At 38.6% G+C, this 56,080-nt stretch overlaps 4 protein-coding genes, 1 non-coding gene and 1 pseudogene across 18 annotated transcripts; all 6 read left to right on the forward strand.

Annotated features, from left to right (window-relative positions):
• Positions 1 to 452: 452 nt before the first annotated feature.
• On the forward strand, positions 453 to 7,948 carry arr3a (arrestin 3a, retinal (X-arrestin)). The gene is made up of 17 exons (XM_028030565.1): positions 453 to 579; positions 2,464 to 2,495; positions 3,402 to 3,432; positions 3,514 to 3,574; positions 3,654 to 3,698; positions 3,787 to 3,977; positions 4,515 to 4,574; positions 4,645 to 4,721; positions 4,806 to 4,941; positions 5,070 to 5,154; positions 5,243 to 5,315; positions 5,543 to 5,680; positions 5,890 to 5,973; positions 6,064 to 6,087; positions 6,172 to 6,221; positions 6,311 to 6,330; positions 7,553 to 7,948. Exons 2-16 carry the CDS (start codon positions 2,488 to 2,490, stop codon positions 6,313 to 6,315), a joined length of 1,068 nt encoding a protein of 355 aa, XP_027886366.1. The 5' UTR covers positions 453 to 579; positions 2,464 to 2,487; the 3' UTR covers positions 6,316 to 6,330; positions 7,553 to 7,948.
• Positions 7,949 to 9,060: 1,112 nt separating this feature from the next.
• On the forward strand, positions 9,061 to 12,081 carry znrd2 (zinc ribbon domain containing 2). The gene is made up of 4 exons (XM_028032393.1): positions 9,061 to 9,207; positions 9,588 to 9,739; positions 10,679 to 10,763; positions 10,866 to 12,081. Exons 1-4 carry the CDS (start codon positions 9,192 to 9,194, stop codon positions 11,294 to 11,296), a joined length of 684 nt encoding a protein of 227 aa, XP_027888194.1. The 5' UTR covers positions 9,061 to 9,191; the 3' UTR covers positions 11,297 to 12,081.
• Positions 12,082 to 13,029: 948 nt separating this feature from the next.
• Positions 13,030 to 15,831, forward strand: fam89b (family with sequence similarity 89 member B). Its single transcript, XM_028032554.1, has 2 exons — positions 13,030 to 13,478; positions 13,988 to 15,831. Exons 1-2 carry the CDS (start codon positions 13,236 to 13,238, stop codon positions 14,201 to 14,203), a joined length of 459 nt encoding a protein of 152 aa, XP_027888355.1. The 5' UTR covers positions 13,030 to 13,235; the 3' UTR covers positions 14,204 to 15,831.
• A 1,478-nt stretch (positions 15,832 to 17,309) lies between these two features.
• Positions 17,310 to 47,307, forward strand: LOC114153279 (EH domain-binding protein 1-like). 14 transcript variants are annotated; one of them, XM_028031690.1, is made up of 27 exons: positions 17,310 to 17,850; positions 21,968 to 22,025; positions 23,298 to 23,393; positions 23,906 to 23,959; positions 24,996 to 25,174; positions 26,182 to 26,303; positions 26,429 to 26,518; positions 27,480 to 28,196; positions 30,762 to 30,827; positions 30,931 to 31,068; positions 31,206 to 31,421; positions 31,551 to 31,707; positions 37,495 to 37,959; positions 38,154 to 38,252; positions 41,323 to 41,982; positions 42,613 to 42,832; positions 42,910 to 43,058; positions 43,180 to 43,228; positions 43,528 to 43,852; positions 44,187 to 44,251; positions 44,331 to 44,373; positions 44,523 to 44,572; positions 44,837 to 44,957; positions 45,093 to 45,192; positions 45,272 to 45,345; positions 45,900 to 46,014; positions 46,355 to 47,307. In XM_028031690.1, exons 1-27 carry the CDS (start codon positions 17,747 to 17,749, stop codon positions 46,443 to 46,445), a joined length of 4,623 nt encoding a protein of 1,540 aa, XP_027887491.1. In that variant the 5' UTR covers positions 17,310 to 17,746; the 3' UTR covers positions 46,446 to 47,307. The 14 variants fall into 14 exon arrangements, with proteins under 14 accessions (XP_027887491.1, XP_027887492.1, XP_027887493.1 ...); XM_028031691.1 differs by having other exon boundaries at positions 44,846 to 44,957; XM_028031692.1 differs by having other exon boundaries at positions 27,531 to 28,196.
• Positions 47,308 to 48,315: 1,008 nt separating this feature from the next.
• trnae-cuc (transfer RNA glutamic acid (anticodon CUC)) lies at positions 48,316 to 48,387 on the forward strand. Its single transcript has one exon. It is a non-coding gene; the product is annotated as a tRNA-Glu (tRNA).
• An 834-nt stretch (positions 48,388 to 49,221) lies between these two features.
• LOC114153277 (CAAX prenyl protease 2-like) lies at positions 49,222 to 52,390 on the forward strand (annotated as a pseudogene).
• Positions 52,391 to 56,080: the final 3,690 nt, after the last annotated feature.

Genomic DNA, 56,080 nt, shown 5'->3' on the forward strand with positions numbered 1-56,080 from the left:
CACCACTTACCGACGGGATCTTGTTGGACTTTTACATTTCTAGCCTTAGTCTGTCTTTATTGCCAGTTCTGTAAACATGATTTCCATGAAGTCCTATTATCTTATTTTTGGTTAATGCAACATGACTTCCAGCACAGGTCAGACTAAAAATAACAGCTTTAAAGGCTATTATTAAACTCTAAGTAGACATACTTTTCTGCAAACTATTTAAAGAAGTTTTAATCTGTACAACGCTAAAACACTAAAAGTAAAATGATAGGGATTTATTGTAGTATCTAAGTAAATGTGTATTTTATAGTTGGATTTGTTACGTCTGCAGTGAATAGCAGGCTGGATTAGCAACCTACTATGACCATGCTATGTGGTGGCTGTTGGGTTATCTGAGTGACATTTTTAAACTCTTTGTAACCCAAAATAAGCTGTGGGCTGATTCCTTAATTGGATTATGGAGGAGGCAACGACAGCAATGTAGCTGTTAACTCTGAAACCGAGACAGCAAGATGGTATATAAGGGGACACCAAATGTCATTGGCCACACTCTCAACTCACCTTGACACACACTGACACTAGGAACTTGAGGTAAGACCTTCTTGTAGCGTTAATATTCATGATTTACGCTATATTTACATATATGCAGAGATCTATGAGTGTTTTAGTTGATGCTAGGACTGAAAAATGTGGATACTTGAAAGACAGATGACTAGACCAATGTTGCCCAAAGTCGGTCCTCGAGGGCCGGCATCCTGCACGTTTTAGTTCTCTCACTGGTGGTACCAACAACCTTTTCAGCATGTCAATGTTCTTCTTAGGCCTTCTAAAGAGCCATCATTTGATTCAGGTGCGTTAACGTAGGGAGAGAACTAAAACATGCAGGATGCCAGCCCTCGAGGACCGACTTTGGGCACCACTGCTGTAGACAATTACAAGTTTTAGGAATACAGACGTTATCACCCTGGCAAGTTTGGTAAATTGGTTATGACCTAAGTGGTGTTGTATTTAATCAAAAAAATGCAAATCTATTGTTATTGCATGTGAAAACCAACAAAAATTATCTTCATTATACAAATGTCATACATATGTAAATGTAATATTTAATTAAGTCTTTTACTGCATTAAATCCAAAGCAGGCTGACATTAATAATTTAACAACAGATTTAAGCATTTGGTTGTGTTTTTTACTGCAGGTCATATAATCATCTTAACATTTACAATATGCAATTTTACTGGCTTATTTTCATTTTCTGATATCATGAAGTCCTAAGTGTTAGTTGAAATAAACTGTCTTAAGGTCAAATATGTGATTGCGTACTAGTCACAGCAGACTGATAATCTGGCCATGCGAGGTCAGTCTGGACTTGTGTTCAGATTAAAGTAGATTTTAGTCTTCTTCTGTGGTGAGAATCTTCTCTTCAGAGTAAAGTTATGGCTTATCTTTGTGACTTCAACATTCTCAGCAGCCAAAAGATGGACAAACCAAATAACAATAACATGTTTTTCCTTACAAAACCCAAAAAGTAGCACAGCCAAACATTAGTGTAAAATGTTTAACTTCTGAAAAATCTTTGAGCAAAGACTTTTCTTTAGTCTAGCAATGATTCAGTTTTATTTCTGTCAACCACAGGGTCATTTTTGCTTGTGTGTGTTTGTGTTACTGTTCTGCACCTCTTTGGTTCAGTCTGAAATCTTCACATTTATCACTCTCATCACTATAATCAATAACAAAATTATTAGTGCAAGATATTTGAGAGAAGTTATACTTTTCATTAAAAGGCTTAACTGCAAACTTCTTCAAGAATTTGAGCATTTATTCCTCCTGTACACATGTATCAAAAATAAAGTAAATCCTCTATAAATTTTAGGGCTTGAAAGTATATTCTTTTGGTCTTTCCCTCGTTGTAAACGTATTTATCTAATAAAAAGTGCAGAAAACTATATGCAACATATTCGTGCATGCCATTTTTTTATTAAATAAAGATGAAACTCCTGTTAAAAGACACAACTCCACACAATTTGAAGCATGTCCTCTCATAATCCCTTGTGAGTAGTTGTAATTCTTCTTTTAGGGCTCATGTGTCCAAAAATACCAACTCAAGATGCACATTTAGATGTTTAATCACTTAATCAATTCTTGTGTACAACCCACAATCTGTTCTCTTGAACTGTGAGAGAACAGACTGTGCTGAAGGTAAACTGTCTTTTTATTGGGTTTTTTTCCTGATGCGTATGTTTACGAGGTTGGGGCCAGCTGGCTGAAAGAATAACAGCTTTGGCATTGGCCTTTAACACCAGTGGCGTAATCTTATCGCAAAAGATTAACCTCCTACGGCCTCTCGAAAAGAAATATCACCACACCTGCCAAAAACCTGACAGAAGGCACACAATCAGTATTTTAAACACAGTTTATGGCCAACAGAGTGACCTTTCCATAACTTAAATTGACCTTTTTTGTCTTATCCTCCACAGGAAACTTTGAAACATCTTCCACAAATGGCAAAGTAAGTATTATTTATTTCACTTTTTCTTTTGTTCTTTTTTCATTCTTTTTCTTCTATTATTTTTTCTTTCTTTCACAAGTATGGGCCACACCTTCTAGTGTATATTTGGATAAAATGTTGAAAACCACTACATTCTGTTAATCTATCAAATTTGGTTGGGACATGATGAACCATGAATAAAGATAAACGTGCATAAATACTTTTGTATAGCATTGTGATTGGGTGCTTTCATTAGAAACTGTTTTTCATGCAAAGTTTAAGATTAAACTTTGGATCTAATAATTTTTGTCACAAACTTCACTGCAGCAACTGATTTAAAATGTATGTATTAAGTTTTTATTTGACATTTTAATAATCCGTTTACATGATGCTTTATCAGAATCGTCAGTGTGCAGCTCCTTTGAAAAAAGAACACATAAAATTTTGTTCAGTGAAATACTTTTTTTATGTATCAAAATCTCAAGAAAATATTTCTAGAAGTGCCCTAAGGTGTTACTTGTGGTTTGTAAGGACTCATGAGGTGATGCGTTGTTTGAAATGTACTCTCAGACACTAACACTGGTAAGAAGCTCCAGACGGGAGCACAGGGGTTATCGGCTATTTGAGAAGACTTTGGTTGCAGCTTTTATGACTCCCTCACCTGACCCAACCTCTCAATCTGGGCAGGATGAGGTAAAGCAGCTCCACATTTAGCTATTATCTGGATAAAGCAGAATAAAGACTTATTGGGTTTACTTCTACATTCCAGGGAAATGTAGTAGTGCTATCCACTGAATCTTAATTACATCGACCATTCATCCTGACTTTAATTAGTAAATCCTGCAAGACTGTAAATAAATAACAGGTAATATAAGTACTGAGGAGATACGGTTTCTAAATTTCTGTTTTTTTCTCATTTCTTCTCAGGATTTTCAAGAAGACCAGTGGAAATGGAGGGGTTAGTGTCCCTCTCTTGCTTCAACATTTTGATTGTGATGTTCTGACTTTTCTAACTTCTCCAATTGCCTCTGCCTGACAGCTTACCCTCTACTTGGGGAAGAGAGACTATGTGGACCATGTGACTGCAGTGGACAGAATTGGTGTGTGTTTTATTTTTATTTCTCCATATTTCTGAGGTTGTACTGTCAAGATTTTAATCAGAACTCTTCCCAAATCCAGATGGTGTTGTCAAGGTGGACACAGCAGATTTTGGTGACAGAAAAGGTAACGTAAAAAAGATTCCTTCTGGACTCATCTCCATGGAGAGAAAAGTAACTCAGCAATAAATGTTCAAATGTCGTCATGTTTGTAGCTTTCGTGCAACTAGCCTGTGCCTTCCGATATGGTAGTGAAGACTTGGACGTGATGGGCCTGTGCTTCAGGAAGGACATCTGGTTCGAGCAGGTGCAGATCTACCCTGAGTGCACCAAACCTCAACTGAGCGCCATGCATGAGACCCTGCTGAAGAAGGCGGGGGACAACGCCTACGCCTTCTCCTTTGAGGTATGGAAGGATTTTAAGACCTTGGCTGGGTCAGCTTTTTATGCCTCTGTCCGTGGTGCTGAACCACTTTGCTGGAACTGTTTGGAAAAGTCTATTTTCATTGATGTCAAATAGAAAATAAGTTAGAAAAGAGGGGCTAGAAGTGAAAAATGTTTATTAACCTTGGCATAATGTTAAGGCTCAATGCTTATTCATTTAATTAGTTTGTTTGCCGCCTGAGTGTTAACAGTTGTGCTACCATGTAATCAGTACTACAATTTTTGGACAAATGTAAGAAATTAACCTTAGTGAAGTTACGTAGAAAAAAAAACAAATTTAAAAAAAAAATCAAGTGGATTTCATAGAAAGAAAAATAGTACTATTACTTTCCTACACTATCTGTCCAAATTGTATTTAATTGATTTGAAAAACATGGATATGCCATGGAACCATACTGATGCATAATTCCTATTCAGACATTTTGAAAACAAATATTTGTAAACAATGTAATGAAAAATGACTTGTTTGATTAGAAGCTGCTTCATTTTGTTTTTCCAGATTCCCAACAACCTGCCCTGCTCAGTCTCTCTGCAGCCCGGACCTGATGACAAGGGAAAGGTGCGCCTCTTTTTCAAATCCACACATCATGAAATATGCAAGACCTTCATCATCTTGTGTCTCTTTGCAGGCTTGTGGTGTTGACTTCGAGGTGAAAACCTACCTCGCCATGGAGAAGAACAACCCAGATGAAAAGATTGAAAAGAAGTGAGTGCACTTTTGTTGTCAGTCCTGCTCCGGTTTTCAGTCTGAGTCATGTTTTTAGTGTTTATATCTGTGTTCTCCGAACAGGGACACTGCTCGCCTTGTCGTCCGTAAAATCCAGTACGCCCCGTCTCAGGTGGGAGCCGGCCCCAAGGCTGAAATCTGCAAGAGCTTCATGATGTCTGACAAACCCGTTCACTTAGAAGCATCAATGGAGAAAGATGTAGGGGGCAAATTTATTTTACTTATCTGACATTTAACCTTTCATTTACAACACTGAGATACTGTATTTATAAAACAGAGAGATGAAAACCAAACAAACACCTCCAACTAATTTCTGTGTTTTTATAGCTCTACTTCCACGGAGAACCTATTCCAATCAAAGTCAAAATCAACAACGAGAGCAACAAAACAGTGAAGAAACTCAAAATCACTGGTGGGTTCCTGTGTCATTGATTTATTGATCATTTAATTAAAATCTAGGCCCGTCCTGAAAATGGATCTACTTCACTCTCTTTTCACAGTGGACCAAACCACCGACATTGTTCTCTACTCAGCTGACAAATACACCAAGTCTGTTCTTTGCCAAGAGTTTGGGTACGTCTTAGAGCCTATCAGAAAATAAAATTCAGTCAGATTGATGGCAAGTCAACTTTACAGATCGGGGAACATTCGCGCAAATAAGCAAATGTACCCCAAAAATATAAGGCAAGCCAGATCCACCAAATTGTTTGCCTGAGCTGTTAGGAAAGGCAACATAAAACAGATAAATTAATATAATTTTCTGATATTATAATGGCATTTGTTTTTGTTTGTTTGTTCAGAGAGACGGTGGAAGCCAACAGCACCTTGGATGTAACTCTGAGCATCACACCACTTCTGGCTGAGAACAAGGAGAAAAGAGGTCTGGCGTTGGATGGACGGCTGAAGGATGAGGACACAAACCTGGCCTCCACCACTATGTCAGTGCAAAAACAACACATCAGACAAAGCTAAAAAAAGAAAAAAAAAACAGGATTAAGTTGTGTTTACACCTTTGGATGTAAGCTCTTTTTAGACTTTATAGTTTTGCTGCTGCTTCTTTTGAAATCCACGATGTCGTATGGTAGTACTCTTAACTAAAATAAACCTGTTAATCCCTGAAATCCTTGTAAATCCCTCTTTCACACAGGCTGCGGCAGGGTGTGGAAAAAGAGGTGTTGGGTATCCTGGTTTCCTACAAGATTAAAATTAACCTCATGGTGGCTGGAGGAGGGTGAGTCTGTGTCACACATTTTTTGTCTCAAAGAAACCTAAATATTAAATGAAGAGGAAAAAATCTTATAATATTGTCCTTGCCCCTAAGCCTGCTGGGTGGCCTTACTGCCAGGTAAGCAGCGTCCATCACAGCAGTTATATCACAGCTGATTACCAAGCAGCTCTTGCTAATTGTTTGGTTTATTTTCTTGCACAGCGACGTCACAGTGGAGCTGCCACTGAACCTCATGCACCCCAAACCTGAAGGTATTTTTTCATTATTAACACACATTTCATGATGTCTTGCTGATATTAATGAATTGTTGTTTATTTTTTAATTCCTCCAACCTGGGCAGAGTAAAGGATCCGCATCGCTGTAAGTACTGCTCTTAGATTTCACCGTCAAAAATTATGTAGTTTAGGCTTCGAAATTTTTGTGGAAGCGAAACATCAATTTGTTTTATTACTAATACAATGTAGTGTCTCATTGGATGTACGTATGTGAACTCTGCCCCTGTTACTCTGATAACCAAAATAAAATCCAGTGTAAGAAATTCCATTTAGAACTTGCCTGACTTGTAAATTGAACAAGTGATCCACATAAAGTTTACAACAAGAAAAGGTTTATGGTTAAACAGTAATATGTGTGTTTATGTGTACAAGTTTTAAAACAGAAATGTAAAGCTTCTACAAATAAAGCAAGTATTTTCTTACATGCAATATTCCATACATGGAAAAAACATATTGTTTTGTTACAAAGTGGCAAAAAATGACAAAAACATCTTTCTTTTTCATTTTGATGTTGAATTAATATGCCTCTATTGCAGTAAATTAACAGAAAAATGCAAACATTTCTCTTTTTACTTCTGTCAAATTTCAAAACACTGATCAGTTCTGTATCAATGCTAGCCAAGCTTATTAAGAGCCACTTTGGAGGGTCAAAGAGCAACGTGTGGCCCCATTGCCATGGCCAAAGCTTGGCAGGCCATACAGAGAAAACATTAACCAGAACAGCAAAGAAGCCCATGGAAACTCTGGAGGAGCTGCAGAGATCCAGAGTTGATAATGTAACAAATCTTGAGTTCAAGGAGACTGAAAAAACAGTGTAATCCTGGATGAAAAGCTGTTGGAGGTTAATATAGACTTGAGACCCCAGTGGAGGTTAACCTTCTTGAAACTCCAGCCGATGATACTATGGAGTGGTTAAAATTAAAACAATTCTCATGTGTTAGAATGGCCCAGTCAAAGTTAAGAGTTAAAGAATCTGTTGCAACTTTTAAAAAAAATGATGTCCATAGACACACTTCATCTAGTCTGAGATGTTTTAAAATGTCTTACAAAATTCCAGATGTGCAAAACTGTAAAAATACAATTCAACAAACCTGCAGCTTTAATTGAAAGTTTCCTCTACAAATTATTACCTCTTGGGGCAGAATACAAATACATATTTCTGTCCACTTGAATCAACCTTAAATGAACCCTAAATGAATATTTCAGGATTGTATAAACATTTCTAAAAGGCCCTGTTGGATGACTCAATCGCTAATACTTCATTAAAGATTTTTCACTGTCTAAATTTTGTGCTTGATCCTAAACAGAGAAGATGTTACTCTGCAGATTGAGAAGACATCCACAGAAAGACAACAAGACAACCAAAGCAAGTAACATGCTACAAAGAAGAAGAAGATTCTCGTGTCAGGAAGTGAAGAGAAAAACATTTCAATGCAGGGCAGAAAGAAATAAGATGTAAAATCAATCCCCTGTTAGATCTTTTGTTGTTTCTGTTCGTGTAGAGAGTATTGCCATGTAGTTGTAGAGAATGTTGGTGTTTAAAACAAAAGTAATTCACAAAACCCTTACTTAAACCCTCACATAAGTGGAATTTTCTTTCTCCCATAAAATGTCAGTTTGAAGCCCATAAAACCACTGTGCTTTTGAACTCTGTGATATACTGTACTCACCCATAAAGAAAAAATAAATGACTTGGAAAGAAATGCTTTTGTGCTGTAGTTGTGATTTCAAAGTATAATTATGTGTCTACTTATTTATTTTAAATATTGAAATCAAAAGGTTTTTTTCCTTTAATCTTTGCTGATATTGTTTGTAGCCGCTTAATGATGGAAGACGTTGCACTTTTGAAGCTTCCATGTATTTGGTGCTTCTATCCATAGTTCTGAATAATGTCAAGCAAATTTCTGAGAGCAAAAGTTTTGTCTGTCATTAATTCTTATTAACATGGCCCTGGTTTTAATACTGTTGGTTCTCTTATTGGAATCATTTAATGGGATTAAATGGATAGTATCTTGCAAATATTTGAATATCACTTGAACTTTTTCAGATTTCAAGCCCTGTAAACAGCGTTGTGCAGTTTACAGCAGGTCATAAAAAGGACACAGCAAATATGAAGGGCAGAAGATGTGAAATGTGATTACTGTAGAAAATATGAAACAATAGAGCATGTTATTGTAACACTACGATGTGAATTGAATCGGTGTTATCGTAGAATAAGAGGTCGTGGGTGGAGAAAGAGCAGAACACTGAGAGGGAATAGTGGAGCTGTCCAGACTTTTATTCAACCTTTCTTTTTAACAGAACAGAACCCGTCTCGGGTACACCTAAAACAAATAACCAACGAAGAAGAAAGAAACGGCTCCTCTTAAAGGCACAGCACAAGTCCTTAACTATGGATCAACTGTAGTAACTGATCTTGTATATAACCACATTAATTCAAAAGGAAAAAATAAATCATCTTACATTATATTAGAATGTCATAAATAAGAAAAAGAAAGATGTAAGAGGAGAGAGTTTGAAAGTATTAAGGAAAATGTTCATTCATTAGATATTTTGAGGAAGAATTTGGGAAGTAAACATATACAAATAGTTATTAGATTTTTAAAGAAAACTAAATTATTTCATAGAATTTGATTATAGTAGGTGTGTTTGTGAATGTGTGTATGAAATAGATATAGGTGTATATATATATATATAATATTTTATTTTTTTCTTTAATGGTAGAATATATAAAGAGATATAGATATATGTAGACCAGTACGAACCACACTCCATACCAGTAAGTGGCGGTAATGCTACTAAAAGTTTGTTGCCACCCTCCAGTAAAAACCAAGAAGAAGAAGAAGGTTTCGTAAAAGCTGGCAGGGGGCGGTAAACGCCACCTGCCACTTTGACTAGCCACGAAGAAGACACATCACTCACAACGTGTAGCAGCCTCGAAGCAACATGGCTTTGAATGGAGGTTTGTGAACGTAACTGTCTGTTAATTTCGAAGTTTTAAGCAACAACGTGTAAAGGTTATTATAATAGTATTTAGCACTTATTTCTGTTAGCTTACATCGACCGAGCTGCTTCGTGTACGTGTTGTTATCCTGACGTTACCCCGGTTGCTTTGACTGCTAGCTTGTTATTATTTTCTGACAACTATCGTAGCAAGCAAATAAGAGATCAATAAAACTTTACTCAAACAAATTAACTGAAAGCTTTACAATGTGTAATAAGCAATTATACAGCTAGCATGTTTGTAACGATATTAAGGAAGCGTGTGCATGTAGCATAGCTGATATTATCAGAGTGTGTTTGCTCGGATGTTGATTTTCACTCGTTGTTGCCGACCTGTAGATGAAGAAGACTTTGAGTGGGAGCCTCCAACAGAAGCTGAGATGAAGGTGATCCAGGCTCGCAGGGAGAGACAGGACAAGATCAGCAAGCTGATGGGAGATTACCTCCTGAAAGGGTACAAGATGCTGGGGGACTGCTGCGAGGTGTGCGGGGTAAGCAGGACGTCTGCTTGTAATAATCTAGTCAGAATAAAAGCGGAAGCACTTCATATATATTCATATTGAGAATGAGCTCAAGCACACTGATCAGGAATAGTACTGTTACAGCCTGCATAGTCCTGTTTCATTTTACTGTCACAGCAGTCCAAATATGTTGAATTACTAAGATTTTAGTGGCAGATACTTTTAAGTCCTGTGTAATGAGAGGAGATTGGCTCTGGAGTGTGTCTTCTGATATTTCTCCAGCATTAACTTCCTCAGCCAATATCAGTTTATCTCTCATCTGTCAGGTTGGACAACATGGGCCAGCCTTCAGTCCCCATGCTTATTAATCATGCTTGTGGCACAAGCATCACTAAACTACTTTCATGCATCATGAATAAAAGTACGGTACTTATATAATCACTAAATATTTTTGCAGTCCAAGGAGTTTGTTGTTAATCCCCAAACTCTTGGAGCGAGGCTGCAGTAAGCTATTTTGCACGTTTTCCTATTACTTTTTCCTTCTTCTCAACTTTCCATTAACATGTTTCCTTCTGTAGCGATGACTGTTTAGGGCTTTTTGTACTATTACGTCTCTCTTTTTTAATTGCTTTTATGTAATATTCAAATGTTCTGGGAAACTGAATGTTGAGTTTTCATTAGTTATAATATTAATATTATGTGTTAATATTGGTAAATATGACGATATCAATTGCGATATACGCCTGTTTCGGTGTTCCTGTCTTTGTCATGTGCGTTTCCTGTGACCTTTAGCATTTTGAAGATGCTAACGGTCAGTAACAATTATTGCACTGCAGACATTTACAATACGAGTAAAAAACAGTGTTACTGGGAGCAATGACTATTGGTGAGTGGAGGTTGTTGTCATGGCTTTGAGTGTAAACAATGGAGAAAGATTCACTTATCTAAGGCACATGTTTGTGTTTCCAGACTGTTCTTCTTCAGGACAGACAGCAGAAGAACTACTGTGTCTCATGTCAGGAGCTGGACTCTGATATTGATAAGGACAACCCTGGTAAACTCCTACATGTTTTTTTTTTCTGTAGTTTTCATTTTCCTTTATTCCTTTTAGAGATGTTTAAGTTTATCCTCTTTTTTTTTTCCTCCTTTTTTATAGCTCTAAATCCACAAGCTGCCTTGTCCCAGGTGAGAGAGCGACAGCTGGCAGCCCAGGTCCCGGCAGCTGCACCTGAACTCAACGGAGGACCAACCAGCAGTCTGGCGAGCGCGTTGGTTCCTCAGCCCAGACCAGAGCACTGCGAGGGGGCCGCCGCTGGAGGAAGGGCCCTGTTGCCTCCACCCGTCGTCGCGTCTCCTCCGCCTCCTGCCTCCACCACCACGCTGGCTCCCATCCGTCCCCCGGTTTGCCCGCAGAACACCACCCTGCAACCTGTTTTGGAAGAAGCAGAAGAAGCGGTTCTGACTAAACTCCGCTGGGCCACCACCCAGTTACAGAGCTCGGCTTCACTGGAGGCCAGCATCCAGCTGTGCAGCCTAATCAGCAGCTGTGCCAACTCACTGCGAAGCCTCAGGGAGCTCAGCCAGTAAGCACACAGGACAGACGAAAAGCATAAATTGTTAGGAGCGCTGGTTCTTTTGCTTCGGAGTACTGACTGTTGCCTTGCTTCTCTCTCTCTATCTGAATACTTGCTTACAGCTGAATCTGAAGTTGTTCCTAAACACACTTGAATTAGGATTCAGGTGTTTAAAAGTGCACGACTTACTCCTGAAATTATGCAGGCATGCACCTAACAGAAAAATGACATACTGATGTAATAGTCAAATTGTAACTTAAAATTACCAACATTTAGCGTTTCAGACTTTTTGACTTGTTCACATTAGTTTAAATGTATCCTATTGAGATTATTAAACCAGGGAGATTCTACATAGAAAATGAAATCTTGTGATCTTGTGCCCTCTTGTTTCTCCACAGCCATTTGCAAAATGTTCCTGTGCTGCAAATCACATTTGTTAAATTAACAAATTTCTCCTGCCTTCACATGCCTGAATGTTACGTTGTGTACATCTAACCTTTAGGAGATCAGTTGCAGTTCAAAAGTTGTTTGGCTTGACTTAAAGATTCTCTTTTTGACCCCCTTGAGATGCAAACATGGTTTGTGAGGCTTTTGGAAGAAAGGAAAAACTTTCAGGTAGTCATGTGGATGTTTTGCATGGATGCTTGTATGAGTTTTATTTTCAGTTTATTATAACAAGTAGAATAAATAAATCTTTGCAATTGTACATCATATGACGGCACTTCATTTTAAACATCCCATCCTTAATGATAGCTAGTTTTTTAATATTGGACCAGAATAAATCCTGTTCTAAAGTTGCACAGTGTGTTTCTTTCCACAAGAGGGAGACAAAAATTATCAATTTTTTTTTAATAAATAGGTGAAATAAAAATATGAACTGAAATTATCACCATAGACTTCCTGAGTTCTTAAGTAATACAGTGCCCTGCAAAAGTATTTATTTTCCTTGGTCTACTTTTACATTTCTTTCATGTCACAACCTTCTGCATATAATATTGGGATTTTTAACTGACCAACAAAAAGTGAAACTTAATTGTCAAGTGAAAGGATACCAGCTGTCCAAGGTTCTCATATGAAAGCTTGCTGAGCTGTGCATTATCCAGCCTCTTTTACTCTCTTTCATCTAGATAAAATCAAATACAACAATTACCAACAAGGTCAGTTGGCCAACGCGTGTAAAGGCCACCTGTGTGCAATTTAAGCTCAGCATAGATGCAGCTGCCCTCAAAAGGATTCTGGCGTTTGATGCAAACACCTTGATGAAGAGCAGGGAGCCCAGCAGACAGGTCGGTGGAAAAGTTGAGGAATCAGAGGTCTAAATTAATAACATCAGATATCATAGTTCAAGCTATTGTTCACAAGTGTGATGGCACATCAGCAGTTGTGCAAAAGACGGTATAAATCAAAGAAGCAGTCAAAAGGTTTATAGTAACTTTGGAAGAGCTGCAGAGATTCATTGTTCAGGTGGGGGAATGTGTTGACTAGTAGTCATGCACTTCACATATCTGGACTTTTATTGGTAAGTTGCAAGATTTTCCTTCCATTGCTGTTTCTGGTTTCTTTAAGTGTGGGGGAAAAAACATGTTGCTCTCAACATCATCATCAGAAGAAATCACTGCATCCACATCAAATGAAAGAACTATTTATTTAAGTCGTTTAAAGCAGAATCAGTTTCCATTTGTAGCAAACAACGACGCGGGGTTTTGTTTTGTCCGGGTGTAGGGGTGGGAAGGTGGGGGCTGTCAGTGAACGCCCCTTCTTTTACACAAAGAGCAGGATGCAAAACAAAGCCCGGAAGCTTCATATTCTGTCTGCAGCCAAAAATCCCTTTTCTCCCGTCTGAACCAGGAAGATGATCTCATTTTCTTTGAGTAAACAGCGCCTTTGTGTGAGCAGCTAATTCTGAGAGGTTTTGAAAACGTAAAATCCACTTTTACTGAGGAAAAAGTGTCATGGACGGGAGTTTAAGCAGAGCAGACTATCGGGTTGGTGCGGCTGTGTCCGCCGCAGAGGGACTGCCGCCGCTGCCTAAGAGCCTGAGCGGGATCCTGAACTCCAGCGGCGGGTCGTGGAGGGACATGCAGACGATGCACAGCAAGAGGAGCCGCATCCAAGCCGAGATCAGCTGCAGAGAGGCGGCTGCTGCCAAGCCTGGTGGACTGGACGCTGCGCTGGCGCTGCTGCGCAAAGAGATGGTAAGCTGTTTACTCATCTGCCGCAAAGCATCCACGGTGGGACAGTAAATCTTCCTGTGGGACATTTGGGCTGTATTAGAAACTTAAAGTCTAATAAAACTTGCATCAGCTTTGACTTTAAGGATGAGAAAAAACGATAGCTTCCCATGAAGTGTTTACTTGACCAAATTAGGGAATTAAAACAGTATTTTTACTATTTGCCTTCTCTTTGTGCCTTTTGCAGAGCAGAATGAATGTTCTATTACTCTGTCATTTTCCTTGTGAAACCTTTAATGGCTTATACTTCTTGAAAAAACTAGTCACCATTTTTCTGGTGTGGTTTTAAAAAGGAATTTTAATTATTTATTTTTTCCTTTAATAACACAGTTTTTACACAATGTCTTAATACCTTTGCCTTTAAAAGGTAACGGTATTAACCTTTGTGATCTTAATGAGCTAAAACACAAGGGTCTGTATGGGAGCTTTAACAATCTGGACTTTTTGGTTCATTTTCTGCTTCTGTATTTCAGGTGGGTCTACGTCAGCTCGACATGTCTCTGCTCTGCCAGCTGTGGTCTCTCCACGAGGCCATCCAGGAATGCAAGGGCGAAGCCTCCAACACCGCTGATAACGGATACTCTGAGGATGAAGAGGAGGAGGATGAGGATGAACTAGAGGAGAAGAATGAGGATAAAGCACAAAATCCTTCTCAGCATTCTCCCAGAAACTCCTTTCATTTTCACTAGTAAATATAAACACATGGACCAATGGTGGAAAGAGACCGTTTGGCTCTTTGAGACCCTTTTTTATTGACGTTTTAATTTATCACATGCCTGTTTATCAGGCACATTTTGCTCAATAACGAAGCATACGATGCTTGTTCTGTAGAAAAGCAGTTAACCAAACAATGTTTTATATGAGATCACTATTATGTTCATGTTAACTTTAAGCACATTAATGTGGCTTTTATTTTTTCTTGAAGGTTAGTTTTGTTTGCCCATCACACCACATCATTCATATCCTACTTATAACCTGATGGGCTTGAGAAAGAATTTAATTACGGTACACATTTATTAACTTTTATGCCCGATTTAATAAATTATTACTTTTTAATCATTTGCATATAGTTTGTGCCTAGAAAGGTATGAGCATTTTAGATAAAGCCCAATTAGGATTGTTGGGGTAACAGTAAAGAGAGGTTTCTTCTTCACAACTAAGGGTCTTTTTTAAAAAGAAAAATGAAACATAAAACACTGAAAAGAAACCAGCAGGTCAACAGTGTTATTTTGAACAGTGCCAATTAAGATTATTTTATATTTGTGCTGTGCATTTAACAGACAGTGGGGAAGTTTTGATTGCATACAAAGAATGAATTATTTGAGAGTGAAATCCAAAGTACATGTAGGAAAAAAGATTCACACAAAAACGCGTTTTCACCATTTGCATGGTAATCAACATGAACACCATCAACACTGTGTAAATGCAGAATAATTTGGATTTGGCTCATGTGATCCTTTTATGTAGCTGTAAATTACACCTAAGTAGTGAAAGAGTTAAAAGTAAAGAACAGTTGAAGTTCATAGGAATGCTCTGATTTAAATACATTTCTAAAAGGTCAGACAGAACATATTTTTTGTGATATTAAACTTCAGTATGTTAAAAATTAGCCTTTTCCTGACCTTACAAAACTGGATGAGTTGCAAATTGTGGGAGTTTATTTCTAAGGAGTAAACATTTAAAGCCCAAAGATTCCTTTCTGACATCTTCTTTATTTATGTTATGATCTGGAAACTTTTCACAGATATTATGAGATTTTACCAAATCCTAGAAACAACTTTTATTTAGTGCAAACATACCTTCAATAGCTCTGAATGCCAAAATAAACTTTCCAAGTTTCTTGTTTTATTTATTTAACTCCCACATATAGTTTGAAAACGTCAAGTAAAATGTCAGGTTTTGGTGATGTAAAGCAATGATCCTTTTTTCATGTCTGATGTGAATTTTACAATTCAAATAAACAACAAACACTAAATTGACTAAAGAGATAAAAATCAAAACAAGATGCAGCAACCTGGTTGTTTAAGGGACAACATTGTTGAAGTACTTGCTGTTTTCACAACACATTTCGATTCAGTTCTAGTATTCAGTTTTCTTTAGTCTGTCAGGATCCAACATATTAATTTATATTTACCCTCTTCACCGAACAGAAATGTCCAAATCTATCAGATTGTGAGGACAGAAAACAAGCCTCTGCAGGAGATCCCACGGTTTTTTTTTCTTCCAGAGCTTTCATTTCTTTTGTAGATTTGGATGTATGCTTGGACTTTCTGTGATGCTGAAAAATTAAACTCTGCAGTGTATTAATGCGTCTGAAGCTAAGATAATTGTATTGTGCAGGAGACACACTGTGCCTATTCACGAAGGGGCTCCTTCTCTCCACCATGCCCCCAAGTCATCCAAATGCAGCAGCATGGAGAAAAACATTTGGTGTGGGGAGTTTTCAAAGGATGGTTTCATGTTCCACTCTATTTAAAAGGTGCACAAGCGACAGAGATATCAGAAATGGTAGAAAACGTCCCCATCTGTCTGCCAGTTACTGAGCTAAAGATTTGAATGTACCCAAATTCTGCTCATGTCATCCAAAACTATTCTCATTTGTGGTTGTCAATCAGCTGTATTCAAATATGGACCTATAACTGGCAGTCGCATTTCTTTTATACAGGTTCTGCCCACATGGATGTAGACAAAGACACTATTTTACTGTAAAGTCATGATATGGTTAACTGGACGTTAATGGAGTTCCGTGCTGGTGTTCATACCAGCAAGGAGAAAAATGGAGGACCAGATTATGTTGTGTACAAAAGGTAAAACATTTGTCATATCTGTCTTTAAATCAAAATATTAAAAGAAATTGTGCAATAAAAGTGAAAGAGCCAAACTCCTGACATTTAACATGCATCTAATATGAAGGTAAAAATTACATATATGATTTCTACCAACATTCTTCTTTCATTGTTCCATTTTGGTCTCATTTGACCTTCTTCGAAACATTTGCCATGTCCCCAACATGACTTTCAGCAAAAGAGAATATCCAGGTTTTTCATTAGTAAATATGTTTTTGTGGTTGTTTTACAATTACCCCAATACAGCACAGTAGTAAAGAGGTTAATAAGTTTCTGTTCATGTTCTGAACTACAATACATGAAGACATCAGAGCATCACACTGACAGGTCGGTTTACATGTTTGGTCGAGAAGTGGACAGCACTGAAGACGAACTCACAGTGTAAAATTAGAGTAACTGTGAGTCATGAGAGATTTGCCCCCCCCCCCCCCCCCCCCCCCCACACACACACCACCCGTCCCGCTGTTGCTGCTTCCCCACACTTCTCCATCCAGCTGCCTCTGTCCATAAATGATCCCTGCCTAAAAATACTCTGCTGCTCTCACTGAGGAAAATCCCTGTGCTTTGACCTAACCTGAAAACGCACACAGACATATACTTACAAAGTGAACCTGGTCCGTTTCTCTGGTGTGGAGACTATGCTTCTGTAGTTCACAGAAAGAAGCACAGTTTTCCCTGAAACATTGGGAGTGATGTTGCTCAGGAAGTGACTTAGTCACAGCTGCGACTTCTGATACAAACCAGGGACAGAATTTACCAATACAGGATTTTCACCCTTGCACCCAGCAAAGAAATTAGACTATGCAGAGTTGATTATGTGGAATAAAGCTAGATAATGTTGCTCCAGTGATACAGAAAGTCAGGGTCAAAGTCTCCAAGTATTACAGGAACTTTGCATAGCCTGCTTCTGCATCAATATAAACTCATTTTGCATATCCTCTCTCTCTCGTTCTCTGACATAGACAGAAAAAGGGAGGGTTGGCTGAGTCAAGAGGAAGCAGATCTGTGTTACAACAACCCAGAGTTGAGTAAGCTGTGCTGCCTCCATGTGGATTATAGCCAAACAGGGGAAGACAAGCTGTCAATGTTAACGCCTGCAGTTGTTTAGTTGGGACTTTTTAAAGCCTCGGAGGGAAGTCAGTTTCTCTTTTGCTGCTGCTGCCTGTTGTCGTTGTTTTCCTCGCCTTGGTTTACATCAGGTTATATCTTGTGTAGTGCGCGTGCAGTTCGAGGTGTTGCAAATGAGCGCAAGTCGCAGCTTGTGCGAGTTTCATCAGCGGCGGATGAAGAGGAGGCAAACCCTCTTCTAAGGAACAGAACCAGCCGATAAAAGTTGGATTATTCAACTCTCCCTGGGTGTAAACTTTAACCTTACCAACAGCGGCGATGACTTCGGTCTGGAAACGACTCCAGCGAGTCGGTAAAAAGGCTTCAAAGTTCCAGTTTATCGCTTCTTATCAGGAACTTGTCCTGGAGTGCACGAAGAAATGGTGAGTAACGTCGGTTTGTCTGCGATATGTCAACGTCTTTTTTTTACTGTTTGACTTAAAAACATTCTTCACGAGAGCTGTTTGTGTGTTATTAGCTATAATAAGGCTCCGTTATGGCCATGATCAGCCTCATGTTGTTGGGCTTTCCGCTAAACTGAGACAGCTGAGGGCGCCCCGCCCGCAGGCTGAAGCTAGTGGTCATCGGTTCGATCCCCGCCTTTCACAGATATCTGTGACACTGAACAGAAAGTCATTAAGTTTCTTTATCTGTAAAGGCAAAAGTCCGGCGCACCAACATGTGTTATTGATCTCAGGAATGCGGTTAGGAAACACTTTAATTTCGTTTGTTGGTGACTATTTAGAAATATAAACACACAAGCAAACTGATGGGCAAAAACAGCGTTTCTGCACATTTCAGCGAACTAAATTTAAGCCTTTTTAAGACCTTCTCAAAGCCAGTGTGAATTATTCAAGATCCTTTAATTTAATTTGCTCAGTGTATAGCTTATATTTAAGTTTGTATTTTCTTTCGATAAAGAAATAGTAGCGCAATCATGGGTGTGGGGCTTTCCCTTTGAGCATGGCTGTTCTTGTGTGGACTTCTTATAATTTTGAAGACCTGATTGTGGGTTAAACAGAAACATACAAGAACTTGATTTATTTAGTCCAATAAGGTTGGGCTTTTTTGACCCAGATTACTGGGCTAGGTTTTTAATCCAAAATATAGATAAAATGATTAATAGCCACTTACACCTAATGGGACTTTAAATGTTAAATGCTCTGACTGTACAGTATTACAGTATCACCTGCTCTATGTAGACCAGCCTAACTGGTTAACACAACTACCAAATAAACCAATCATATTGTAGCAACTTGATACATCCAAGCATGCAGAGTGGTGAAGATGACATGCTGGAGTTCAAAGAGTTGATCAGGATGATGCAAATCTTCATGGATATGCAGTTAACTGATCTGCTACAGATCCACACTGGTGAATGTTCCCCATACCTTGTTGAATCAATGCTATGAATTATTAAGTCAGTCCTCAAAGCAAATGTGGAGCTGACTTATGACCATCAGAATCACAACTGCCCCAAAGTGTCCAGTTTATCTAACAGGCATAATTTCCAGAAAGTTTTATGACCCACACATGGAAGTTTTGTTATTCTTTCTTTGAAGTTTAGTCAGCGAAGATCAAGTTATCTAGTTGAAAATGATGGGCCTGAGGAAGAAGGCCCATTCTAGTCTTTTCTCTTAATGCAACAGTCTCAGCTATATTTTTATGTAGATTTTGGTTATAAATACTTCTATTTCAACAACTTAAACCCAACGTTTGGGTGTAAGAAATAACCTAGCAGTTTTTAGCCTGTAGGCTAAACCTGTATAGTATTAATCTGGATAGGATTTCCAGTCTAAATTATCTGGTAAATCATTTTTCTCCTGCTATTTTAACGTGGAAATATATTTTATTTTGCTCAAAGCTCTTTGTATCTCCACACCTGGGGAATTTCCTGCTATACAAAGGCAGCTGAGTCACAAAGAACTAATTGACTCTAACATAAACAGCCAATTGAATTAATCACAGCAGTAAGTTTAAAACTTATTGTGTAAAGTGTTGGGTTAAGAATTTTTACCCTTTGTCCAGATGTCCTCCTGTTTTAAAAACGTATCTTTCAGTATTACATGGAACTGGAAGGATATCATTATTATAATTATTATATAAGCGGCATGACAGCTCTCTGATATGAAAGTTAGGATGTTTATTGCAATCCCTGAAGATTTGACAAAGAAGTGAGAAAAAAGGGAAGTGAGGGATTATTAAGAGACAATAGCGCATAAATAAATTGGGAAGTTTTTGTTATTATTGGTACAGTAGCTTGCAAAAGTATTGACACTTCTTACTCTTATCATATTTTGTGAGGTGACAACAACAAGCTTTTAGGCTTTCATGTAGGGGTGGACGATATGGGATTAAAGTTTTATCACAATATTTTGTGGTATTATTGTGATGAAGATAAAAGTGACAATAAGAACTGTGTATTACTCTTTTTGTAGGTAACATTATGACTGTCACTACATGGCACAGCAATCATAGCCCCACAAACACAAATACTACTATTAAAAAAACAAATCCATTAGTAATAGGCTTCTTTAGGACACAAGTTACATATAAAAATTGTGATTTGTATCACTGAACTGCATACAGTGATTGCATTTAATCATATTTCTAAATCTACTGATATTTATTAATACTCTCAGTGAGTATCGACAATAAAAAATAACCATCCTAACAATATGGACAGTTTTGGAGTTTTTTAAACATTGTTAATTGGAATTTATTGTAACAATAATAAATCAAAATTCTTATCATGGTAAGAAAGTTATCCATATAAATGATAAACAGTACGATAAATGCCCACCCCTAGTTTTATGTAAAAGGTTCCCACACTTTTTGGGGAAGTACCAATTATTGAACATCAATAAAATACTCAATCATATAAATTTTATTAATTTTATATTATAGCAATAAGGGAGAAATTCCAAGTAAGAAAGAGAAAAGATAAAGATAAAATCTGCAGCTTATCCAAAACATTGTGTGATTTGTACTTTAAACCGTACAAAGGTTTTGAACACCTCAGACATCACATGATTTATCAGCTGCAGGAAGTGATATCATGGGCCACGTGGAGGATTAGATATTCCTAAAACCTTGTTATATGCAGTAATATGAAGGCATGCACCTACTCTTTGAATGTTACTTTACTCTGAAAGCCACACAATGCTATTTATTTTTCAGTTCAGATGATTTACAGCCAATACTCCACTATCTCATGTCTTTGTAAAGAGTTTTTGGAGGTCAAAAACAGAAAGAGGAGACAATGAGAAAACAAATCATAACTGATTGCAGTATTGGTCTGTATGCGGTGAATGTACAAATAAGCACCTTACTCCCTAGAAAGTCACAAGAATAAAATGATTAAAAGCAGGGCTTTTTTTTTTACTTCCTCCAAAGAAATCTGTCTAATCATTTCCTGTAGGTTTAAGATTTACTAGAAATAGAAAAACAACCAGCAAAGTTTTTGAGAAACACAATAAAGACACCAACGCTGTTGTTTTGAACAGCCTTGTAATAATAGCATGTTACTAACTTTAATTCCACCTCTATTGTCTGTAAAACCTCAGCCTAAGCTATCTATCATTACCCACAAGCTCTGCACTTACTCAATGATTTTGCATCTTTCATTTTCATGTCATTACTTCTGTGTCTGGCAGAAGTTATGACAGTCCTCATTATTTCCTCCAAATCTGTCTCATCTCTTCCAGCCATCATCCCCGCTGCGTGCCCCCCAGGCTATTTCTGAAGCCTACACCGACCCACTAACACACATACCACATAAACACATGTGCACACAAAGCACTGTTGGCTTAGCTTAAACTCTCACATACAAGGCAGCAGTGAGAGTCACAGAGCCATGGATGGAAACATACGGGTTTCATCATTTGACTGTGTTTCCACTGAGTTTTAAAGAGTTTTATGGAAAATTATTTGTATATTATACGATTAGATATCTGCATGAAGACTATAGGGGGTTCCTTCTTCCTGTAAGAAGACATACTTCTCAGTCTGGTCACATGACTCTGCCGTTTCCGTTTTCACTTCCTGTACTAAGGAGAGCACATGAAGTGATGCTACCAACACACACACATAGAAGAATGCACACCCTGTTCAGTCTAATAACAGATGAGCAGCTGCTTGGGTTATAAATACTGATAGACAAATTGGACATGTCACCATGTACTCCTGCAAAAGCACACTCTCATACAACTAGCACTGGCTTTTCTTGGACGCAGTGGCAGTATTATTCAGCAGTGACAGTCATAAGACTTTGCATTGAACCCCGTGGCATCGCATTTAGGCATAAAGTCCACTTTGTTCAGATGGTCTGAGATCTAATTTAAAAACTTTCCAAGTTCCATGTGAAAACCTTTTCCACATCCCTTTTTCTTGTCTTGTTCACTCAATCTTTCAAGCAGAGTGTGTACTAGGTGTAATTATTGAGTTACAACATTAGGCAAGGTCTTATTTCTGTTTTGGTGTGTTTGTGTGTTTCTAAAGGCAACCAGACAAGCTGAGAGTGGTGTGGACCAGGAGGAACAGACGTATGTGCTCTAAGGTAAAGCTGAGATGACAAAACACAACAGACCTATGCATGAGTCTGTGTAGTCTCATGGGGATTCTCCTTTTGGGATTACACACAAAAGCCTTCCCTTAATCTGCAACAGTAACATCATTTTGAACAAATGAGAACCTTACTTAGCATTAGTTGATGTTCTGTCATTTTAAAATCCCTCAGTAGTTAAAATTCAAAACATATTGGCATTTGTTCAGTCTGCTTTCTAGAAGAATTTGCTGATGCATACCAAAACGTTGTATTTGTCAAAACTAAGAGGAAAACTCCAGCTTTGACTTAAAGGTTGTCCATGTGTCGATAATGAATTAAAACCCCTAAACAGACATGTTAGAGAATAGCAAAGCTCAACTTTGATGCAGCCTCCCTTTATCCAGAAAAAAGTTATGTTTATTTTGACTCCATTCTCCATGATGCATGAGGATTGTTTTCAGTAGAGATGCAGATAATCCTGTATGTTGGGGAGGTCTCTGTTTAGACCACCTATAGATAGCACCAGAAATATGAAAATATTGTTTTTTAAAATGTGAGAGATAATTTTAACCAAACTATTTAGGAAAGACATTTTTGCACATAAAATAGAAGCCAATCAGATTGAAAACTTGTTCAGTTTTGCATTTGTATGTGACAGAATAAAGTCTCTTACTTACTAAGTTAGTTTTTACCTTTTGAGTTTACTAGTCTTTCACCTCTTTTGAACTTTGACTTCTGAGCTTCTGTCCTGCTCAGTTATAAACATTTTAAAGATTTCCATCAAGTTAAGATGCCTTGATCTAAATCAAATGTAACTGTAACATCCATTATGTTAATGAGACAAAGTGGTGAATTGGCTGTAGCACCTAGAGCCTGATTCTCTGGCACATATCTGTGCTAAAGCCTGACAAATTAATGTAATCTGCGGAGACTGCCAACTCCTACTTAAGATAAGATAAGATAAGATAAGATAAGATTTATTTGTCATTGTCATCAACAGATTACAACGAGATTGAGATTTGCTCGACTCGAGTTAAGATGCAGGTTATGTGTATATACGTAATATACCAAGATAAAGATACTTGCCATTTAAGGGACTGCAGGGGTTTTTGATGCAGAAAAATTCCTGGCTGAGGAGAGTCACAGTTATTAGACATCCCCTCTCCTTGCTTGAGCATCAAGAAATGTGACTTGTGCTGTTTGATTTGCTACATCTGAAGAAAAAATAGTACCTCATAATTATCTTAAGAGTGCATTTGTTAATGTTAACTTTTTCTTGTGCAGCTCCACAGTTGGCAGCCTGGGATAAAGAACCCCTACAGGGGAACGGTGATGTGGCCTGTTCCAGAAAACATTGACATCTCTGTTACATTGTTCAAGGTATTCCATTTCAAACACTATGAGAGGTGACCCAGGAAATTGTTTATCTGTTTAACTTTTTATTTTTACTAGCTAAAACAAACTACTTACAGAAGCCTTTGTGCACTTTACACTTTCTAAAGTTTAACTCTACTTACTGTAAATTGTCTAGTCTTGCAGTCTTTAACTGGGGCTGCATTCCTTTTAGATAAAGTTTTGGTTTTGCATATAATTTATCTAACAACCAAAATGCAAAGATACTGAAGTGGAACACAACCATCATTAATGTGCTTGAGTTCCTCCACCTCAAAGTAAGCTAATGGGAATTATGGATGCATTAGATAAATGAATAATGTATACAAAAGATTGAAGACCTGAAGTTAATATTTTGAGTTGCACCTCGTTTCAAAAAGCTGGCACGTCTGGAAGGGGCTTATGCATATCTAAATATAAAATTATAGAAATAAAAGAAACAGGATCACTAAGCTTAGAGAATATTTCATTAAAAACTAATTTTCTTATCACTCCTTTAGGAACCTAACACAGACGAGTTTGAGGACAAGGAATGGACGTTTGTGCTTGAGGGGGTAAGTATCACTCTACTGCACAGGTGTCAAACTCCAGTCCTCAAGGGCCGCTGTCCTGCAGTTCTTAGATGTGCCACAGGTACAAAACACTGGAACGAAATGGCTTAATTACCTCCTCCTTGTGTAGATCAGTTCTCAGAGCCTTAATGACCTAATTATTCTATTCAGGTGTGGTGCAGCAGAGGCACATCTAAAAGTTGCAGGACAGCGGCCCTCGAGGACTGGAGTTTGACACCCCTGCTCTACTGTTTACGCTGCAAATTTACCCAAGTTCTTTTTACAGTGCAATGTGCAAAACGTTTTTGGTAACCTTTAACTTTTTTGTAATCATTTAAAGAAATCTTTATTACTATGTCTTCAGGATTTCAAAGTTGTTTTTTTCCTTTAGCTGCTTTTTCATGCAGTGTGTGCTTTAAAAAAGTGAATGACTAAAAAGTACTACTGTCTGGCTATTAAAGACATTTTATGTCTTTAAAACTATTATTGAACATTCTCAAGAATAATCTTTGTGATGGGATTCTTTTCTACATTAAATCAAATTCAATTCACAAAAAGTGAAATCAAATGTTTTTATAACCTAATTATTCAAGATTCTTCAAAGGGTTTCTGTAGATGGGGTTGGTCGAGGGCAGGAAGGATCTCCTGTAGCAGTCTGTATTACAGCAAATTTGGAGAAGCCTCTGACTGAAGACAGTAAGTCAGAGGCTATTAAATTTTTCTTTTCTTGATTTTATGTGAAATCTCTATTTGCAGACTGAGTATTTATAGACACAAAGTGTGTTTATCAATTGACTTCGGAAGTCTTTTTATGGATGAAGATCATTCCTTTTAAAATAGTGCATCACTGAACTTACAATATATAAAAAACAGCCAAAGTCCAAAGTTGGGCTCCTTGAAAATTCAAAGAAATTAAGGGATGAGTTCCAACTTTTGCACAATAATCACATCTACCTTATCAGATAAAACTTCCACTATAAAAATAAGCGCCAGATAAAATACTATAAATTCAAAGATTGTTTCTACTCATTATCCACAGGAGAACAAAGGTCACCGCAAGGTGCTAGCTTCTGCTGACATCAACCTGAAGCGCTTCGCCAGTCCCACACCGACCCAGACTGACCTGACTCTGAAGCTGAAGCCACTGTCGGTCAAAGTGGTGGAGGCTGAGCTCAAGTTGTCTCTGTCGTGTGTCTTTATTCGAGAAGGAAAAGCTACGTAAGTTGTTTGAATTACCAGGATCAAACATAAAGATAGGCCCCATGTTCTCTCTTATTCTTTCTTTGCATCAGTTTACCCCACATACTTTCTATAGGATTTCAGTTTGGAAACAGATATCCATGGGTGAAGGTTGATTTTCCATCTGGTGGATCAATTCTGTGTTGATGTGGACACATGTTTTGGGTCAATATTGTCCAGAAAGACCCAATGGCCCATTATTAATTTTCTAGCAGAGGCATGTTCATGTTACATGTTCTTGTATTTCAGTGAGTTCATGTTGCCACTAACAAGGTTCCCTGGGCTTTAGGAAGACTAACAAAACCCACAGCATTACAGATCCTCCACCATAATCCAAAATGTCCATGAGGTGCTTAACCACATTCATCCTTTGTTTTGTACTAAACTATGTGGATTAGTTTTTGTTCAAGGCTCTTAAACTCACATCACATAGTTCCAGTTAATGTCCCTGTAGCCGTGTAGCTCTTAGCAAACTGCATTTGTTTGGGTTTATGATGGTAGGACAAAAAAAGGCATTTTGATGGCATATTTGTTTAAGAAGTAGTTAGCTGAGGAAGATGTTGCAGTATTTTAACCTATGAAAATCCACACTTATGTGTCATATTTGATTCATATCTCTAATCTTTCAAGGTGAAATTGGCCTCTGTATCGTGCTAGGAAGTTATGAATGACTAATTTAAAGTTCTTAGACACTTTACAGAAATGCTTGAGTTAGTTTATCTTAAATTAATTGTTGGAGTGTCAACAGTGTCAGATTTCTTTTTGGTTCCAACAAAATAAGCATGAGTGTGAAGGTCACTGTTTTCCCTAATACTTGTATTGCATGATTCTTTGATGGTGTCTTCTGATTTTGAATGAAGTTATTAAGAATAAAATACATATTTTGGGGTCAAATACATCACATATTTGATGATTCAATGCCTTAAAGTGATGTCGCCTACCCATCTTTAACAGTGGTGTGATAAAGGTTTGTTACTGTTTCTCAGTGATGAAGACATGCAGAGTCTTGCCAGCCTCATGAGTGTCAAACCCACCACCGATATTGGCAACCTGGAAGACTTCAATGAGAGCGATGAAGAGGAGGACCGGAAGTCTGTCACTGCCACAGGTAGGTAGAACGTTTTCCTGATTTAATTTCCTATCATCACACCTCTGACACAACCTTCCCTGTTATTCTACCCTGTTTTTCTGACTCCTTCTGTGCTGGACTCTTTCCATTAATGGCTCCTGCAGTTGTTCCACACACACTAACTCGTCCAAACCGTCCTGCTCCTCTTCCTCCTGACACCCGAACATCCACTGGAGTCACTTTGCCAACTTCAGGTAGCTCCATCTTGCCTTTTCTGTCACTATTTTTTCCTTGCCAGTGAAGAGGAGGTGTGGATGGAAACACTGTCTGTCTGTCTGCATCAGCTGCTAAAGCACTCACATTGTCTCGCAGTATTTCACACAGTCCTGTCACTCGCCCTGCTGCTGAAACCCACATACTTCTCACTTAAACACTAAACACATCAGACTCCAGCCGTCACTGTTCGGAAGTACATCTGCTAGGATGAACAGTTTTGCTGCGGGACATAAAAACAGCTCTGTCAGCCTTTGCCAATGTGAAACCACAGTACTGAGATCTTAAAACGTTTTAGAATTGCAGGAAAATGTCCTCTGTCGATTCCCATTTCAGTATTTACCAATAAAAAAAATTGTTAGTTGATCCCAAATTGTTTGTGGAAAATCTGACAATTTTTAAAAGTATTGGGAAGCTTACATATCTAGGCATGATGCTACCTGGAACACTACTGGCTGACATTTGCAAAGCAGTCAATCAAAGAGCACCTTTCTTTTTCCTTGGCACTGATTGGATGTAATCCAAAGAAAGACCATCGATGTTAGGTTTTGCGGTAGCTAAAATGTAAAATGTAATGCAATGCAAATAAAGGTATATTTTCTGTTTCAACTATTAAAATGGACAGTTATATGCATGTTTAGTTGTGGTCCCTAAACCCCAACAAATACCAGAGGTTCATTTTAAAATACCATTGAGTGCTTCAAGAGATTTCCAATGTTATTTAGCTCTCACTTTTGCATTTGACACAGTTACTATTGGATCAGATTTATCAGGAAGCATGCTCAGATAACATTCTTATACTAGCTTTAGCTTCAGCAGGGGTTCTTTATTTTGTTTTGCTTTAAAACGTGATTTACATGACTGTATCACCACTGACAGTCATGTGATCCTACCATTGTTTCATTGTTTCGGCAGTCACAACCCTCTTTGTCTTTTTCATAGATTCTCTTTTTCCACACCCCATCTTTCATCACTGTTTTTCTATTAAACCAGCCGGTGGGCGTGATGTTGATCCCTCCACTTCCATTCTTCATTCTCGCCCTCCTCTGCCAAATGCTCCACGTCCCTCTCCCCGCCGTTCCCGACATCTGTTCTCAGCTGCTCCTGTCCAATCAGACATCCAACCTGCACCTGGCCCCTCCCCTCAGCCTTCGCCCAGGTCTAAGCGGGCGAAAATGGCCAGCACTGCCTTTTCAGACACTGCTGTGTGCGACTCTGTAACTAGTCCTCCTAAAACGCAGGCCACAGAAAAGCCTCCCCCAGTTCAGAGTCCCTCCTCTGCCTCTCCGCTCCCTGAAAATTCAGCAACCTCCAAATCGTCCTGTAATACGTCTCCAGCTTTTGCAGAAACCTCTTCACCTCTGACCTCAAATACACCCCCAGCTCCATCCTCAGAGCTTCTCAAGCTTCCACATTCTTCATCACCATCACCTAAAACAGCAATAACATCCTCATCCATATCTTCTCCAACCACATCTCTCATTGTATCCACTGCTGTGACCCATAAGCCAATCTCAGCAGCCTGCCAGATTCCTGCTCCCAAATTTACCTCCCTCCAAAAGCCGCCTCTGCCCCATGAGAATCAATCTGTTCAGCCTCCTGTCACCTGGACCCTCTCTCTGCCCCCTTCTCTGCCCAGAATCTTCCAGGCAGGCCCAGGTAAAGCTAACAGGAGGCAGTCTGGCATACACACTGCAAAAATGCAAAATTAATATTGATCTAGTTTCTAGATCAAAATGCACCTCCCTCTGCTAATCTTAGTACACTTGAAATAAGACAAAACTTACTTGCATGTAACTTATCAGCAAGAAAGAGGAGCCTGTTTTGAATCAATTATTTCTTAATTTTGATGAAAACGTTGTATTTCTTTTGGGAAATAATTTCACTTATAACAAGACATTTTTCCCATGTTATAAGTGAAATAATCTGCCTATGGAACTAGTACTTTTTCATTAATATTAAGAAATTATTTACTCAAACCAAACTCCTATTTCTTGCCAAAAAGTTGCTTATAAGTTAGTTTTGTCTTATTTCAAGTGTACTAAGATATTTGCACTAGAAAATAGACCAAAATTACTTGGTAAGATTTTGTGTTTTTGCAGTGCAGGCATGCCTCATACTCTCAGCTGCATGTTTTTATTAGTGTGGTGGTCTTGTGAAATGTATGCTTTTAACTATGGGGGTGGGTTTGTTTGTGGACTGTGCATGATGATTGATCAAATATTGTTGAGTTTAATATTTAAATGTTTTATCGGTGATGCTGTGTTTCACCCAGGAAGTGAATGCACCTACTTGAACTCATCTTTTTCATAGTCTTTTTTTTCAGTCAAAATTCAAACCTCTGACTCATTTTTATGACTGGTGGCTATCACGATAATGCACTTTCTTTTTTAAGGCTGGAATTGAAAAAGTAAAAGTAAAAGATAACTAATATTTGATTAAAAATGTATATTAGATTCAAATATATTCATACACCCTCTAACATTAAATGCCCTTTGAAAAGTTGCAGAGAAATTGAAAACTATGTAGCTGATAATGAGCCTCTAATACAAACTCTAACTGGACATTTGACCACTTTTCTTTACAAAATAAATACTTAGTTGAAAACGATTCCTTCTCTTGGAACTGCATCACTTTTAAGCATACAGCAGTGGACAAATGTTAAATTAGTTTGAAGTTGCAGTCGATCATGCAGCTTAATGTAAACCTCCATACCTTTACTTTCAGATAAATTTTTTTCACTTTTATCACTCATAAATATTAGAAGGTAAATATGTATGTATCTTTAGCCTATTTCCAAATTTGTGCACCAAATTCATTTTTGTTGTTGTAATTAATTTGAGTTGCTTATTGTATGACCTTTTCACCCCAAACAAACAACAGCTTTGATGCATCCGGGCCTAAAACAATGGCTTTCATCTCCATGTATGCAAACTTTAAGCACCAACACATCTGTACACTCCAACTCAAAACCAGTAACACAAAGTCCATCTTCTGAAGTCTTCTGAAGTCTAAACAACACATTCAGTAGGAAAATATTACATGAAAGTTGCAAATGAATAGAAAACAAATGGAAATTTAAACTAAGGCAGTGAGATAGAAAACTACAGACTTTAATTATTCACTAAGTCAAATAAACATTAAAGAGTAATAAAGCAGGTGTAATTCAGAGAAAGCCTAACGGGAACCAAATAAGGTCAAACAAATAAAATATGAAATTCAGCAAACATAAACTGCACAGTGAAGTGGAAATAAGCAGAAGGAAAATAGGCAGAGTTTATACAGGAGGAAGTACGAATTAATAAGAGTTCCTGTAAATGCTGGAACCTGAGCAGAGTGACTGAGCTGCTTGAATCCTCTCTAAAGTGCAGTTTAAAATAAATAGGTGGATAACAGACATTCAAGAATGCACATGTCTATATATCCACATATTGAAATAGAACATGAATCAGATTAGCTGCATTTACACTGACATTAAATCTCAGTATGAAGGATTTTATTTTCTAACTAAAATTTATTCTGAAAGGTATTAATTACAGTAGATTTTATTTATGGGTATATGTATATAAAAAAATAGAAAATCCTGTATCCTTTTCTTTTCACTTTAAATCTGAGCTACTTTGTCTTAGTCTGCTATGGAAATTCAAATAAAATACATCGTTTGTATCTAGTATTTTTATTTTTTTGTACTGGAATGCTAGAGATCCCTTTAACTGATATAAAAATGCAGCAAACACTGAAATCTTTTGAACAGTAACTAAACTTTGAGAACCACCACAAGCAGAATTAACCTGTCCAGACTAGTGGATCATATCTTAAATGAGAGGTTTTGGTTGCAGCTTTTGATTTGTGTTTTCCTAACCTTAGGTTACAAAATTAGCTGAGGAAAAAAGAAAGAAGAATGAAGAAGAACTCTTCAGCTTGACTGAGCTTGCTAACATGCTGTGTAATGTTTTATCTTTTTAGAGGATTTGAGTTTTATTGAGCCAAGTAACAGAAGGAAACTGCGTCACTCCTACTTCTGAACACAACCTCTTAGAGATCAGAGCATTGCAAACATAATGAAAAAGCAGAACAAGTTTTCACTAAATCTGAAAAAAGCAAAGGTTTCATCTGTGGTTTCTAAACAGCATGTTTGTTTTCCATCCATTTTCTTTTTTGCTTTTTGTCTTAAGTTTCTGATTTACTTTTTTCTGACTGTTCCTCTTTCTGCTCTCCTTTAAGCTCCTACAGTGCACCAGCAGCGCCCCCAAGAGGTTCAGAACGTAGATGATTCTGCTTCAAGCTCTGGTGTGTCTTTTCTCTTTATTCGATGTATTGCTTATCCGGTTCATCCCTATAATATTTCATTTTTACTCTTGCCTCCTCTGCCATCTTCCCCCCTGCACACCAGGCCGTTCCCACGTTTTCAGACCCCAGGTTGTGAAATCCTTTGCACGCCCCACCTCTCCCTCTCCTATATCTGCTGATTCTTCTCCACTTTCATCATCATCATCTCTGCCTAAATGTCCGCCCTCTGGCTCAGAGTCAGGTAACCATTGTGTTTGGTCTACCTCACTTACAACATGTTTTCTACCCCCTTCTACATCCTCCTCTGTTAGTTCTTCTGCATATGAGTTTTCTTTCTGTTTCCTCCTGTTTTCTATCTTTACTCTTTTTTTCTGTCAGTTACTCAGGGGCTTTGGCCTACATCAGATCCCGCTCGAGCCATTGGAAACATTTCCCCCGTCCCTCTGCTGACTAGTCCAGATCTCGATGCTCTCTGTGACCCAGAGACGCCAGCTCTTTCTGCCGCCCTTATTTCCTCCCCAACTTTTTTCTCCTCCTCTCTCACTTTTATTAATTCTTCACCTCCTTCTGCTCAAATCAGCTCTAGTCAGACAGGTACACCAGCTTTTTAATAAACCTGTCTCATGTATTTATTTATTTGTATCGGCTTTGGATAATTTGAAATCCATCAAGTCTTGTTTGTCTAATTCTAATGATTTTTTTCCTTGATTTCTGTCTTTATAGGCTCATCACTCTCTGTCCCTCTGGTAGCTAAAGAGACAACTGTAAGCCCAATGAGCCAAGACAAAACGTCTCCTACCAGTAACCAGACAGGCACAAACAGAAGAACATTGGAAGAGCCAAAGCTGATTATCGCAGAGAGCAAAGCTGGAAAGACCAGGTGAGTTCAGATCTTAATTTAGAGTCTTGCTTTGGTTCTTTTAGACTGTCGGGTCAGAGGAAATTAATCTGTCAACAGTGAACAGATCTTAAAAAGAAAGTGGATAGAAATTGAATATGATGCTGTATTCAGGCTAAAAGAAGATACAACTAGTGGTCCAATCATACAAAAACTATTATCAAAAAGCAATAATTTACCCAACATATCTGTGATGGAGTAACGTGATCCATTTAGACCATTTTTTAAAATTCTCTTAAATGGTTTTTAATGTGTTTTCTGCAATGCTACATAATTGTTTAACAGAACTTCCTGAATCTCTGGAAAAATATAGAAATTTTCATGGGCTGATGTTGTTAATAAAACTATGCATGTTTTGTGACTCTAGAACTGTTTCTAGAACAGATTTTCCTTAAACAGTTGTGGAGGCTGTCAGTATTTAAATGATGATCAGTTAACATGATTAAGCATTGAGTTGGGAACAGACTGCATTTATGAAACTTAAAATTAAGACAATACTTTCAGAGTGGAAAGGAAATCTTTAAGATTCAGTTATTTTCAGTTACATATATTTTATTTCTTTAATCTTTTGGAACTGAAATGAAAGTAATCATTGAGCATTACACTCAAATTAAACTCCCTGCATGTAAAGTGACTTTTTTGTTGCATGCCGACTACTAATCTACTAACAGCTATTAAACATCATGATGGACAAATCCGATTGGATTCTCTCAGTTTTCCCATCATGACTGTGATGCCCTGCTTGGTTTGTTCTGCTCAGATCACCTTTGGCTCAATGTGTGCTGCTGGAGTTATTTTCACTGCTCTTTAGTGTAATGTGTGACTTTAATGTTTTACAACAATTATGCATTATTTATTAGTTTTTATCAAATGACAAAAGAAATCTATACTTGATTTTTTATTTAAATAAATTAAAACTCTGAAATGTGAAAATTGGGAAGGATTTGTCATGTGTGCAGTCACTTTCCCTGTTTTGAGACTTCATGTTAAAAAAAACCTATTAATAAATTGAACATTTTCTTGTTAGCTGCTGATATTATTCTACAGTTCTTGATAGGACAATGTGCAAACTCACTTTTTTGACTCTATTGTGTAACTCCAAATGAAAACATGTTACAGTACGTGCTGGTTGCATTGATGTGTCTTACGACCAGGTGCACTTCCAGAAAATTTCAATGGGTGGTCAGAGGGAATCCTTTGATCATATTTGCACAATAAAACCAAAAATTACATAAGGGCTATATAATCTGCCCTTATTTGTGCTGTACAGCTGGTCAGCTGACTGAAAGAAAGCTACTTTACTTTTACCTCACATAAAAAGAAAGAAAAATGTGTCTGTTTAGCAATATTTCTGGTTGTTAGTCATGTGGAGGCTAAAGAAGCTCCATAATTGATTAAGATTTTCTGTTTTAAAATTGTAATTAGGAAGGTGTCTATATTATTCAGCTGGTTTGAGGCTCTTTGATATAACAGCTCATGCTGATATAAGCAGCAAATATGAGCTTGTTACAACTGTGTTCGCAATAAAAAGCAGAATGATAAAAAGGTGTAATATTCAAATAAGTATCCATTTGAATATCTGATGCATATTTTTTTTTCCTTAAATATACTGTATGTATCAGATTCAAAATAAATATTACAATCATAACAGTTAATATGTTAATTACTTCAGAAACAGCATAAATTTATGTCTCTTTTTAAATAAAATGTACAAAAATAAAAGACATGCGCCAAATAAATTAATGAACAAATGTTGTAACTCAATAAGCTCTTCCCTTTTTCACATTCATATTCTTATAAAATATTCTTAACATAAGGCTGCAAAATGAATAGATTTAATGGGTTCCTTAAAAGCCCCCATTACCCTTTGGTGGCGCCATTGTTTTGACAAAGATTTTAATAGCAGAAGAAAGTGAAAAACATTTCCATCTGATTCATTTTTTGTTTTGTGTATTGACTAAAGACGTCGTGACAAACATGTAGTGACAGGTTGGGACAGGATTCTTCTTGACAAGTTTTATCATCACTCATAAAGATCCAAACAGCCCCAAGCTAACCAACCTGAGTGATTCCTCTTTCTGATACAAATCAAGGCTTCTGAGAAATGTCTGCCTGCAGTTTCTCAGTACCTCAGTTTGCTTTGTGTGCTTCTGGTTTTGGAGCTTCCGGGTTGCTAACAGCTGCACTTCACTTCCTGTTGTACGAATCCCCTTTTCCTCCCTGCATTTAAGATAACCAACAGCTCTGCAGCGGATCCTCATGCTCAAGGTTTTGGAGTCTCATCTAATCACCTGTTGAGTCTGATTGCTTATATCTCTGTCCTCAGTCCTGCTCAGCCCTGCTCAGAGCTGATCATAGCCCCGCCACCTCCCTGGCCCTTTTCCTGCACTGAGCGCTCCACCTCTGAGCAGTCCTCCACCTCTGTTGTTGCTGCGTTTATCACACCTAAGCAGTCAGATGTTGAGGAAAAAACTGAATCGAAAAACCAAATCAGTGAGAGTGTTGTAAGTGATAAACTGTCCAGAAAAACACCTGAACATGACTATGAGAACATATCACTTAACCAGAAACAGAAATCAGGGGCTTTGTTTCTGGAAGAGGACAACTCTAGGCGTGACACAATCAAAAGGTGTCCTGCAGGGTGAGTTTTTCTTATTTTAATGACAAGATCAATGTCACAAAAACAGAGTGCTTTGCAAAAGCCATCACCGCTTTTTAATTTGATCGCATCATAAAAACAAACCTTACTGTGTTTTACTGGGGTTGCATGTGGAAAACGAGCAAAAAACGTGCATGATTAAGAAGTGGAATGAAAAGGATACATGAATTTCATATTTTTTTACAAACAAAAATAATCTAATAAAAACTATTAGATGATTAATTCATGAACTGTTTTCCTGCCAGTGTTTTGTGTTGCCCTATCACATAAAATCCCTATAAAATACACTGAAGTTTGTGCTTGTAGCTTTGCAAAATGTGAAAAAGTCCCAGAGTGTGAATACTTTTGCAATGCACATCAACACAGGACTTCAGAATGTGAGGTGATGCTGACAAAAAAAAAGTTAAGCCTTTTTATTTATCTGTTCTGCAGTCTTGAAAGTAAAACAAATGAAAAGCCATCACTGACAGAACAGTTTGAGGGAGCAGCCGAGAAGGAGAAACAGTCAGAAATCCAAAAGAAAGAGGAGGAGAGGAGAAGGAAGGAGGAGGAAGAAAAAGAGATGCACCGGAAGCAGAAAGAGGAGGAGTTACGAAAGCATGAGGAAGAGCGGAAAAGGCTCCTGGAAGAGGAGAAGAGGAAGCTCCTGCAGGAGGAAGAGGATGCAAAGAAGGAGAGAGAGAAAAGGAAACTTGAAGAGGCAAGACTGCTGAAGGAGAAGAGAGACAAACAGGAGAAAATGAAGGAGGAAGAGGAACAGAAGAAAAGAGAACAGGAGAGGAAGCTTCTGGAGTCAGAAGCTGAAAAACAAAATCTGAAGAGGGAGGAGGAGAAACAGCAAGAGAGAGAAAGATTCATGAAGAAGATGAAAGAGGAGGAGAAAATCAGACTCTTGAAAGAGGAAAAGACAAGGAAGATGGAGGAAAGACATTTGAAAGAGGCAAAAGAGAAGGAACAACAGAAAATAAGAGAGGATGAAGAGAGGAAGAAACAAGAAGCAGAGAAAAGGAGATATGAGGAGGAGGAAAGAAAGCAGAAAGAGGAGAAGAGACTGAAAGAGGCAGAGAAGAAAAAGAAGGAGGAGGAAGATGAGAAAAAGAAGGCAGAAGAAAAAAAGAGGTCGGATGATGAGAGCAAGAGAAGAGAGGAAGAGGAGAAAAGAATGAAAGAAATGGAAGAGAGAAAAAACAGAGAGGAAGAGAGAAGAGTCAAAGAAGCAGAGGAGAAAAGAAAAAAAGAACAGGAAGAAAAAGAGAGACTTTTCAGAGAAGAGAGAGAGAGGATGGAGAGGAATAAGAAGAAGGAAGAGGAGAAAAGGAGTGAAGAGGAAGAGAGGAAGAAAGAGAGGCTTCTGATAGAGCAGAGAGAAAAGGAAAAGATGCAGAAGGAGGCAGAAGAGAGAAAGAAGAGAGAAGAAGAGAACCAGAGAAAGCTGCAAGAGGAGCAAAGGAGGCTGGAAGCAGAGAAGAAAATGAAAGAGGAGAAAGAAGAAAAGGAAAAGAAAAGGAACGAAGAGCAAAAGAAGCTTTTTCAGCAGAAGGAGGAAATAGAGATGAGAAAGAAAAAAGAGGAGGAGAAGACGAGGAGCCCTCCGCTCAGCATTCTGGAGGAAAACAAGTCAGATGAGGACAAGGAGAAGATGAAAACCACCTCTAAACTTGGTTTCAATAAATCCCAAACGGATGTCAAAGGTGAAACACAAACTCAACGGTTCCCTCCACTGGTGAAAAACGGCATTACAGCCAAACAGCTGCCTGAAAAAATGTCCCTTCAGTCAGAAGAAAGAAAGAAACTGAGTGAACCGAACTCTGCTTTTGAAAAGCGGTAAGTTTCAATAACGATGTGGAGCTGCCACCAACTGGTGTTTCCTGCTTTGTGTGGTCTGTTTCTGTGCTTATAATAAAACCTAATGATTTTATTTGTAAAATTAATTATCTTCGAAATTCAAAACTCTCACCTATTTTGTTACTGAGCTGACTTATTCCTTTTTCATGACATTTCTTACATGTGGTGTTGTGCTTACTCTTTGTTGATGAACTCTGTGGTATGGGTTTGGAAAGACTGATTCCTTTAATTAACTAAAAATAAGAATGAAGTTTTCTTTGTCTCTTTCTCTTCCAATCACCTGAACCATAAATGCAACATAAAGACGAGATTTTCAGAACAAAAGAAACTCATCACCAGTAAAAAATTTTAATAGTAGTAAAAAAAAAGTAAAATATTTAAGAATCATTCATCATCTTTGATACATAATATTGCTGAAGTTTAAGAAAATATTCTATTTTGCCCTGGTTTTCTATAACACCTCACAGCCTCTGTGTCACATTGTATTTATACCACAGTGGAAAAGAAAAGTTCCTAGAATCAAGAATAAAGGGGAAAAAAGTATATTGTAAATAATTTAAAAAAAATAGCTTAACTTTGTTAATGGGATCAACATTTGGTAACCAAATATGAAATATTTCCCCAATGAAAGAACGTTGTGTTCATTTCAATTTCTTCAACTCCTCCTTACAGCTTTATTCAGTCATCCTTCCTCCTATTACCAAGCATCAAGTTCTGTTTTCAAATGTTCATGCATATCTGTGTGTTTGCTGTAATCTTTGTCATTTTTCTGCTTGTTTCTCTTTTGTTCTCTATTTTCTTATTTGGTTTCCTTCTTTTCCTTGCTTACTCCAGTCTGAAGCAACCCTCTGTAGTGGAATGCTCCCTGTCAAACTCTGATACCTCAGAAAAGAAAGAAACCGCCTCACTTCATTCACCATGTGATATTGAATCAGGCCCCCCAGAGGAGCTGAATAAAATAATGACATTAGAGGTCTTGACGCTGGCACTGCCTCCACAGAGGCTGTCTGACGCAGAGACTCCTCTATGGAAAGTGTTAGAAGGGGGAAGTTGCAAAGATACAACTGTACAAATCTCTGCTGAGGAGGGTGCAAAACCTTTGTGCAGAGGGTAAGAACTGACAAGGGAATTTCTTTGTGCTTGCTTCTCTGCTTTATTCTCCCAGCCATTCTTTTGTTTGTTAAGTGTGTGAAACTTTGGTTTATAAATACTGTAGTTTAAAGGAAATATGAATCAGTATTCACCTAGCTCTCTTTGTGTTGCAGTTCATCCTCTGGAGAATCTACCAAGTTGGAAACTTTGATGACACAGCAGAACCAAACAACAGCAGCAGAAGCTCCAGAGACACATTTAGAATCACCAAAACCAGTTCCAGAGGAGACTAAAGAGCCTGAGAGACCTTTTGTGCAACCAGTAGCCCCTTCTGAGCCTTCCCCAAAACCAATCAGAGAAAGGACAGATTTGTCGCCCCCAAAACCAAAACGACAGCTGCAGCAGGAGAATGACATCCAGCCACCAGACAAATCACAACTGGAAGGAGCAGTTAACGAGAAACCACCTAAAGTTGCTGATCAGGAGAGCCTTGTGATCAATGAAGAGTCGTTGTGCCATGAAGAGAACAAACTGTGGGCAGCTATGGAGGAGACCACAGCCGAGACGGAAGCACAAAGAGGGACGGGAAGTACTGAAAGTCCTGCAGTGAAGGAGGAGGAAGAGGTTGTAGTAGGGGGGTGAGTCAGTGATGGTTGCTAGCATTCAGATGCAAACCTGCACTTACTAACATCATTCCACTGTGCTGCCGCCTAACAACAGCAAGTAACTGAAGCTCTTCTTTCCATACTACCTGTGTGAATGGTATTCATAAGTGAAGAAATTTTATCTGCAAAGTAAAATAAGTGTGTATGTTTTTTTATGTGTGTGTTAGCACCCAGAAAGGTGCAGAGGATGATGTGTGTATTGCAGAAGAGCAGAAGGAGACATCTGCTGGCTTCATGTCAGCCATGTTTGGGGTGTTGCACCGAGGGTGAGTCTGCCTGCTGCTGCGGTCAGATTACCTGTTGAGGTGTGCTGCTGAATGCTGGTTTTTGCGGACTGAAATAACAAAAGTGACTGAATGTCATATTTGTGCAGAAATATGCCATATGCTTCCCTAAACCTACAAGAGATAATCTCAGTGCATCGCTTCATTGGTGCTAGTGATGGATTTTCATTGGTTTTGTTGTTAAATTAACTTATTCTGCTCAGAAAACGGCACTTAAATGACATCTAGTTGCAAAGAACTTGCATATTTAGTTATTTTCCTCTTGAATTGAAGCTTTTAACAGCATTTGGAAAGTATTTTGATTGTTCCTGGCTGTGCCAAAAGAGCAGTTCTCTCTATTAAAAATAAACCCATGTTTCCTTTGGGCTCTTCGAGCAACATTTTTTGGAAGCACACCAAAACAAAGTCTGCTAAGGAAACTAATCAAGCATGATGTTTGGCTGGTTCTCTGTGATCGAGTTCAGCTGCGGTCATGTTGCTGGGTCATTTCAGGGTGAGCTGTGTCTCATGGTTTTCCTGTCTGTCATATTTTGATTCTTAGCTATGAGACAATGGCCTCCATGCTGCACACATCTGCATCAAATGGTGCCAGTCAGGAGCCTTCAGCAGATAAACCACAGGGACTTGCAAACACAGAAGAACAGTCATGTTTTCAAAAAGAAGATGCAGCAGTCCGGTGCACCGCAGAGTCAGATAAAGAGCCACCAAGCTCTGCTGGTGTGGACATTTTACCTCCTGCGGCTTTCTCTGACTCAGCAGAAAGTCAGATGATGGTTGAAGACGAGATTCCCAAGGCTGAATCAGCTCAGGGAGCAGAAAACATGATGCACGGACTGGGCCTGGTGGCAAGTCTGCGACTGGCAGCCAGCGAGCAAGAGAAACACAGAGAACTGGAGATGGAGAGACGAGAGAGAGAGGAAATGGAAAACCGTAGAAAGGCTGAAAGGGAGAAAGAAGAGGAGGAAGAAGCTGAAAGGCAAGAAAAAGAAAGACTTAAGAGAGAAGAGACAGACAGGAGTGAAAAGGAAAGATTAAAGAGACGTGAAGAAGAGAAGAAGAAAAAGGAGAGACTGAAAAGATTAGAGATGGAGGACAAAGAAAGGCTAAAGAGAGAAGAGGCAGAGAAGACAGAAATCGAAAGATTATACAAAGAAGAAGTAGAGAAGAAAGAAATGGAAAAACTAGAGAGAGAAAGGGCAGATAGAAAAGAAAGGGAAAGAAAAAGAAGAGAAGAGATGGAGAAGATAGAAAAGGAAAGACTACAAAGAGAAGAGCAAGAAAGACAAAGACTAGAAAGAGAAGAGGTGGAGAAGAAAGAAAAGGAAAGACTAGAGAGAGAAAGGGTGGAGAAAAAGAAGAGGGAGAGACTAAGGACAGAAGAGGCAGAGAGGAAAGAAATTGAAAGAATAAGGAGAGAAGAGATGGAGAAGATACAAAGTCAAATACTGGAGAGAGAAAAGTTAGAAAGGGAACGGATAAGGGAAGAGGCAGAGAAGAAAAACAGAAAAAAGTTGGAAAATGAAAGAATTAGAATTGAAAAAGGGAAGGAAGACAAGGAGACCATTTTTTTCGGGCAACAGAGGAAACTTGCTGATGAGACAAATGAGGAAATACATAAGGAAGAAAATGCAGAGATGGAAAAACTCATGAAGGGATGGGAGAATAGAGAGGTGAAAACTCCTGCTGGTATTTTATTTGTTCAGAACCAAGAAAAAGGAAACAAAAATTCGTCAAACACTTGGGCGCCTCTGAAGGAGGCAGAGCTGGATGATATCGCATATGACGAGAGACTACAAGGAAGCAACGAGAAGCACAAATCTGACCACAAACCAGCCAGCAAAGTCATCCCTGTTTCTGCAAGTACATATAGGGCGATTGATAATAAAACCAAAGACTCTGTGAGCACTGATGTAAAGGCACAGCACAGTTCCAGTCTGAGAGCAGTCAAGCAGGGTGCATCCAAACCTAAACACAATGCCATCCCAGTGTGGCTGCGAGAAGAGGAGGAGGAGGAAGTAGAGTATGAAAGGGGACAGGAAGATCTGGGCTCCGTCTGGCTGGCTGAGCTGTATATGGAAGGAGAAGCAGGGTGAGTGAGGGGTGAGGGAGGGAGACATACTAACAGAAATGGGTGAGTAACTTGGCTATTGTCATAAAGATCTCCTTGTTGCCTGCTGTTGTTCAGAGAGAAGTCTGTTTGAAGCATTTGTGGATGTTTTCTCGTAACACAGTCCATCCAGAACATTTACTAACTTGTATTCTTTGGATACTGAGGATTTGGGTGTTCTCTGTTAGTTTGTCTTATGACAGAATGGTGTCTACGTGCGTTCTAAAGATGTAATCTTGATAAATAATTTATTATCATCTCATATACATCCATTATAAAACAAAATTTGTGCTTCTCTTGTATAGAGGATATCGTAGGGTTTGGAAGAGATCAGCACACATCACCAAAGCAGACTCCATGGTTAGCAATCCCTGTCCATTAGGCTACATGCTAATGATAACAGTCTGCAGCACAATCCAGTGTTGCGGGATGTTTATCCACCACAGCATCATGTAGAATATATGAATTTCACAGCACTACCACTACATTGTTGTCCAGACGTTAGGATGCTAGATTCCATCATCAAAACAGGCTAATAAAACAGGCTGATATAATATTAATTACATATTTTTGTTATTGATGGTCGGTTTAAATGTTGTGAGGTGCATTTATTGTTTAAGCCTTGCATGGCTAAATAGGTGGATTAGCATGGTTTTAGTCACTGATGCTGCAGATTAGCAAAACGCTGGCATTTTTATAAGGATGTCGTTGGTCCACTAATGTTCTGGGAGCATTGAAGATCATTTTAAAATAACAACTTCTGGGTTAAATAGCAAAAGCTATTTGAAAGATTCTTAAGTTTTGTGCTTTTTCACTTGGGAGCATCAAAGTGACATCTCTTCTGCTGTTTGGATATGGCGAAGCATGCTATTAATGCTTGCTATGTTAGTCATACCTGGCACAGGCGGTAAATTTAGCTTTGAATTCTCCCTTTTTTATCTTTAGCCCAGGCCACCCGCCTCCCGCTGTGGCCCTGAAGCCTGCATCAGCCCCCTCCACTGAACAAGCTTCTAGAATTAGCTTTGATGTGAAACAACAAAATAAACCTCACAGTCAGCCTCCTGGCCAACATTTTATGTCTCACATGAAGGAAACAACAGAACAAATTTCAGACCAACAATCAGTGAAAGAAAGGAGTGATGGAGTACGTACTAAAACTGATTCTGATGTAAATGTAACAGAATTTGTTCAACTTTTGGTGGTATCTAAACCGCCCAGTGGCGTAAGCATCAGCAAGGTGAATGAGACAAAAATGCCTGTGAATTTACATGTGAGTCCTGAATTGAAGTCTGAAGATGACCAGAAGATGCCCAGGTCAGCCAACAATCTCTCCAAAGAGCAGCAGCTCCAAGAGGAGGAAAGACTTTTACTGGCTAAGATTCGACAGATGTCAGGCGACACATCTCCGGTCAGTGGGCCTCGAGCCATGAAAAGACTCATTCCCACTCCTGGTGATATTGACAGCGATGTTGTGGAGAAAATAGCCCCTTCAAACCCCCCCACTGACATCACTGCTCACAGTCAGCTCTCGATCACTTCCTGCTCCAATGATCTGAAGGAAATAAGACTAAATGACACGGAAGAGCCACTTGTAGAGGAAGAAGCGTAAGTCTGTAACCCTGCGCTGCTCTCTGAAATCATCTCTGTTATATGGAGTTGATGATTAGAGAGACTTTTGTTGTCTTCCAGTGTATCTATTTGTAGCACATTGCAACAATTCACTTTAACTGTAGTCATGTCAGTACCACAGATTAATTGTTTTACTGTCCTAAAATTAAGGAAAGAAAATAGTAGACATTTTATTTTTGTCTTTTGACTTGTGAAAATAACTTGGTATATTCCTGTTTTTATGCTTTATTGTTTTGTGCAGATTGGTAACTTTTTTTGACTGAAAAACATTTTCTTTATGCAGTGTACTTAAAAAACATTTTTTTCACATTTTCATGTATTTGTTTATTTATTTCATAGTGTATATCTGGCTTTAGGCAACTGTAATGCCAAGTCAAAAAAAATTCAGAATACTATATGAATGTTACCTCACGTTGTCTAAGACTCCCACCATTCTTCATTTGTCTTCATCAGCTTGTTCAGCTTTTTCATCATGGCATAACTGCATGTCTTTTGCTTGTATCTCTTGTATCTCCTTACAGTGGATGGATTCTCCTGTTTTGTTGGGGGGGTTCAGCTCTCTGTCCCATCTATTCATCATCTGTCTTCTGCCTTGTTGCCTTCTAGGTCAAAGCACAAAACAACAGATGTACCTGATGGTGGACCGGTGAAACAATCATTTCATTCCAAAGACACCTCCAGTACACATACCATCGTCTCCTCACTTCAGTGTGAGATCAAGAATTCTCGGCTTCCGACATTACCAGAGGAAGAAACCCCCGAACTCAGGACCAGTGATCCATTTGAAGTGGTCACAGAGGAGGTCAATGGGAAGGATGACACTGAGGTAATTGGAGACAGTCAAAGGAGATTTTATAATCCCATAACTAAAACTGAATTGTTTTTATTCTGCTTTTCCTCCAGGACCTTGTGAACTCTAGTCAGTCATTGCTCCAGTGGTGTCAGAGCATCACCAACAACTACGAGGGTGTAAAGGTCACAAACTTCAGCACGTCCTGGAGAAACGGCCTGGCCTTCTGTGCCATACTGCACCACTTTCATCCAGACAAAATGTAAAGCATTTCTACACTATCACTCTTGCTAAATATCTTCTTTGAATGCACAGTTCACGGTTTAAATGGCTTTCATCTGTCTTAAATAAATGTTATTGTGCTTCTGCTTTTTCCCCATCAGAGATTTTGAGTGCTTGGTTCCTCATGACATCAAGTTAAATAACAAGAAGGTGAGAATGGCGTGGATTGTTTGGTCCTCTGTGCAACCACTGCACTTAGTGTGTTAGTTTTTGAATCTGCTCTAAAGCAAAGGAAATTTAAAACTATGATTGAAATTGAACTGAAGATAAATACATCTGTCTGATTTTTACGTCTATAAGATGAATGTGCAATAAAATGCACATTAGTTCATAACATGACAAAATGTATAAAGTTCAAGACAAAATTTTACAATATGTGCAGAGCTTTTTTATTTTGATTATTGTTAATGACAGTTACGTTGCGCATTTTATCCATTATTTAATCTCAGGCATTCGACTGCTTTGAGGCGCTGGGGATCTCTCGTCTGCTGGAACCGTCCGACATGGTTCTGCTGTCCGTCCCGGACCGGCTCATCGTTATGACGTACCTCAGCCAAATCCGCTCACATTTCACCAACCAGGAGCTGAGCGTACTGCAGATCGAGCACAACAGCAGTCAGTCCAGTTACGGGCTCGCTCCTTCTGGTCCCGCTCCCACCAACGTTGACGCCGCCGCCTTCTGCATGGCCAGGCTGAACGAAGGTGTGAGTCTAGAGGAAGGAGGAAGCAGTGCCTTGGTGGTGCCACCACCCAGAATCAAAAGGACTATTAAAGGTAAATTTCTCATTTTGTCAAGCTTTTGCTTATTCTTTTTTGCTTGTTTAAGCCTCCTAACTTCAAAACAGGGATGGCTGGTGCCTTGTTTTCTTTCTGTTTTTATCAGCTCCTTTAATTTTTACTGAGTAATTTGGAAATAAGCCTCTTGGTGTGTTTCCTATTGCATAAGATTTATTAGTTAATTTCTTATATCTTTCGAAACTGAAATCTAAACATGTGTAACTTGGAATCTCAAAAACTTTGTCAAAGTTTATGGAAAGGACTAAAAAGTATGAATGCCTGGTCTTGACGAGGAATCAGACATCTTATTGCTTTCATAATCTTTTTGTAGTGGAAGAAACAAGAATCCCAGTCCCACCCCCAAGATCGATTACCAAAGCTGCCAAATCTGAACAGGTTATACTTCTTGTCATCAAATGAAAACTCTTCAAACAATATTTGATGTTTATTAGTGTATTATATTTTGCATTTGCAGGATGAAGATGCTTCATCTCTTACTGAAAATGCTAATAACTCAGGTAGGTATTATCTGGACTGAGTCTTGCTAGCACCTAAAATACTGTGGGATAAAATATAGTGGGATATTTTTTTTCCACTTTTGACTGGATTATTTTTTTCTTTGCTGCTCAAGCTTTAATCTGCCTTCCGTGTTTTTCTGTGTTTGCAGAGCTGCAGAGTGCAGTTGACATCCAGCCTCCTAAACAAGAAGAAACTATGGTCAGTTTTGTGTTACAGCCCTATACACTATACACAATCACAATAAATCTCTCCACTGCAGATTAAATTCAGTTTGTTTTCTCCAGTGACTGACTTTCCTCTAATCTGTGACTGTCCTTTTCTTGTCTTCACTTTTCTTCCCCTTCTTCTCCTCTCCTCATGGCTGCTGGGCCATTTTCATTTTTATGTTTATTTGTATTTGTGTGTGTTTGCATGTTGTGTACATGCATGCAAATGTATGTGTGTGATGGGACTTGTGGTCAGCACCTGCAGGACACCAGTCAGTACGTCTTGAGCGAACTGGCGGCACTGGAGACAGAGCAGAAACACATCGACAGCAGAGCAGCAGTCGTGGAGAGACGATTGCGAAGCCTCATGGAAACAGGTTGGTTTATTTTATTTTTTAAATCTGTCCAAGAGAGGTGGGAGTGTTCAATGTTCTGTTTTTCACAATGCAGGGAAAGATTTTATTTTCCAGAACTCTTACATGAATATACAAATTGTTCTCTTCTGTTTGCAGGGAGTGATCGTGATGAAGAGGAGAGACTGATCCAGGAATGGTTCACTTTGGTCAACAAGAAGAACGCTCTGATACGCCGACAGGATAACCTGGAGCTATTGTAAGCGAACTGAAAATACACGTTTTATATCGTAAACAGTGATTTTATTCGATTTCTCTAATTTCTGACTGCTCTGCAGACAAGAGGAGCAGGATCTGGAGAGGAGATTCGAGCTTCTCACCAGAGAACTACGAGTTATGATGGCTATAGAAGGTCAGTGTTTGGTTTAAGTTTTATTATATCTGTGGATCTGTGTCTTAGTCATCGAAAACAGAGTTCAGGGTAAACAGAAGATTAAATACACGTGTGCACATTTAGAATACGTTATTCATAACTTATATTTGTAATTTTAACTAAATTTTGATTGGTGAACATTCTAAACTAATGTCTTGTGAAATTATTGGTGAAACGTAATCCACAGTGTTTTCAATCTCTGCTTTAAAAGTGTCTCATAACTCCTGTAGTCACCAACACTGCATTTACTAAAGTTTGTGTGACTTTCTACCTACTAACTATGATCTGCAGGGCAACTGAATAAATGTTTTAAATTAAAAATGTAAGAAAATGGTTCTTTAAGTTATTATTGTCAGAAATGCTGTGGGAGATGGTTCATATTTCAGTTTTTAACTTGCAGAAAGAAACTTCTTTGGCATATTAACTCAAAGAGAAAAGCATGTAAAAGTAATTGTCAGACTTAAACTTGTGTTACAAATATCTAAAACATTAATAAAGAAGTACCATTTGGCATTTTGCTGTATGTTTCACAGACTGGCAGAAGACAGCCACTCAGCAGCAGAGGGAGCAGCTGCTCCTCCAGGAGCTGGTGTCACTGGTTAACCAGCGGGATGAGATCATCAGAGACATTGACGACAAAGAGAAACGGTGAGTGGATGCTTTCAGTACGGCCAGAAAAAGTCAAACAAACATGCAGCGTTCTACACAATTATTGACCGCAGTTTAATTAAATAAGTTTACAAAAGGAATTGGCTTTTTTGGAGACTGATCCTAAGACTGTTTTGCTTTCTGTAGTTCTCTAAAAATGAACTTTGAAAAGTTTTTTTTTCTTTACATACTTATTTATTAAATAATCAATTTACTCGGAGGCCTTTTACACATTGTTACCCAGAGAGCTATTCCTTTTTTGTAGCTCAGTCCTCTCTATGGTTTTAACCCTGATTATTGAGAAATTGTTTGTCCTGAACTGATGTTTTTGTGTTTGCAGTGCTCAGGAGGAGGACGAGCGGCTGGAGCGAGGTTTGGAGATGAGGAGGAGGAAATTCAGCAATAAGGACAACAAATGTGTGTTACAGTGAAAAGGACAAGCACAAACTGCAGTTGTCATTGAATCCCAAAGTCTCAAAAAGTGTTTTCCTTGAATGTTAAGAAAAAAACGAAACTTCAAAGATATCTGTAGGATTTCATCTGCCTTTTCTCTCCTAGAAATGTTCTCTAAGTCTGAAGCTGGAAATTGTTGTCTGAATGTAAGGTGTGTGTTTTAGTAGTATTATGTTGGTTTTCTTTAATTAGTTTTTTTTAATTTATTTAAGACGTGTGTCATTTTCTCATACATTTATTGCACTTCTGATGTTTTCCATGTGTTGTGTACATTTTTTGGACATTGCTCAGTATTCACACACCAGCTGGTCCTCTGCTTATTTTATGTTGTGTGTCTCCTGTGCCTTAATAGAAACTTTTCGATTTGTAGGCCAAAATGCACCAGCCTTTACGAGAATTTATCTGCTCAGGATTTGAGTATGCAAAGAAATATGTTCTGTTGCAGGTGACACTTTTATCTTTTCTGATAGTTTCAAAAAATAAAAATGTAAGCATGTCAAAGCATTTCAGAATTAGTATATTTTGTGATTATTTGAGCTGGACTCAATTCCACAAGGTTTTCAGTGCAGAATGGTTATTGACGCTCAAAGTGGTAACACATCTTAAAACGTTTCTTTTAATGTCGGACCCTGGTGATATAAGTCATCTGCAGCTTCTTTGGATGTTCCAATCTTCTTGACCGCGTAAGTTAAGTTTTGGTATTTCTGCATAGTTTGATGAATGCGTGCATGGTTTTTGATGTGTGCAGTTAAAATGGTACCTATCATTCAAATGTTGATTTCGATATTTATAACTGTTTTATTCATGAATGACAAATAAAATAAAGTTTAAGAAAAATGGCTAGAGATGTGTGAAGTCTTTTTTTGTGGGGGACAGCACAATACTTCAGATGTAAATGTATTACAAACTAAATCAATGTAAACAAAGCACAGATTGTAGAAATGGAGAATATGAATAAAATTGGCCTACAGGAAGTTCACATTACTGTAATATGTTCAACTTTGTGCAAACCATCTCATTTAGGGAAATATGAAGCATTAAAGGCATGCAATGGAATTATTTACTTACAAAAAGATATTAGTGTCTTAGAAAATGTTCCATTATTCAGGAATGAATCGACTTTAAAATCTGTCAGAATTTGAAAATTGCTCCTTCTATAAAACTTGGGCTTTAACGTTGATTTCTCCGATGTGTCCCACAAATCTTTGGAGAATTTTCTTGCCCGTCTTCTTTGCCTCATTGTTGGCTGATTAGGGGAAAATGACTCAGGGTAATGCATTGAGTTCCACTACCTCAGACATAATAACACTGTTTATTACTTCCTCATTGGAGCCGGCGTCATGTCAGTCATGCGTTGCTTTGCTTTACTACAGAAAATACTAAAGTAATACCTGTCAAGTCTCCCGTTTTGGCCGGGAAACTACCGTTTTCTACCTCATTTTCGCGCTGTAGTCCTGTTCTATTATTTTCCATAAATATCCCGTAAAACCACCACAATACATCAGACGGCGACATTTCCCTTGACTGGTATGATAATACATTGAAGGTCTTTGTAAATATTTAGTAAAGCATTGTGTATATTTAGGACAATAAGTTTAGTGACACTTAGTGAAGAAACTGTAAGAACAGGCTACCGTTACCACTGATGCCTGGGCGGGTTGTTGAGAGGCTCATGAGTGCTGGACTGGTTATTTAGCTTTTGGAGCTTTTTACACTTCATGTCCGAACTATTACTAGAGGAGCAGGTTTACTATGAAGTACGTACGTATGTCCACATACTAACTTCAAACTGACACGCATATGGGAGTATTTTGGATTTGTAGGACAGCGGTCTCAATTCGAGCAACTTCCCTGGTGGTCTAGTGGTTAGGATTCGGCGCTCTCACCGCCGCGGCCCGGGTTCGATTCCCGGTCAGGGAACAGTTTCTTTTTCGATACTTTATGAAAGATTACATGATACGGTGCGATTATGTTTTATCTATGTCTTTCTGTTGCGCTTTAGTTAATCAGCTTCTCTGCACTGGGATCTACTAATCTAATCTGACATAAAGGATCAAGCTTATAAATTCGAGCATGTTGACCCTGTGCTACTTTATTCATCCCTCTGCTGTGGAACCACTTGAAGCTCTGCAGTTTGCAGATCTCCTGTTCTGTCATGCAAGAGCTAGGACATAGCTGTATTAGGCTGGACCAGTACACAATCTGTTGGGTGAGTGTAATGAGTTGCCTTCTGCTGGCTTTTCTCTATGTGGGTAGCTTATATGTCTGCTGGAGTACCTTACCAAGGTATGCAACTCATCATCAGCTTTGCAGTCAGTGTTGTTCAAGTAGCCTGTTAATGAAAGTGTGTGTCTTAAAGGGACCATCCAAGAGTGATAAAGCGTCGCTCTGTCAGTGTAGCTCTGGTGTCTGCAGTGTCTCCTTCGTTTGTGAAGCTATGGATGCACTGGGCTGATATCACAGTGAGTACACTTTCCTCTACCTTTTGATATTCTGGGGTTTGAAAGCTCTACAGGCAATTGATTTTCATTGTGATTCCTACGTGCTTTGCTTTCCAGCTACTAATCATCACTACCCACAATACTCAGGTGATGAGATCTTCTGTTGAAATAACTTTGTTTAATAAATAAAGTGCATCCTGGGTCTCCAGGTTGAAGAGTCCTTGTGGGAGCTGATGGGAGTTCGTTTGAAAGGTTTCATTCCTGCATCTGTTCTGCCTTTGCTATTGATTACGGTAAGCCAATAAGGTATAACATGAACACTTTAAAGGAAAAAGTTTTGTAACAATTGTTTTTGTAATTATTTTATTCTTTCTGACTTAAATTCTAAAACTGAAACAAAATGAAATTACTTCTTAAACTGAAACTGAACTGAACTCTTTACCACACACAATCAAATAAGAGGAATGGAATTTTTATTTATTTATTTATTGCCTTCAAGTTGTCAAAAGTGTTTAAAAAGTCATTTTGAACGTGTTTTCCAGCATCTGCTCACACAGATTTCAAAGGGTTTGTTTTTTTAGATTTACTTTATGCTTTATTGAGGCAGATTAGACATTTTAGATGTTTTATTTAATTTAACTCTTTAACAGGTGACTGTAACTTTATATTTTTATTTGAGCTCCCTTCAGTGTTTAAACTACATACTAAAATGTGTGCCATTTTTTCCCCTCATACTTTTGATCTTGTTGTTATTTATTGCCTGTGCATGTTATAAACATCTATATTCACTCTGTTTAATAGTTTTTTTTATCTGGGGCCCCTGGTTCAGTCTGCTTTGGACAATCCTGACGGGTTCTCTGGGGAACTTCACTCTGCTCTGGGTATTTATAAGGTTCTGTTAGAGAAATCTGATGCAAAAAGTTTGACATGTGTGCCGCCTTTGCATTAAAGGTGATCACAATCTCCTGACTAATGTATTTTCCCAGATGTGCAGAGTTGGAGGATGTGCGTCCAAGACGCAGCGTGGCTCAGGAACCAGGTGGTGGCGCCAGTGATGGAGGAGCTGGTGTTCAGAGGGGCCATGCTGCCTATGTTGGTGCCTTGCACTGGAGCCACAGCTGTTATCTTCATTGCTCCTCTGTTCTTTGGTGTTGGTATGACAGGAAACTTTGGCGCCACAATGACATCATACTCTACTAAAGCACGACAAAATGCACCAGTTGACCTGCAGGAGTTTTGCTGCTCCTGTTTTAATGTTTGCAAACTTTATTTCAATTTTACTGTCGTTCTAGCCCATCTTCACCACATCATAGAGCAGCTTCAGCTGGGAAAGGACAATGTGAGAGCCATCTTTCTGGGGGCAGGTGAGCTTATTCTCAAATAAACTACATGTGGGAGGCGACTGATGTGTGTTTGATCATACTGTACATATAACAATAAATCAAATCCCAGTGAAAATCAATCTAAAATTATGAAGAATCTAAATGCTACCTATGCACTGTATATGAAAAATAAAGTAGTATTACACCTAAGAAAACATTTATAAATTACAGTCTGATAAACTATGTTATTGCACAATACCAACAGTTGCATAAATGAGAGGCAACAGAGATAGTAAAACAACGATGATGTATTTTGGTGGAATTTTGTGTCACACTTGCACAAAGCAACTCGGCTACTATTTTTAAAGAGGAAGGAAAATGATTTACGGTTTTGATTTATTTTTCTTCTACACATGAAAATCTCAAAAGTGTGGTGTGTTCATATCCTTTACATTTACATATTCTATATACTTTCCAAATCTACGGTACCTCTCACACCTAGACTACTTTGCTTTTCTTTTGTTTCAGTAAAACAACTCAAACTCTTTAAAACTGGTTGAATACCGTCTGCAAACATACATTTTTAAATTCTACCTAGAATTCCTGATTGGATTTAGATGTGGACTTTAACTGAGCTATTCTAACACATGAAAATGATTTAATCTTAACCACACCACTGTTACCCTGGCTTTATGTTTTGGATTGTTGTGACAGAGCAACGCTTTATCCACTCTTGGATTGTTTGAATTATCCAACTTCAAATCAGCTTATGCAGTTTTCCTGTCTCTGCTGAAGAAAATATCCCCACAGCATCATACTGCCACCACCATGTTTTACAGTGTGGGTGGTGCAATGTTAGTTTTCCACCAAAAATAGCTTTTTGTGACAAGGTTAAAAATATTGCAGTAAGGACATGGGAGAGATGGGGTTGAAATTGAATGCAAACACTACCTTCCAGTTTTTTTACTAGAAGAAAAAGCTGAATTTTACTTTCACTTTGCAATAAGTATGACTGTGTGTTGTCTGCCATAACATTTTAAACAATGTTTTTGTGACAACAGTCAAAGAGTATGAATACTTTTACAGTTTGTTGATTATTCATTGTAGTTTTCCTTTACAGGGATTCAGTTTTTGTACACAACTGTGTTTGGTGTCTTTGCTGCTTTTATTTTCCTGAGAACTGGTGAGAGGCAAAAATACACATTCATCCTCTAAAAGCGCCATCTCGTGTACATACGGTAGTTTCACATCTTGTGGTCTGTTCTTCTAAAGGTCATATTGTGGGTCCAGTTTTGTGCCATTCATTCTGCAACAGCCAGGGTCTCCCTGACATTGGTTCTGCTCTGAGCAGCCCTCAGCGTTCAGCCGTGCTGATCTGCTATCTGACTGGAGTCCTGCTGTTTTCTGGTGATGCTCTTCCCCTTCACAGACCCCTTCCTCTATGGAGCCAGACCTGTATGCAGCCTCGCCGCCTCTCAAGCGTTGGAATGTTGATTGAGAAAATGTCAAATACTCAAGAAAGTCATGAAAAATAAAATCTTGAGACAGATTTTAACTTTAGTATTATTTTTTTCAGTCATGACTGGGACTTTTCTGAAGTGTGTGCATGATTTTTGCGGGTGGACAAGGCAGGGGAAAGATCCCAGTGCTTCAGACATTTCCTGCATGGTTCAAAAATATTTCCTACTGTATGAAACTTAACACCAGCACAAAACTCCCTGGCTACAACAAAGTAGCAGAAGTGTACATGAGTGCAAGCATAGAAAACCAGATGAAATATGGTGGTGAAGAAGGAAAAAAAAGCAGGCAATAGAGGACATGATCACAAAGAAAGACGCGGAGGCAGGCAAAACATGCAGACATCGCTGCCAATAAATACACCAACCGAACCCAATTGGAGAGAGACAGCTATTTAAAATCATGTTTTTAAATCGGACAAGGCAATGAATGCCAGAGGAAGACTTAAACAGAGAAGAGTGGAAAATAAGTGGCTTCAGCCAGGAGCAATAAGAGCAACGCCAGCAGATGAGGAGACACAAAAAGAAAAGGTGGAGTGAGGGAGCGCAGGGATAAAAATTGTTCTTCCCTGGGGAAATTGAAAATTTGGAGTAGCAGAGCAGAGGAAAAGGGAAAGGTCATGCAGGGTATGTTGAAATGTCTGGGAGGTGAAGGTTGTGTTGAAGCTCCAGATTTATGAGGTAGGTTTATAAGTAATAAAAACTTTGCGACGTAAAATTGGGCAAACATAATAAATTCACATGTATGTCTTTCCTGTTCTCCACACTGATTCCAGATGCGTTTTATTTCTTGTCTTTTTTTTTTTTTTTTTACAGTTTGTAGCTGTAAACTCTGGTGCTCATTTTACAATATTCAATTTCACTTGACCTTCTTTTTAAAGTCTGAATGACAAATGAAAGAGGAAAACACCAGTGAAGTCAGAAATGTGAATGTACTCATTATCAACACAAATTTACTAATAATGTTTAACAGTTTGCTCAGTAGTTTGCTTCATGGTGCAGTTCAGTTCACAAAACAAGTTTGGATTGTGGATTTTCTCAAATGCATCCTGTTAACATTGGGACTGCATCTTTTTCTTGACACAGCTGTTACTAAAACGTAAAGCTGCATGAAGGATGCATTCCCATTCACATGGTTCATTTACTGCTTGGAGCCAGATGTTCATAAGAGAAGTAAAAACAAAAATCTAGTTATGGTTACAGAGAATGCAGTGTTAGAAGCTCAGTGTTAGCTGATGAGATCATTCTTGGTATTGACAGAAAATGTTGACATTTTCTTGACAGACATCACATTACTGTCAAAAAAGCTGAAAATTGATCAATTTATCTCCAACTGTGGTCAAAAATGCTAAGTCACCGCAAGAAGATCAGACTAATGGCTTGTTTTTTTAGAAGCATTTGTCCTTCTCTAAACTTAAAAGTAGTGTTGTTCCTTTCACCATTTCACCCCATTAAAAAAGCATTTTATAAGTTTTAATTTCACCTTCACCTAATCCCAATTTTTGTAGCTGACTGTTGCATTACATAATGTTTCAGGTTGAGGAGGTTAAACAAGATCAGAAAATAGGTTTGTTTTTTTTCACGACTAAAGACATACTGAGAACAAACTAATCTCAAAACGGTGTGCCCAGTTCTCAGTCTTCAATTTGAGCTTGGTTTCAGGCCCACAGAAGGCACGTAGGCTAAGAATGAACAAAGGCTAAACAGCTCGGTAATTATTTATTTATGTGTGTCTCATTTGAGGCCAGTTGTACTTGGATGTGTCTGGGATGTGTGGGGTTCATGTTTACAGAATGAACTGTGCATGGGAGGTTCAACAGCTTTCTAAAGAATGCGTTAATCTGACGTCTGCAAGGCTGCAAGCAAAACAAGGTGGTTACAAATATGGAACAGTTTTCATGAACCCATGGGTCATAACCAAATCTAAAAACAAACCAGCAACAATAAGAGCTTACCTTTCTAACAAATGTTTTCGTTTTATATACTGCCCTGCTAAAGTATTTTCACCCCCTGAACTTTTCCAAATCACAAGCAAAACACTTTGATGCTTCAAATTGAGACTTTGAGCTTGCGTTAGATAGATAGATAGATAGATAGATAGATAGCATTTATTGTCATTGAACAGAATTCAACGAAATTTCCATTGCAGCTCCCGTGCAAAAGGTCAAATATATACAGTATAAATAAGCAAACACACAATAATAATAATAACATATATACAACTAAATTAACTAAAGGCACTCAACCACACCAAAGAAGTAGCAGCAGGTCCAATTATGGCAAAGTACAGATGATGTGACAGTGCAAAGTGCAGAACAATATGGCTGTGTGGGGGTGGGGGATATGTATGTGTGACTGCGAGGTTATGATATGTGTGGGAGGGGGGGGCGGCAGGGAGTAATGGCTCTGACGGCTGTGGGGAAGAAACTGTTTCTCAGTCTATTTGTTGTAGTCCGTATATTCCTGAACCGCTTGCCTGATGGCAGCGGCACAAACAGTCTGTGGCCCGGGTGGCTGGAATCCATCGCTATGGATCCAGCTCTCTTCTTGACCCGGTCTGTGTAAATGGAGTCCAGGTCTGGGAGGGGGCATCCCACAATGCCTTGTGCTGTTCTCACCACCCGTGTAAGTTGTTTCCTCTCCAATGCTGTGCAGCTACCATACCACACAGTCATGTTGAGGCAGAGGATGCTCTCGATCGTCGCCCTGTAAAAGTTCATGAGCAGCCGTGAGGAAAGTCCAGCCCGTCTCAGTTTCCTGAGGAAGAAGAGCCTTTGTTGTGCTTTCTTCACCAGGTGGGAGGTGTTTGTGTTCCAGGAGAAGTCAGAAGTGATGTGGAGGCCCAGGAACTTGATGTTGTCCACACGTTCCACCACTTCTCCATCTATGAGAAGGGGAGTGTGAGCCGTCCTCCTGGACCTTCTGTAATCCACAATGACCTCCTTGGTCTTCCCTGTGTTCAGCACCAAGTTGTTGGCTGAACACCACTGAGTGAGCTGCAGAATCTCCTCTCTGTAGTGGGTCTCGTTGTTGTCTGAAATGAGACCCACTACTGTTGTGTCGTCCGCGTACTTCACGACTGTGTTGGTGGGGTGGATGGCCACGCAGTCGTGTGTAAACAGGGTGAAGAGAGCTGGGCTGAGCACAGACCGAAATGTTTATTTTTTCTTCTTTTTTATCATATATTTTCAATTTGATGAGGGTCTGATTACACACTGATTATTGTGTAGCTGCAGCTTAAACCTCCAAGCCAATCTCAAATCCCACATTTTATGTTTAATGCTTTATCCGGTGTTAGCTTGATTGTGTATTTTCAGAATGGTGTTTTAATATGTTGTTCATAATGTAAGGTGTAAGTGTATAATTGTTTAGTGATTTTCTATAGCAAACCTCAGAGGCCCTCAGAGCAGCTGGATTTATTTTGAGGTTAATTGCACATTACCTCGACTGTGTGTAAAATTTGCTGAATTTTATTGAGCGATAAAGATACAAGATAAAGAAAACCCCATTACAAATGCATGCCACATTCTTTCACAATTCTAACTGAACATGTTTAAGAACCTTATGCCCTTTTTCCTTTCCCTCACAAAAATGCAATAATACATTTTCTAGTAACATAAAACCCAAATAAAATAAACTGAAATTTGATGCTTAATGAGTTTCACTGCTTTTGTACACTGTGGCTCTTCATACTCCAGGTTTAACTTTTCTGTTTCTCATTTTAAACTGAAAGTCAAGCAACTTATCTACAAGGTTGGAGAGTTCTTATTTCTGAGCTGATGTGAATACCAAGAGCAGCTCTGGTCACAAAATCACTTCTTTCCCCTCTGCTCCGTTCTGTGAAACGCTAGAAAGGGTTTGGTCCAGTGGGGATTAAGGCGGCTGTTCTCTTTATTTATTCAAAGTCAGGCGGCTGATCTCTCATTTTGCTCCCTCTCTCCCTCCTGCTTAATACATTTCAGCTCAGTCACACTTGAAGTCTTTTCATTCCAAGAAAGTATTCAGCTGCTGACTGCTTGAATCTTTCTAGGGGGACAACACTGCTGCACTGGATCAAGCTTGTCAGCACTTTTCCAAGATGCAACAGCCTTACCTGTTTGCTTCCTCTATGATTTTCTCAGATAATTATACAGAGGTAAAACCTAGCAGCCTCTGCCTCAGTGGCCACCCTCTGAGCTGGTGTGGTGGCCTCTGCCTCCCAGTTGGACGGGTGAAGGAACTAATGGGGGAGGAAAAGAAGACCCTGTTATTAGACTTCCCTGCACATAACAAGTCTGCAGAAGATTTTAGCATTGCGTTTAGGGAGTAATTTGCATTCTTTTGCCGATGCAAA

This window comes from Xiphophorus couchianus, chromosome 11, assembly GCF_001444195.1.
Source record: "Xiphophorus couchianus chromosome 11, X_couchianus-1.0, whole genome shotgun sequence".
Taxonomy (NCBI): Eukaryota; Metazoa; Chordata; class Actinopteri; order Cyprinodontiformes; family Poeciliidae; genus Xiphophorus; species Xiphophorus couchianus.

Bases quoted from the DNA above. Each gene is read 5' to 3' on its own strand.
- LOC114153279 (XM_028031690.1), top strand. From the start codon at position 17,747: ATGACTTCGGTCTGGAAACGACTCCAGCGAGTCGGTAAAAAGGCTTCA. The intron at 26,519-27,479 runs GTAGCTCCATCT...TCTTTTTCATAG, and splicing joins AGTCACTTTGCCAACTTCAG to ATTCTCTTTTTCCACACCCC. The intron at 45,193-45,271 runs GTAAGCGAACTG...ACTGCTCTGCAG, and splicing joins CAGGATAACCTGGAGCTATT to ACAAGAGGAGCAGGATCTGG.
- arr3a (XM_028030565.1), top strand. The intron at 3,575-3,653 runs GTGTGTGTTTTA...TCCCAAATCCAG, and splicing joins GACTGCAGTGGACAGAATTG to ATGGTGTTGTCAAGGTGGAC. The intron at 3,699-3,786 runs GTAACGTAAAAA...TCATGTTTGTAG, and splicing joins AGATTTTGGTGACAGAAAAG to CTTTCGTGCAACTAGCCTGT.
- znrd2 (XM_028032393.1), top strand. The intron at 9,740-10,678 runs GTAAGCAGGACG...TTGTGTTTCCAG, and splicing joins ACTGCTGCGAGGTGTGCGGG to ACTGTTCTTCTTCAGGACAG. The intron at 10,764-10,865 runs GTAAACTCCTAC...CCTTTTTTATAG, and splicing joins TATTGATAAGGACAACCCTG to CTCTAAATCCACAAGCTGCC.
- fam89b (XM_028032554.1), top strand. From the start codon at position 13,236: ATGGACGGGAGTTTAAGCAGAGCAGACTATCGGGTTGGTGCGGCTGTG. The intron at 13,479-13,987 runs GTAAGCTGTTTA...TCTGTATTTCAG, and splicing joins CGCTGCTGCGCAAAGAGATG to GTGGGTCTACGTCAGCTCGA.